Source organism: Melospiza georgiana, chromosome 1, assembly GCF_028018845.1.
Source record: "Melospiza georgiana isolate bMelGeo1 chromosome 1, bMelGeo1.pri, whole genome shotgun sequence".
NCBI classification, from domain to species: Eukaryota; Metazoa; Chordata; class Aves; order Passeriformes; family Passerellidae; genus Melospiza; species Melospiza georgiana.
The window spans coordinates 71,052,290-71,123,686 of record NC_080430.1 but is presented as its reverse complement, the minus strand read 5'-3'; the positions used below and the strand labels follow the sequence as shown (position 1 = coordinate 71,123,686).

Below are 71,397 nucleotides of genomic sequence, written 5' to 3'. Positions count from 1 at the left end.
AAAAAAGGTAATTTCTAAAAACTAAAATTAAGATTAATACCGTGGTCTTAGCTCTCCTTCTAGTTCTCATGTCATATCTTTACTATTGGATGACAGGAAGGGTGGTTGCAAAGACAGTGAATTTAAGATTCATAACACTTGGTGTGTTTCCTGCATTTCAGTAAGTCCACAGTGCAGAGCTTCATGTGAATTAGGAGTGCTTCAGTTGAAATACATGAAAACTTTGAGACATCTAATTTACATTTTGAAAGCAGAGTCCTTTATTTAAACTTGCCTTTGGTATCTATTTACCTATTGAAGTCCAAAGGGTAAGCATAACTGAAAGCTGCACCTCAGAAAAATAGGGATGGCACTATTTCCACCCTCAACCTTCTTCAGAGTATGACAATTTTAACATCTTTCCAGCAAGGAATATAATTTAAATATGTTTCTGTGGAATAACTGGATATCCACTATTTTGAATGAGTGGAGAGATTTAAACAGAAATTTTTTTTAAAAGCCCCCCCCAAAAAACCCAAACAACAAAACACCACCATCAGGTTGTACTGCTTCAGTTTTTAAAGGGCAGCCTTTTAAGACATGCATCTTTTCTTATGCTGCAGTCTTTCAGAAGATATTCCACTTTCTAAGAAAATCAGTGAGAGTAACTTCTGTAATTTCATCTTGGTCCTGTAAGTTAGGCTAGGAAATGCAGCTGAAACTAAAATCTTCCATACAGTTTCTGTTTTCTGAGAGTATTTTTGAATATCAGGTGACATATGTGGGTGGGGGAACTTGAAGATTAGCTTTAATCAAATCTCAGCTTTTGCAGGAACTTCCCAAAGCCTTTCTCACCCTTTTCTCCCGACTGAAACATTTTGCTAGTTTTGGGTGCATTCCAATTAGAACCTAAAGTATTTTATTTTGGTTTGCTGTCTTGCGATGTTCCAAGTACTCCTAAGTTTCATTTCACCATTCAGACCTATCCCTTTGGCCTTCTACTGTGAAGATGGCCCTAAAATATTATTTCTGTATCTGAGATACAGACCACATTCAAACAAATCTGGTGATTTCCAGAAGACGTTTAGTCTGAATAAGGAAGATAAAAAATTGATCTTCCACCACAGGCAATGAAGACAGAATTAACAGGACTGAAGAAAACTGAACCTGTAGAGAAAGCAGATTCTTGATACCATTTTAGAAAGAAAACATGAAAGGTAGATTCCCTATGTTTCTGTGTAGAAATTTCACTCATTCAGTAGTGGTCAGCAGAAGAACATTCAAATACAAGAGTGTAGTTTCATAAAGTGAGAGTTGAAGAGTGAACAAATAATCCAGAACAAAGTAAATGCTTTTAACCGTCTTTCTCATATGAAAAAAAATTAATAAAAGAAAAGGGCAAATGTAAAGTTAGAGCTGGAACTTGTGATCAGAAAGAATATACTTGGGAAAAAAAAATATTTCACACAAAAAAGGCCCAGCAGGAAAAGCTATTAAAATGAGTCCTTACAGCTATTTAGTGTGTAATATAATAGATCTCTTTTCTGGCTGAGAACTTTCAAGATGTCATAGAACACGCAGTAAATCATACCAGAAGCCACCAGTTTCTTTCCAGTGATAACTGGTTAAACACACTGTGATTTTCCTCCTCGCTTTAGCTTGCCTTCAATTGCTCATGCCTTTTTTTTTGGCTTTCTCCTTCCTCTCACCTCACAAGTATTATTTTTTATCTGCTTTCCTCATTTAACATCTTGTCTTGCCATCATGATCTTTTCCTATTCCAGCTCCTGGTCTCTTTTGCAGACAAGCTTTTCTTGTCTGCCTGTTTCTCCTCCCAACACAAATAACCTTGATTATGCTCTATTCTTAATTCTGCTACTTCTACAGATTTTTTTCTCTCATTTCTGTTGGAATAAGATTCATTAGGAAGCAGATAAATACAATTTTTTCAGTTAGTAAAATGCCTAAAATTCACATACACATTGCCAATATTCACATACAGGACATTGACAGAAATGTGAGCAGCAAATTTTTCTCCTTGAAATCAGTGCAATGTAAACAAAGCTTTTCCTGTTGATTTTAAAAATGTATTTTTACTCTATCAATTATTTCTAGTTGTTACTTTCCAACTGCTGTGTTATTTCTCTTTTTTTTTTTTTTTCCCCACTATGTACCATTATTAGTTTGGGTTTGTTTTGATTTGTTTACGTTGCATCGGTGAGGTTTTCATGCTGGGTGGAGTTTGCTTTTTCCAAACCATCCACTCAGTTTTTCTTCCTTAGTGCATTTTAGTTTCTTTCAACTAATTCATCCTACACTAACAGTGTCTTCCCTTAACAAAATACAGCTATTTCTTGCAGGCTTGATACTTGAAACATGGAAGAGCTCTTTCTTTTAGAATTATTTTGTAACATGGTGTCTACTTAGCAAATGCACCTAACTGATGATTTTGGATACTCCAGGTATGTTGCACATGTAAGCACACTGTCCAGAGCTGGCTTTTTTAATTACATCCCAGGCCTCCACCGGTTCAGTTCCTGGCAATTGAGTTTGACTAAACTGTTTTCATCATAGTCTCTAGTGGCTTCTTAACTGCTGCTTACAGTTCTAGCACTGCAGGCTTCCAGTTCTTGGTCTGCTGGTTGTTCTTGGCACAACCACATCATTTCTGAAAATTTCACACTTGTTGGTTTCAGGGTCTCCATTCTCTCCTGATTCCCCTCCACCCTCTATAACAGCTCACAAACTCTTTGGAGGCATCTTCATTCCACCCCAGCACTGCAAGGAGTATGGGGTGTTCTATCAAATCCTGGGTTTGGTTCCCTTCTCCTGCCCCTTACCTCTGAATAATCACTCCCCTGGGTCACTTAACAACTTGATACTCATCACTTACAGATCCACATTTCCACTCTAGGCATGAATCATTTTAGCCAGGCTAACAACTCAGCCTGTCTTTCCCAACAGCTCACTCTGGCTGTGTAATCATCAGTGGAAGATTAATATGGTTAATTGTTCTCCCCCAGTAATTGCTTTCCCTGGCTTTGGCAACACAGTCTTGCACCACACAAGTGTTTCAGCAAAGAAAAACTTTCCTCAATAAGATTTTTTGTTTCATCTCATTTTTTGAGACACTTCTTATTCTTGCTTTTTTAAATCATGTGAAATTTAACCCAATCAGTAGGACCGATCACAGTCTATACCCTAATCTAGTTTCCTAGACTGCATGTTTCCTACTGAAATGCTGAGTATGAGAGGTCCTTTCAAGTATCTTGTTACATTTGTCACATTTTGAGATCTACACCTTTGCTTTTTTTTTTATCTTGCTGATGTGTGCCTTCATGTTTCCCTACAAAATGCTCCATTACAACAAATGTGAGTCCCAATTATGCAAACAGTGAGATAATTTAAGTTCCATCTTCCTTACCAGACTGTGTTCCACTGTTATGTTTTTGGGTTACTCTTAGATTATAATCTCCAAGATGAAAGAACCACCTTGACAGCAAAGAGGTTTATGGTACCTATGTAACAATTCCAATTTTAATAGAAATATATGAAAATTAATAATGTCTTGTCCTTGTATTATTGTATGCTTCTGTACAGAGTTCCTAAATATATATATAATAAAACAGTACTCTGGGCAAGACTTATAAATGCTTGCACATCGCAAATAATTGTGTATCAAGTTATTTAATTTAATCTTATTTACTTACTAGAGCAGATGCATCCCATATTTCACCACAGTCAAGTAAAATGACTCCATAGAATATGTATGCTCAGTCTGGAAACCCTGGGAATCAATAAGCCATTAATAAATACAGTGCAAATTAAGAGCTCTGATGAGCTCCCTAACACTTATACCTGAGCAGATTTATTTTAGAATACCTTTTTTATAAATCAGCATTGCAGGATAATGTCTACATAGGCTAACTATTGGAATATGATATGAGTGCCAAGTGAAGTGACTATGCTGTTGCATGAGCAGCAAAATAAAAGCTTTTTGCATATAAGAATTTACTTAAATAGTGAAAATTCTTGATCTATATATGAAATTTTATAATAGTGTAATTGGAAAGAACTGCTACAGAAGAATATCCTAAAATTGCTGGAAAATAAAAATGTGAATTGGCAACTAAAGAACATTTATAAATACACCATGTAACCACTTTACAGAAGCATATGTAAAAAATTTAGGAAAAAATGGCAATGATAGAAATAGCTTAAGGAAATAAAAATTCTGCGCATTATGAAAACTTCTTAAGAAGCAGAAGTAATTTGACTTTTAGATTTTTTCTGAATTTAATGAGTTTGCTTTCATTAAATGCTCTATGGCATGATATATTGAATGTAACACTACACTCTGCTGAGTGACATACCTGATTTAAGGAGGTGCCAAGGTAAGGAAAATAAAATAAACCTGTGCTTTTCACCTTTCAGGAAGTTCTTACAGGATCCAAAATTGATAAACGTTTTTATCAAGATTTGATTATTTCTTAATACATCTTCGCTGTCATCTACCTTATAGTTTTTGTAAGATGGGAAAAAAGCAGCACTGTGCTTTTTCTAGTCCTTCATCTATAGTAAGTTCAAACCACTAACTTTTCCATTATCATTCAGCTAGAAAATTATACTTTGGTTTAAGATGCTGTGAAATAAATAGAAAAACTTCCTTTGGTTTGGATAGGTTGAAAATTATTTCTTTTTCTGAGTTGCTATCACAGAACAAATTGTTTAAATGAAGGTAAACTTTTCTATAAATTTTCACCCTAAACACAGCATAAGATAACGTCCACAGTTAACTTGACCCAGAGATCTGTAGTCATAAGCAGACCTGGAAATAAATGTGGAAATAATTTCTAGATGTATTCACAAGGAGCTGAGCTACAGAGCCTGGTTCCTGTCCCACTGCACCTGCCCAGGTATTGACACATGTACAGGTACAGATATCTTCCCTGCATGATGTCTCACCAGTCTGTGACCACATCTGGTACATTAAATTCCTGCATCCCTACTAGTAAACCTAAGCTTCATTTTTTAATTCTGCAAATATCAGAGGCCTCCTCTCCTCTTCTTTCATCTGATGAAATCTCAACATGTTCACTCAGCTTTTCCCCACTGCTTTGTGAGGCAAAAGTTCCCATCAATTTCCGCAACGTGCTTTCACCAGCTTTCCAAACTTGTTTTTTCCAGGGAGTGGGACCAAGATGCCAGCTTGTTTCACCATGGAACAACTAGTAGGCTTAGGACTCAAGTCTACAGGTCTTCCAAGTTCAGTTACATCTACCGGTGTGCACTGAAAAGTGCCTACAGAGATGTCTTAGTTTCTCTGAAGCAATTTCTAGGTCCTTTACACCCCTCTCACCTCTTGTCCAGCTGCCTGGGATTCCCCCAGCTGTGGCTGAGTGTGGATTTCCCCCTAAATGGGGAAGTTCCCCAGAAGAGACAGGACTTACAGAGAAATAAATGCATGTCTCCAGTTGTACTGAGCATCTAAAAGATTCCCCAAGGGACTAACAGGGACAATTATTTTCTTCCCATGAACTACTTCCTCTCTGAATCTTGTGCTCACCCTTCAGAAAGAAGGAAAAAAACAACACAAAAAGCAAAGACTGAAAAATAAGTACAAGAACCTCAATAGCCTAGCAGAGATGCACAGTCAGAAATGGAAGCAGGGATAAAGAGGATCATGCATGCAGATATGGCGTTTCTGCCTAATACTGGTTTTGAGAAAATAGCCTGGGCCCCTGGGAGCTCAGCCTCAATAAAGGCTGAGGACAACCTGAGGACCACATTCTGCTCTTTCACATCTGAGAAGCAGAGAGGAGAGATGACACTCTCAGGAAAGCTGGAACAGGGACAGTTGGCCCATGTAACAACTTTCATATCCAGCCCAAGATATTTCTGGAGGAAGTAAATCAGAACAAGAGGCCAGTCCAACTGACCTTGGAAGGGATCTGGCTGTGTCTGCAGGTCCATTTTTCTTGCTAACGATGCTACTTTTGTAAAAATACTGCCTTGTTGCTTAGCCTGATTATGACACATTAATCCAGCCCTACTTCTGAAAAATCAATAGGATTTTGATATCTGTGGGATCATGAAAATCGAGATCCATGCTGCACCAGACATTGTCCTACTTCATTTAGTTTAACCTCACTGAAATGTGGATGAGGGCAGAAGAAAATCTCTTCATTTGGTGTAATTTTTTCTCTATTATCTACTACTTTGGAACTTCCCTTATTGTTCCACTTTATTCTGTGTTCTGTCCTCACAATTCACACACTTTCTATTCTCCATATTCTTCTTCTTTCATTTTGGTTTAATGATTCAGTCGCATCTTCTTTGGGGTCAAGACCAGCTTCACGTGGTGGATGTGTGAAACATGGGGGCATTTACAGGAACTTGGAAGCATTTCTATAAACATTCCTATCAAAAAGGAACATTTTAAACGAGAATTTGGGGTAGGGGTTTGGGTTTTTTTCAGATGAAGTAGTTTCACAGAGTGTCTTCAGTGGTTTCCCTTTGTAGAAAGAAAGAAACTAAAAATAATCATTATTAAAGCTTAAGGGTAAGATCTGAAGAGTTTCAGAACGAGCTTTAATTACCTCAGTGCCTTTTGTGTCTGATAGTGACATCTTTTGTTTACACTTAAGTAGTGCAACCAATATTCTTTATTCTTGCTGTGAAGAGCAAACTTTGTAGCTTCACTTCAGTGGGTGTACATTACATAGTATGAATTCTTCCACCCATAATTCCAGTTTTGCCTTTTCTTATGTATCAATGATGAAAGGAAGATTCAGACAAACACTGAAATTAATAACTTCTATATTCTGTTTCTAAATCAGATCCTGAAGCTTCCAACTTGACATCTCACTTCCTTTCTTGCCTCTACACTGCATCTTGAGAAGAAAAATTTTCACTAGATCCTTATGCCACAGATACTAATCCATGTTATTACTTTCTCCCCCTACTTTAAGTAGGCATGACTGAGAAAGAGCCACAGGGGAAAAAATCTGTATTAATAGTTTCCTGTGGGTGTCTGTCAATATATCACAGTCTAAATCAGGGACTGACTTTTATGTGAAGAATACAAAAATTAAAGAAATTAAAAATTAATAACATGAATCTCAATAACCCAATTTTAATATTCTCTTCTTTTGCATGCCCAGATATTTTAATAGTGACTCCATTACCAAAGAAAAAATGAACTTTAATCAAACGTGAAACCAAAAATCCTAGAAGGTAAAAATGCTGGTCAGAGTAAAACAGTTATTTTGATATTTTACACTAAGAAAAATTTTTAATTTTATGAAAGAAAATAAAGAAGTAAAATGAGTATCAGTTAGAGATTGAACATTGCTTTACACACACCAGTCTTGCCTGGAGATATTTGGGTCCATATTATGCTCTCTTTCTCTTCAGATTGATGAAATAAGCAGTGAACAAATGATATAATGGAATATTTAGACCCATGGCAAATAAATGTGACTCTTCTACTAAGCAGTGCAGCGAGATCTATGTGCAGGTGTTCATGTCAAGCCTTTTCAACTATAATCTGTTGCAATCTTTCTCCTAGAGTCTTGCTCCATTGTGGATTTGAGCACACCAAAAAACCTTCCCCTCTGGGGTGAAAAAACACCCCAGATCCAGGTGGCAATCATGCCACATGGCCATGTCTTGGTTTACCTCGGTGAAAGACCCAAGACAAGTTCTGCAAGAGCCACCAGAATGCACCTCTTGGTTAGCCTGACACACACCCTGGGCCTGCTGCTACCATAACCTACTGAGCAAATAGGTACATAACTTATTTCCTTACTTGAAATAAGTACATAACTTATTTCAAACTGCTAGGCAGCAAGCTGGAGCGCTAAATGCCAAGGCAAGGGTAAATGCTGTATGGTTTTATTCAAATATGCTTACATTATATCTTCAAATAGATTTGCCATGTGCAGCACAGTTATGGGTGAAACCAGTAGCTGCCTCTAGTCTAATAACCCTGTACCAAAACACCTCAACAGATTTGACTCTTCTCCCTCATCTGCTGCTCTGTTGTCCCCTCTGCAAGTCACCCTGTTCTAAGGGCAAATTTCCATACACTTCTGGTTCTCCATTCATTATGTCCTCCAGAAGGCTTTTGCCAGTTGTCACCAAGAAACAAGGATTTATTTTGAGACTTCAGACAGGTGAACCTTTCTTTCACCAGCCATGATGTGTTTCTTACTCCTTGAAATGGGCAAGTGTGTGGCAAATGAAGAGCCTGCCACTTTTTTTGCCACTTGAACTCAAATGCAAAACCAGCTGAAACAGCCACCTTCTCCACTTCCCAAAGTGGCCTGTCAACCAGACTGTGCAAAGCACTTGTACCTACACAAAAAGAGTGGAAAATCTCTACAGTGCTGTCCTAGGTTAAGAAAAAGGACCCCCTTGCAATTGTATGTGCAACTCTACCCTGCTCTGAAAACCCTTCTGAGTGGGAGTAGGGAGACGAGGCAGAAAGCTGGCTCAGCTCCTGAGAGTGCCAGATGGCAGAGAAAGCTTGTGATGAGATGCAAGGCACAGAGAACTTTCCAGGATAGCAAAGTTCCAGAAAGTACCACCAGGAAAACAAGCCTGTGGGAAAAGCAAGTCACAGTCTTTTCCAACCAAAATCAGGCTCACTTTAGGTATCATTGACCATTCAGTCTCTTGCTGTCCTGAAATACTGAAGAGAATGACCAACTATGAGATACAGATGGGGGTAACCAAGCAGCTTACATTTTCCAAAATCTTTGAGATACTCTAAATGCCTTTCCTTCATGCCCAAGCCAAACATCTTCTAAAGAAATTCCATTAGCACTCTAGGGTTCATACAAACTGTTTTCTATTGATACAAACGTCAGTTCATCTACTTGTGGTAGACGGGCCACAGTGATTTTCAAATCAGTTCAGATCGGGAAATGCACCAGATAATGACAGCTATTTAAAGAAACACCACACAATTTGTACACACTAACCAGGAAGCAGATTCCTCCTAGCACACAGAATGAAAACAAAACCTTCCACAGCAGGGCCTCTTGTATTTTCTTTGCTGTCATCAGTTTATTGACTGGTCCCTGGGAAACTTCTCTTTACAACATTGCATTTTGCTGTCATTCTACTACCACTCACTCAAAACCTGGACGAAAGCACAAAATGACTAAAGGTGATCTCAAATCTGTGACACTTGCAAGATATCTGAAGCTGTTTTGCCATAGACTTCCTCTGAATAGTGCTGGGCAACTTGTTTCATCATTGTGTTGAGCCTAATGCAGGAACAATTTATTTTTCACCTGAGTACAGTAATAGCAAATACTGTGCCAGTGGAGTAATTCAGATATCATAAAACAAACATAAAATTTTGTTTGCAACCTGTAATGTGCTCTTCAAAGAAAAATTGCAGGTGAATGAAAGAGTGGTTGCCCTGCACTGGGAGCTGAGTGCTAACATTTAGGAGTTTTCTATCATGAATAACCTCGTCATGACCTGTGAGCTGCAGGGAGCATACACAGTGCCTTTATCATCCTTTCTACCTATTGCTTCTCACTTGCAGAGGATGTGGGTGCTGTGGGTTACCAGAAAATGTTGGTAGAATATGTTCCTCTTGCTTGAGAGCACAGTTCACAGCAAAACTAACTGTTCCTGAACAATTCCATACCACAGCCTTGGATCTCATTCATGCCTGCATGGGAGTTATCAAGCACAGGGCTGGGACCTGCACAGGAGCACTCTTGTGTCCAAGGCAATCTCCCTTCAGGAACAATGAGCTGAAAACACTGTTATGCTGCCCTGTGAAGGAGTGAAAACACATCGGGGATCTTCTGTCAGTTTTAGTAAATGTTGGCTGTAAAAGTCAGTGTGGTGATCAACTCAAACCGTTAGTTACACATTCCCATTTAAATCAACCTGAAATAAAATTGAAGTGTAGTTTCATTCAGAACTTCTTTCTCTGGCTGACTGGATACCATAATTCAGCACATTAAATATCATTTGTTATCTTCCTGTATATTTGGCAAACCATTAGATCTCTGATAAAGATCTCTTCATAAAACTGAGATGATTACTTTCAGCTTTGCCAGGAAACTCCTAAATGTACATAACAAATTTACCTTACTGTATATTTGCAATATTACAAAAACACTGGCTATTGAGTCTTCCATGAAATTAAATTTTCTAATAATGTGAGAGAGGGAAAGGATATGTTTAGAAAGGAAACCATGTAAGCCCTACAAATAAAAAACTGAAGAACTACAGGTCTAGATGGAGAAAAAACCCTCTCTGTAAAAAGCATCTGTGAGTCCAGCAAGCAGGCAGGAAAGGTCCAAGGTCACAAAATTAGTAGGAAGGCATTGATTCCAGTTCAAGTTTTTAAAATTTTATACACAGTCAGTGTATTAAGTGTTTGGATCTTTTGGAAATATTCATTATATAAATTTACTGAAAATGGCTACCTCATCTTTGCTGCATTTAGAAAATATTTAGAAATTTTTTTTCTAGAAATTCTATTGCTGCTAATAGAAAATATTTAGAAAAAAAATATATTTTGGAAGGAAAAAAATGTAATTCTGTGCTTTTGTGCAGGCCTTATACTCTGTCCTTTACTTTTATTATATATAAGAGTACATGCTTTTCATGTAAATACAGGCATATGCACATATATGTGGGGACTAAAAGGAAAAGAAGTTCGCAAAAAATTAAGCCAAATTTATGTGGCTGGAGAGATGTGCTGGTTTTAATCTTACATACTGTTTCAGTGGAGACTTGGGTATGAAACTGCCTGGCACACACCTGAAGCAACAAGGCAAGAAGTGCCTTCTGTAACAGCTGTAATATACCCAACCCCATAACTATGCAGGAAGACTGGGAGGAATAAGGATTTTCCTGGAGCCAATATACCAAAGGGCAAATTTTTTTCCATGCCTCCAAACAAGAGGTAGGTCTAGATTTGCTTCACCATCAAGTGGGGACTTCCCTTGATGGGAAAATCATGAGTATATAATGAGCTTCTCTGTCATAGTGTTTTTCCAGGCAGGTCTAAAAAGGACTAGAGTAGCATCTACAAATCTAACCCTTGATATTAAATGGAATTAATTACAGAAAGTTCAATGAAAATTTCTTAGTACACTGCATTTGTGGAAAAAAAACCCAAAGAACCCAAAAACTAAATCATCCATCAAAGGCAGCCCCATCAGTACACCACTATCCTATTTCTGATCTGTCTTTGACATCAAGATTCAGCTTCTTATGGTGAGCACAGAAGTAATTGGCAGAAGTTCAATTTGTGTAAATTGTAACATATCAGCAATGCAGTATAACTTCATGCAAAACATCAGCAGCCGACTTCCTCCTAGTAACAGTCACAAGTTGAACTCAAGAAAGATCAAGAGGAAACCATACTGGTTTAACTTTTTAAAAGAACACTCGAAAATTCGCAGATAGTGTTAGCCTTTAATAAAGGGACATGATGAGATTTTAGGACCTTTTTTGTTTTTTTAAGTTTGGTTTCAAAATAAATTATTAGAGTTTTGGTTTAGGTTTCATCTCATGTTTATTTCCCCACACACTTCTAGAATTCCTTCAAACCACAAATGAATTTCTTAAGAGATCAGCCTTTTTATCTTCCCTTCTCTTCTCAGAACTCAGCCATTCCAAGCCAGAGGGGTCATGTTTCAAGGCAGGAAGACTTCACACTCATCAGTAAACTTGAGATTTGCTCAGTTACTAGGAAATACCTCTGTATTCAGGCAAAGTTCTTCTAAAGCAATAGAACAAGAAGGCAGTAAAATTGATACAAGACAGCATGATGCACCTGTTCAGATTTTTGAGGTGAAACTATGGATCTTGGCCTTTTCTCAGGAATTTAGATTAAAATCACAATACAAGTGTGACTAATTCTCTGCCTGTTGGAAAAGGCAACACAGAATCCCATTGCTGGGACCATGCTGGGCCCAGGGAGCTCTTGCAGGGAATATACGAATAGTAAAATCAGAACTCTACAGCTTCGCTCAATTTCTGAAGAATTCAAAGGAAAAATGCTATCCATATGGTTCAGGAAAGATATTGAAGGGACCAATTTTGTCTTGTTCAAACCCCTGGAAAGCAAGGCAAGAGACTGATGAAGGGATGGGTATACTCAGAGAGGCAGCAACCATCAGGCAAACAGCAGCAATTGCTTCCACCATTCTTCTGTTGCCCCAGGAGCATCTGAAGGCTTTCCTAAGCTCCACCTAATTTCATTTTCCAATTCTTCCATCTTTGTCTACCTCTACCCAGCCTTGACATCCTTGGGCTAGTATTGGCACTGGGCTGCTCCTGGCCAACATGTTGTAAGTTGCCACGGGGACATCGTGGCACTGTCTGTGTGTGAGGCAGTCTGGGCCACCAAAAAGGGAAAGGCTTTCTAAACAGGCGTGGAAATGAAACAATGCCCAGTCACAGAATACAGTTACAAGGAAATGAAGGCTCAAACAGATCCTGGAGAAAGGGAGGCCCACAGGCCTGGTAGTACTTTTGTTACTCATAATGTAATTTCATTATGTATGTGGTCCCTTTGCTTTCTCTCAAAACTTCCTTTTCAAAAGCTTGTAGGCCAAGATACCACACCACTGTTACACTGGGACCAGCTTCTACATGGCTGCCAGACTGCTCAGGATCTGACCCTTTTTAATCCCTTCATGCAGCCTTCACCATTTTTGTTGCATTTTCTAAGTGAGCTCAAAGCCTATTCTCTTCAGAGTCCTTCTGCGTAACCCTCAGCAAGGCAAATACAAAGTCAAACAAACCGCAAAGTATTCAGCAGGACTTAGACACCTCCACAGCAGTCCAAGGAAGGAAGGAAGGAAGGACAGGACTTTTAAACAATTTCTCCTTTTTCACAAGCTTTTCCTGCAAGAGCTCTTACAAGCCAGCATTGTAAAGTGAGAAGCTGCAGAATCAGGCTGCAGTTTGATGCAATCAATTCTTCAGGGCTGCAGTTTGACGCAATCAAAAACTTCACAGGATTTTCATTCACAGGGTTCAGTATTGAGGCAGGTACTTTGAAAAGCTTTTGTCTTTTTCTGAGTGCCTTTTTTTTTTCCTGCATGGTGGTTACATGGAAAAGACACTATAGAACAGACCTGATCTCAACTCCTCTATAAAAGTGTTGACTGAAAGAGATTGTGAGATGTCTGTTTGTTCTGTAACAGAGAAAACTGCCAAGAATCCTAATATTATTTATTAGTGTTCCATGGATCAAATCCTACAGATGCACCTACTGGGGAAGTACGTCTGCTGAAGTTCTGTCACTAGGTTCCTCTTAGATTTAACAAGAGTAGCAATTCAAATCTCAAGAAATTCAGCTCATCCTTCCTTTCACATTGCAAACATGAGCTAAAGATATGAGACTTTTTCTGAATATGGCTTCATTTCCAAGGTAGAGTTTTGGAATACAGACACAGAGATATAACTTCATTAAAAACTGGGTTAAAATCTTTTGGCTTCACTTTTATAGAGGAGGTGGCTGTAATTGCAGCTGTACTTAGACTGTCTGAAGTAACTGTTAGCTATTCTAATTAATGCTAATCCAGGCCCTCTTAAAATTCTGACATTAGGAACTGCCAGTAAAATTTAATATATTTATGCAGGTAACAGAAATGGCATCTTGGACTGCATAGGTTGGCTTTATAAACACAGGTTATCAAGTAATAAAACCTGACATTACATACTGAGGTAACTCAGCTGAGTGCTTAAACTTTGTACCCCACAAATGTTAAGATTAAGTAAAGACTTGTACCCAGTTTAGGATGAGCCTTTCTGTTGACAAAAAAAATATTTATTTTATTATCAATAGTGAAGATTTACATCCAAGACTCACAGTCTTATTTTCATGCAAGTTATTTAGTTTTGAGTCAGGATCCTACAGAAGATTTGTTCTTGGTTTTCATGCTGACAGCTGTTTTCCTGTTAGTCCTCTACACTATCTGAATGCAGCAAAGGTTGCTCTATTTGGAAAATCACATACAGAGGGAAACAAAGGCTCACTTTCTCTTCTTTCACATTGCATGACATCATTTACATACAATCATTTCCCTCCACACACCCACATTTTTCATTTAAGAACCAAAATTATAAGTACAGTTTGGCACATGATACTGCACAGTCCTGAGCTCTGGGAAAAACAGAGTTAATCATTAAAGCCCAAAGTCCAAACTTGCACAAGCTGCAGCTCAGCCCTTGGCTCTGCATGTGTCTTTCTAACTCTAGGGGAAGCCAGAGGAAACCTCCCTGAGCAGCACCCCTAACACATGGCAGCACATGATTTCTGCATTTTTTAGATGCTGCTGGCTCTGAGCCAGCTCTCCCTTTACACAACATGTCCTGTAGCACAGAGGGGTTAGTATGTCAGGTAACAAACCTTCAGCCTAAAATCATTCATCTACTCAGCCCTCACCTCTACATTCTGCAGGGGGCCAGGAAAAAATGATGCGGTCTAGACATCTGACTAGACCACTGCCATTTCCTTCTCATCACATAAATTCTCCACCCCAAGAAAAGATCTCAGCAGGGTTTAAAGGAAAGTGAACAGTACAACTGTTCAGTACAGCTGCTGAGAAGGACTGTATGGATAAAAAAAAATTGTTAGCAAGGTGCTCACACACAGAGATCCTGGAGGCAAGCACAAGCATGAAGTCCAACATGTGCTTCAAACAAATGTTATTTTCATAATCTTTTATATAAATCCCAGCATGTAATTGTAAGCAGGCAGTTTTCCAAAATACAATTGAGCTGTGCAAGTGAGAAAGGAAATAATAGATGCCATGTACTACACAAAGAACTATCACAGTGTCATTCTTCTCTAGAGACCTTTCAACATAGTGAAAGAATGATTTTAGGTTTTACACTGCTCCAGGGTGGCAAGTCAAGCAAGGAGGCTGGATATGGCAATCAAAATGAAATTGAAATTTGTCTTTGAGAACAAGACGTTCCAGAAGCGATGTCATGAGGAGAGGACATGAGCATTAGAAAGTCAAGTATCAGCCCTCATCAGAAACTGTAAGAAGAGCTTTAGGAGCATTACATGCCATGTCCATGCAAGTCACTACATCATAAGGGATGAAACCATTACAATAAGTGAACACTGAAGGCAATACATTCACACAGCCTTAATCCAAGTCATGCCCCAGCACATGTGAGGCTCCGCAGAAGCCTGGCATGTTTCCAGCAGGCCTGAAAACACCACTGTGCTCCAAAACACATTGCTGGGGAGAATCGTTTGACTAAATGCCTCTGCAGTAAAACCACTGACACCTACAAGGTTATGCAAGCAGTTCAATGTTTGTTCTATGATATTGTTGGAGCAATGCTCAGGGAAATCCAAGTATGATCCATAAACCATCAGGTTATGTATTCTATTACATCCAAATCTGCCTGTACTGCAACAGATGAAGTAAAAAGTTTGAAGTCTGCCATGAAACAGAGATGTTTGAAAGAGAGCAGTGTATGCACATCTTGGTTAAAGATTTTGGGAGAAAAAGAAGGGAAAAAATTGGATTCTGTTAGTCCCAGACTAAATGTTCCTGTTCAAATCCTATTGTATCACTAATAAAGCAGATGACTATTTACACATAGAGGTTCCTATTCTCTTATTATTTTTTTAAACTCAATTCCTGATGCATTTACACAGCCCAGGAACATGTAGTGCACATTCTTGTTCCCATTTCTCCCATATTTCTACTTATATTTTCCTATCCTTTCTTACAGTTAAAACAACCTTGGTTGAAGAGATAACCCTATTATGTGGCAGCAAGGCGTCCTAAGATCAGCTCTAAACCACCGTCATAATTTACAGCTCTGTTGTGCAGCAACATTCGGTCACAGCAAAGTTATTCTTGAGCAGAGTGCATCCAAGCTTCATCACCCTTGGCCCCTGTTCAAGCAGGGGGGCAGGATGCTGTCAGCATTCATGTCACTTGTGGGCTGTGATTCCCCAGAGAAACAGCAGCAGCAGCAGCAGGGGAGACGCCCTTCCTCCCCTCACTCCTGGAACACTCATCTTGGGCACTAGCTGACCTTTTGAAATAAGCATTCATGATAACCAGCATTTTCATAACCTTAGCCTTAAAGCCCTTCTTTCAAAAGTAGCTTTTTGTTTCTGAGAGATCAACCCAAGCTTGCTCTCATGAGTGCCTATTGCCAAGGGTTCTCTAAGGACTATGCTGATACAAGGGCTGAGTGGCCCTTGGGTGCTCCCACCTCATCTGCTTCAAGATAAGCATCCAAAAAATCAAGATAAATGAACTTGAGTGAATGACTGCTCAAAACAGGAGTCTGTGCTACTTTCCCATGGCCAAGGACATTGTCAGTGGAAGAAATGAATTGTTCTTACTTCCCCAGCTTGCACATATTCCCTTGACTGTCCTACCTCTAAACCACAATAATTTTTCATATCTGTGTATTCACTATCACAAACACTAACGCACACTTTTCCAGGAACAATTGCGCTATCATTGCAGTAGTTCAAGAATGGGAAGAAATTACGCATACCTTGCTATGCTATCTTCCCACAAGGTAAAACTGCAGTAGTGAGGGATACTGTTATGGGACAGAGCAATTCAAAGGGAGAAAAAAGGCTATGATGTGTCTTTATCCAAAAAGGTATGGAGAATCCTTTAGGTTGATCATTTGAGTTTGCAGAGGGTGGAGTGGGAAAGGAACTTATGTCTTTCAATTTTCTACTTGGGGTTTTGCTATAAGCTTTGACTGCTGCTACATTAACTCATCAGGTTGAACCCCTGAACCACAGAAATTAATCCAGAACAAACTATTTTGGCTTGTGAGGTGGTGTGAACACAGGGTGCTAGATGACAATAGGCCACAGAAAAGGTCAAAAAACCCAATGGGGGAAGCAATGCACATGTTGAGTGCTGTGAGAGTCATGCTGAGTAGCTGCACGGATAACTGAATTTGGGGGATTTCTCAGCTCTGCTCATTGCTCTTGGGGTTTGCAATAGTGCAGGTAGCAAAGAGAGGGGGAGGGGAAGGGGCTGGGCAGCACACACGTGTGGCAAGGAAGTAATTCTCAAATGTGAGGGCTCTCTCTATGTCAGCAGTGCTGGATCTGCACTGCTAGTTAGGGTGCTGCAGGGAAGTAACTTTGTGCTTGTGCCTTTTGCGTGGGAGGCCTGGGAGCAAACGGGGATAGCCCACAGCAACATGAAAAGAGAGAAGTATGCATACAACTGTATGACTAATGGCCCTTAGTGCCTGGGACAGACTTTTCTGAGCCATACACAAGTCTCTGCCAACTCTTCCATGCAGACAAGCTAGAAGCAATCTAAAGCAATGGGGCACCCTGAGTTGTGTGAATTTTAGTTCATACTACAGCAACAAATGTAATATTTCTCAAAGCGGAACTCCCAAAACACAAAGGAATCATTGAATTAATAACAACTTGTATGAATATGTGATTGCATTGCTCTAACCTCCACTTGGTCAATTGCCAAAACATTGCATTGGTCATTCTGTAAGGCTGTAACATCTATCCTTCAGGGCACCTTACCAAACTGGCTTCTGCAGAGTATTGCAGGAACACCTTCTTATGTGGGAATGCCTTCCTCCTTTCCTTGCGTGGGGAGGAGGCATATATGGGTACTGGTTACATTTCTGTGAGTATTACCCTTGCACACCTCTGATGACTGGAATCCCAAGGGGGCAGTAGTAGCTATCAGACACTGTAACACTGCAGCCCGGCAAAGGCTTACATTGTTATAAACCATATCAATGTTATAAACCTAGTATTTGTCTGAAAGAATCACAGCCTATAAGCAGCCCTTGGCAGCACTCGGGCCCTGACCTGGCAGGGGCTAAGAAGTTGGGATGCAAGCAGTCATTCCAGAGGGCCACCAACCAAACCCCCACTGCTCCCAGGGCAGCCCTTTGCTGGCTGCAGCCTGCACAGGGTCCATGGACTGAGAGAGAAGGGCCAACACGGACATCCTGGCAAAGAGGCTTCGGGCTTGGGAGTCCCAGAGCCACAGAAAGTCAGATTATCTGCAGCTAGACCACAGTAATGCAAAAACAAGTGATATCAGGAAAATGTCTTGAATCATCTGCTTCTCCAGCCATTTTGGTACATCCCAGGGGGACAACTACCAACAGGTCTCCACTCCCATACACAGAAGTCAGCACTTATCTTTTCCCAAGCATGCACGTGCTCATTATTTTATTTTTCCCCTTCTGTGTTATAGCCCAATTATTAAGACTGGAATTGAAACCCTGTCTCCCTGGAGATAATTTTATCACAGGTTTCACACTTCAGGGCACCTCAGCCGCGAAACTGTAGAAGAGCAGGAGGTGAGGACAGGGGGGAATCAGAGCAGCTCCGTGCTGCAGAGACTCCCACCTGCAGAAGAGAGCTTAGGCAGCAGCAGCTCTCGCACAGCACGGCTGTGGCCTGCTGGCTGGTCCCGGTAGTGCAGAGAGGAGTTCGGATCCCAGCTCTGGCTCCAGGGATTTTCCCTGTGTCTCACGCTATACAATCATTACCTATAAAATTCCAGGTCGAATCCTAAGTCAGGAAGTTTTCTCCTGGTGGATTTTGAGCATAACAGATTGGACAGCACACAGTTTAATTGGCTGAAGTTTTGTCCATAGGCAGATTGGAGGTGGTTGTATCTTTTTGCCAAGTCTCTCTTAGCCTCTAAGCATCAGTTTGCCTATCCATCAAACATAAATCATTACCCTCGTTTATATCAAGTACTATGATAACAGTATCTGTTCTATGAGTAAACTGTTAAATGTACAGGTGAAACCCAAGGTATCTAGATTCTTTATCTGCCATATAAAATTGACCAAGAAAGGATGGTGGAAGCAACAAAACATCTGCTCAGCAGAGCCACACCTGGCAAACACAAGAAAGATTTTGAATTCCCTATTTGCTTTGCAACTACCCGGACAAGGGAGCAAACACCCCGGTACGGGGGTGGATCTGCTGCTCCGCGCAGCTCAAGGAGTTTAAAGCATCTCATGGTGCCGTTCTCGGCTCTCCAGCACCCCCAGCCGGGCTCCGGCAGGGCAAGCGCCATCCTGGCTATTCTGTCGCTCACAACAGGCTCAGTTAGCTGGTGACAGGGCACTAAAGAAAATGAGACATTGCTTTGCTCCTACTGAAGCCTTAGATAGTCTGGTTTTGGTGGAAAACCAGAGGGGCCTCCCCCCAGAATTATAATCTGCATAACATTATTCTTTTGAGCTCTGGCTAAGTAGCTGGCTTTGTTTTGAAACCAGTTGTCACTGAGCTGCTCACTATTTCCAGTGCCAGGTTGTTAATCCTGCCCTGGGCAGGGCACTGTGTGTTAAAACAATTTTCCTTTGATGACTCTTTTACCAGGATGGCTAGTGCTCAGCTCATGGGATCGTGTGCTCCTGTCCAGGACTTGATCCCATATCATAGCTCGATTCCAAGTCAATGAAAGGCTCAACAGCGACTGGAAAGTAATCAGCAATTTACTGTCATGGGTCTGTCCCATAAACTGCCAGGATGAGGTCATGGCACACTCAGCAAGTGGGTGCTCCCTCTTCATTTCCCTGGCTTTTCTCCCCATGGCCGTTGCAAGTCACCTGTCAGCCTATGTTTCAGACTAGTACTCTGGCATGTGAGAGGAACCTGTAAAAATTCCTTTGGAAATAATATCTAAAATTAGTTGCTTCTGAAATACATAATGGGACTCACCAGAGGCAGCACCTTATTTACGTTCTGCTGCCTCTCCACGGCTGATCAGCTGCATAGGATTGTTATCCCTCACCATAACAGACTTCAGGCAGCAGCTGGGCTTCTTTCCAGCACCACTTTTCAAGTCCAAAGAAGCATCAGCTTGAATATGAAAACAGAATGCCAACATGATGCATGGTTTTTTTCTCCACAACAGACAAATGCAAACTTTACATTGGGGATAGAAAGCAATTTTGAAGTGCAATGACTATTGAAACAGGTCTCCCAAGTTTTTGTTTCATATAAGGGAAGAATTATTGGCATAGAAAATCTGCTTAGTCCCTTCTTCACCTCTCTCCCGAAAAAGCCCACAATCTTTAAAACTGTGTTTCAAACTTGCTCAAAGTCAGATAGGTAGAGTTGTAAAATATCAGCAGATTTTAAAATACCTTCTCAAAAAACAATGCTCAAATGTATTAAAGTTCTTTAATATCATAGCTAGTGCATTGTCATTCTCAGTTCAAATACACTATGAAGTACCTTGCCCTGAAATTAAACTGCTTATTTATTGCCTCTTTAAGTACCAGTCAATATTATTTTCAATCTATATTTACATTGAATATTCCAGAAGTAGTTGAGGGAGAGTGCAGACACTTCCTATTGCCTTTTGTTATCACAAATGGGGCAAATAAAGACAGTCACATTACCAAAGATTCTTATTATTCAGATGCAAAGACAAATCCTAGATATGCTGTGCTTTACAGACAAAGACTGAATTCATAGTCAGATTTGAAACTTCTGCCTCTCTTCAAAAGAGCGTCTCAGGCCAGACTCCTCAATCAAAAATTACAGAAGGGTTTAAAAATTTGAAAGCAACAAATTCGTATTTGGCTGAACTAGTCCTCTTACACCCTGGCAAAGATCTGCTAGCAAAAGCTGCAATTCAGTTTCAAACAGGTAAAAGCCTTAGATAGATATTTAATTTATAGCATTTCATAGTGTTAAATATTTAACATCACGAAGTTTAAAAATAAGCTAAACAACTGATAAGAGATGTTTTCTGGGACATTATCCCTGTTCCTGGTTTGCTTTTGATTTAGAGAGTGTATTACAGATTTAACCCCAGAGGTTACCATTTTCAATTTCTGTTGCTCATCACCATACAGACAGGCTGAGAAGAAACAGGTCACAGTGAGAGGCTCTTAGTCTGTCCATCTGTCCATCCTTCTTTCCTCCCTCTTGCACAAGCCCATCAACCTTTCTGCTGTAAGGAGAAAGATCAATACAAGGGTGACTGTCATCTTTATTACATGACAAAACAAGCCTAGGAATAGCTACACTGTCATTGTGATGGGTATGGGGGGCAAGACCTATTTTCTGTTGGATATTATTTCTCAGTTTTTCCTTTTTTCTTCCTTTTCAGTGCAGAACCACAGTACTGACCACTTAGAACTGTTCCTGCAGTGGCTGTGTTCTCTGCAAAAGTCACAGAAAACAAATCTGAAATAGGATTTCTCTCACACTAATGGCTTTTTAGCATCGATTTCCTTGCTGTTTATTATCACTGGCAGCAAAGGTTCTTAAAACATTTTGTCTGGGGCGGAATTTGCTTTAGGGATTAAATGCTCGTCCCGTGGCAGAGGCTTCACTTCTGCTGTGAGGGTAAATCCTCACACTGGGCGGTAGAGGGCACAATAAATATCCTTTAGATGCACCGTGTCTTACAGCACTGATATACTGTAAACTTCGTATCAATCCTAGGAAAAGGCGTAAGAACAGTTCCTGCGCAGTTATATCCTAATATATTTCACTTATCCTAATGAATTTTTTTTCTAAGATGCCATCCCTTGCACTCTAACCCAAAGCATGGAATTTGTATAGAAGAAAATGCACACGTACACACACAAATACAGTATTAGCATTTCCACATGAATTTATACAACAGCTATTGTGCATCACAACATTGTGTGCTGTGTCATCTGATAAAGTGGAAGGCGAAAACTTTCATCTAGTTCAATTGCTGAAGAAATTTGTGTTTATAACTCAACTCTTTGCTGCCTTGAAACAACAAACCAGGCCATTTTCAGAGTGGTTTAAATGGAAGTGCTGAGCTCTCCCCACCTGGATCCAACGGCGGTGGGAATGGTCCAAAGCTGCACCAGGGCAGGTTCAGACTGGACATTAGGAAGCAATCCTTTACCAATCATTCAGTGTTCTTCCCCTCTAATCCTCCCCAAGGGATTTATGAACAAGAACTTGGATGACCCTCACCTTCTGCAATGCATCACTACAGCACTCATCTGCTGTTGCATGTTAAATGTTTCAGCAATTCTTGACATAAAGACTGAAGCTTTCCTGTTCCAAGGTCATCCCAGTGCCTAAGTAATAAAATGATAACCACTTTTTCTCTTTTCCTTCACCAAAACATAAAGTATTTTTCTGCAGTGAAACAGCTTCAACAAGAACTGATGATGTACCCACTGCAGAATAAACAACTAGCAGAATAAACAATCAAAGATGTGGGGTCATTCTTTAAGAATGGGTGTTTGGTTCCCCTCAATCTGAAGACAGAATTAAGTCCAACTCATAAACTTTCTAAATAAGTAGACCAATAAGCAACTGCTGCAGCTCTCAAAAAAAAAAGTATTTCCAACCTCCTTTGTTATGCGCCCAATGCCTGCCCCAAGAAAATCAATAGAAAATCAAATTTTATCCAGTTTCTTGATTAGATTTTCAGGGAATGAAAGTTATTAATCTTTAGAGAGTTTGAAGCTACAAATAAAGAGTGTAAGTATTTTAGATAGCAGTAGGGAAGTGTACCTACAATATATTTGAAGAATAGTCTTTAGGCTACAAACCTGTGCCAAATTCCTCCAATAGGTAAGGGGTTCATAGAGCATAAGGGTTGTTTCTAACCTCTATGAGAACTAAGACCAGCACAGTGCTCTGAATGCTGCTCAGGAGGTTAGACAAGTGAAAGTTATTTTTACTCCCTGTGAACCTTAAGAGATGCTTATGGAAGACAAAACAACTAGATTGGCTTAACTTTTAAAATAAAGGGCTTTGAGCTGTCTATCACCACACAGGAGTAAATCTTCTAATTATGACAGATAATTTCACATACTCACCAGCTCAATGCTCCATAGCAGTCGAAAAAGTACAAATTTTACATCAGGAATTATATGCACCACAGAGCAGAAAAATATCAGACCATTGGGTATATGCAAGGCAGGTCCACAGTGTGAAAACTATGCATAGAGCTGGTTCCCTCGCTTCAAGAAACGATACGGGGGCAGAGAAGAGTGCTGGGAAGGACTGAAAGTACAGAGCGGTTTCGGAAAACAGATCGCTCCCGATGAACAGTCCAGGAAAGGGGTGGTTCAGCCGGCACACGCTGCAAGTCCACAAAATCACCAGCGGACAGGGGAGAAGAGCACGGACTGACCCTTCGCTGCCACTCACAGTACAAGAGCTACAACTCTGGGGTATCAAACGAAACCAGATGCAGAGGGAAAAGAAGCCGTGGCTGCGGGCGGCGCCGATCCCGATCCCGCCCCGCGCTGGGGGCCGGGCCGCCGGGAAGAGTTGGACTCGGTGATCCGTGTGGGTGCCCTCCAGCTCCGGATATTCAGTGATTTTATGAAGGGCTGCTCCCAGCCCTGCAGCAGGTGTGCTCCGGGCCCCGAGGAGCAGGTAAGGGCAGCCGGGCGGGCGCCGGGGCCGTTCGGGAGCCGCTTTCCAGAGGGCGGCACGGGACCGGGAGCGGCGGGAGAAACCCAGCGATTCCCCTCGCACCTGGGCCTGATGTTTCTCACCAGCAAATCTCTCACTTGAGTTCTCAGGCAGTACCCGATTATCAAGAGTGAAGCTCCCCAGCAATGGCAGGTAAGAGCAAATCCGGATGAAAATGCTGCTGGCTCCAGGGTGGCCGCTTGGCATCTCAAGGATGGTGCCTCCGCCGTGTTTAGTTGGGACACTGAGGTCTTACTTTTCAAAACGACTGAATTTACTTCAGTAAGTGATGCCTTGGAAAACTCCAGTGTCTGTAAACACTCTGCACAAGCACCCTCAGCTCTATCAAAAGGGAAGAAATCTGGCAGCTTTGCAGAATCAAACTTAGCACTTTGAGGAGCTTGTCCATCTCCAGGCACTCCCTAGAGCTCCCTGCTTGCTGGGAGCTGGTAGGACCAGCAAAGACATGACTGCTTCTTATATTCCAGAATAACATATAGACAAAGATTTTAAAAGTTTGTACACACGTTGAATTTATGATGGCATTTCAACCCTCAGGTTTGAATGGTCTTCTTTGCATAGCTTGTATTTCATGGACACTGTGCACCCTCGCCAAATAATTGCCCCCTAATATTTACGTTGAAAATGAGCTGTTGTCTCATCAAATATACAGTTCAATTTCCACTAGTTTTTTGTGACACCATAAACTTGCCTGTCACTCGACAGGTGTTGCTCTGGGCTGACACTGTGCACCAGAGAAACCAACCTCAGGAGAGGCCTGAATTTTTGCCTTGGCAGACAGGAAACAGGAGCTGCATGTTTTGCAGACCCTGTCATTTTTAATAATCCCTATAAATTTTGCTCTCTGGTTAACTATAAACAACTTCTACAGCATAGAAAGTTTTTCTTTGTTGACTCAAAAGGAGGGACAGTGTTTTGCTGATGTAGGGCAGTGTGACCTGCTATGGAACAGCCCCTCTGTCCACTGAGTTCCGCCTAGGAAAGCCCAGTGTAGCACAGAACTGCTGGGCTGGGCACAGGCAGCAATCAGGGCCTCAGGAGTCACTCAGTGCTGCTGAGCAGCAGTCAAATGCTGCCACTGCCACTCTGCTTTCACTGCTTCTGTGTCCTTGGGAAAAGACACTACAGAAAGAGCCAGGAAAGAGCCCCAACTCTACCAGCTGTTCTGCACCTGCCTCCTACATTCCAAATGGTCTCCTGGTTTCCTTTCTGCCTCCAGGGAAAAAAGTCCTCATAGTCTATGCACACCAAGAGCCCAAGTCCTTCAATGGGTCTTTGCTGAAGATTGCTGTGGAAGAGCTGACCAAGCAGGGCTGCAGTGTCACCGTGTCAGATTTGTACGCCATGCAGTTTGAGCCCAGAGCAACAAGGAACGACATTGATGGTGAGCCCAGCCAAAATATGCCTCTCTCAAAAAGCAGTGACTTGTAAGGCCCCCCTCAGAAGGCTGAAAAAAGTCTCCTGAAATCTTCCCCATGCTAAATAACCCCAACTCTCAGTCTGTCTTGATAGGAGAGGTGCTCCAGCCCTCAGATGATCAAGAGATTAATGAGAAACTTCTTTCATTAATAAGAAACTTATTCATGACCAGACAGCTGCATTTTTACAAGGCCACTCCTGAACATGACCTTTATATCACAGTGAGACTACTGACAGGAGGAAACACATTAGCACGTGTCCATAATCAGCCTCTAAAGTCCATTTCTCATGGAGAGGAAATGCCTTCAGATACCTCTCTGGTGCTTGCTAGAGTTGAGTTCACGAGGCTACAACTGCCCCTGTCTTCTGCTGGAGACTGATGACCTGCTCATGGAGTCAGTAGAGCTGGCCAGTACTGGTCCCCCATCCCTTGATGAATTTCCCAGTTTTAGAGGCTGGACAGCAGCTCCATAGTGCTTACAAGTGCAGGATGGCCTCAGGGAGCCCTAAGGCAGAGGCAGAACAATTCACAACATTCTCTTAAATCTTCCACCTGCATGCCCAGAGTCCTGAGGAAAGCTTAGGTCCTCATATTGCACTTCCTGTGCTGCTGCAGGAAGGTGAAGTTTCAGAACTCTGAGACCCTACATTCCTCTCCTTTTTAAAATCAAGTGACCATCAGCTGGGATGGTGCTGAATATCCAGCAAAGACAAGAACGTAGGAAAAAGGGAAAGCAGTAACCCAGTTCAGAATTGTGAATGGCAACCTGCACTCAGCTGTTATCTGGCACTGATACTGCACAGGGGACAAGGAATGACTGTTCATTTCTACCCACAGGTCACCCGCACAACTCAGAAGCCTTCAATTATGGTGTGGAAACCTGGGAAGCTTACAAGAGAGGAGCTTTGTCCAAAGACCTGGTTGAAGAGCAGAAGAAAGTGCAGGAAGCAGACCTGCTGATTTTCCAGGTCATTAGTTTAAACAGAATTCAGTTGTGATGCTGACTTTAGGTAATGGCACAGTAAAAACTACAGATCAGTAGTACAATTAGCTGGGTCATTATTACAGCAAATCCAGTAACTGAGTAGCACAATGATGCAGGTTGAAACAACAGCAATGCCATGAGCTCCCCAACACTGGGCCAAACTTCCCAATGGATGCACAAAGATATATGTGACCATGGATGTCAGGCAGGCTGGCAGAAAGCAGGGGAAGGATTATTTCCTGGTCAAGGAGCTGGGAGTAGCCAGTGAAGTCAGGGAATTGGGTTTTCCCAAGTAGACTGTTCTCATTTGTTGCTGGTTTGCAGAAGCACTACTGGCAATTGATAACAGAGCTTCACAGCCCATGTCCATTCTCCACTATGCCAGCTCTGTCCCTGTTTGCAAATCCCAAAGTACTGTGAAGGGAAGTAGTAGCCTTACATTTCTTTGTGTCCCTGTTGGCCTTAGACATGGCTTGGTGGCATAATGTCAGCAGGGTTTGAAAAGAAGTCTTTCCTATGATCTCCTGGCCTTTGTCACCAGACTGTCAGATCAGAGCTGATCACCAGATATTTAAGATTTTTGATTCTTTTGCATTTCAGCCATAGGAGACATGATTCTGTACAGTCTTAAATCTGATTTCAATGGCACCCTCCTACTTCATCCTATTCCAACTTTATTCTGGATGGAAGCCCTCACATGCACCACAGTGTTGGTGTGCTGTAGATGCTCAAGTCTGGCCCTGAGGTTACCACAAACAGAAAGCACTTCAGCTTATTTGCCAGGCACAGTTACGGCCTCTACTGACAGAGAGCTGGAGGAGGTACATGCAGGATCTGAGCAGGTTCAGAGGACAGGATTAGTCCTGTAAACCAGGCCTAAGGGTGGCCCAGACTCTCTGTGCTAACCAGGTAATTTTCTCTTTGCCTAGTTTCCCTTGTTTTGGTTCAACATGCCTGCAATCCTGAAGGGCTGGATGGACAGAGTCTTGGTCCAAGGCTTTGCTTACGATTTGTCAAAGGCTTACGATGGTGGTTTGCTCCAGGTATGTTTTTGGAATTTTTTTATGAAGGTCAAGGCTTGCACCATGTTCTATGGAGGCTTGTTCATTTTTTTTTTTTTTTCAATTGTAGTTGTTTATAGCTCTCACTTTTCACTACTCTGAAATAATGCTTTGGTAAGATGTTGAGTTATTTTCTGGGTTGTTCACACTGTCTGGAGGGTAAGAAAATAAGGAGACTGCAGCATTTCCTAAATATTTAAGTGATCCCCTAGAGATCTTTCTTGGCCTGCTCTGTGGGGTTTATCATTTATTAGAAGTATCAAAGTGTACTGTGGTAGCATACAGCTTGCAAACAGTTTAAATCAATTCATTTCCAATAATTACTCTCTTCCCACCACTTTAGGACTTTTCTTATCTATAATGCCTGACACACTAGATGTGTCAGTCCTGCTTTGGGATTAGGTGTCAAAGGTTGGAGTTGAACTACAAAACTTAATCTGAGATCTGAAATACTCAGAGTATGAGCCTCTGTCACAACTATCTACTTTGACCCTTTTCCTCTCTGTAGCCTTTAATTTGGCAAGACACAAAATGTATGTCAAATCATACATTTTTGATTCCTCACTGCACTGGGAATATCTCTGGAAAATTCTGGCCCACTATCTCTGATAGATCTTATTTGGTAACAAATGCAGGACCAAATCAATATTAGTTTCACATTTATTTCACTGCATGTTAATCTCTGTTTGTTCTGATGTTCTTAACAATTTCAAACATTTCAGTTTCTTTAAGTTTCAGAAATGGCTGCCTTGCTAACAGAAATAGGCATAATCCCCAATGATCACAGCTTCAGATGGAGTACAGGCTCAGGACATTTTGGATACTGCACTCGAAAAATGTTAGTTCAATTACAGAAGCTAAAGCTGAGATGAAAGAAGCTGAGCACATGGCTAATACCATAATCACAGGAGCAGAAGAAACAGGGTGGTTAAGCAAACCCAAGTTTGAAGGAGGACTTTAGCAAAAAGTATCTGCAGTCAGAGCGGACAGGAATAGAGATTTTCACAGTAACAGAGGGCTTTCCAGCTACAGTTTGCCAAATATTGCATAAGGAAGAAAAAGGATCAGCCCTACTTCAAACAAGGGTGTCAGACACACAATTGGTTTTCTTTTTAACCCATCTCTGCCCAAAGCATAGACACTCAGTCCATTTATGTAATTGTATGACATTGTATGACAGAACTGCCAGTCCTTAGAACATCTGGGAAGGAAGTGGACACCCCTCCCTTAGAAATTCATGCTGTCCAGGTTCCCCCAAATATCTTGGTAACTATATAGCCTCTCTTCTTTAAACATGTCTAACTCAAGCACTACTTTCCTAATTCTAGGACAAATTATCCTTGTTTTCTTTCACTACGGGAGGAAGCAAAGAGAAGTATGCAATCAGGGGTGATATTCGCTATCTCCTATGGCCCATGCAGGTACAATATATCAATATTTGATTACTGTTTGCTTTAATTTTACTATTCCAGCTATTTATAAACAATTGTTTTAGTGATTATTTTATACAAAACATAATAAGAAATAATTAAGTTGCCCATTCCAAGCATCTGCAGGTTATAAACTGGGATCTAAAATCTTGAGATTACTTCAAAAATCCATAGAGTTTTAAAGTTGTTTTGTCCCCCTTCCTCCAGTTTGCAATCTGCGTAAAGCTTTTGCTGTCAGCTTTTCCAGTGTCTCTGGTGTTACAGGATTTCCTTTAGCCCTAGCATGCAGGATTTCTCTTCCCCATGGTTACCCAATTTGTGAAGGATGCCATGATCTCCTCCCCACTGCAGTTACCAGCTCCTCACCCCTGAGGAGCTGTCCAGCTGCACAGCTCACAAGTAAACGCAGCAAAACATGAAACAACTCTGAATTCAGAAACACACAGAGAGAAAATGGCAAGCTGAACTTCCACAGGCACTAGCCTTCATGCAGGATCATATGGCTGAGCCAGAGGCAAAAGCTTAAAACCAAAACAAAACAAAAAAAATCCAAGAAACCAACATGGAAGTAGATGTGAAACACACTGCAGTTCAGGAACAATCTGAGGAGGTTCAAACCAAACAATGAACTTTAGACTGTCCCTTATCCTTGCAAATTGAACAGCATACAGCATCCACAGAGGACAAACCTATGTGTTTAACAGCAATTTACTTCCCTTCTCCTGACAACTGCACAGGTTTAGAGAACCTGACTGATATTGGGTCAAAGAAACAGAACAGACTTGAATCTTGCATGTTCTTCAAATGAAAGTAAGAGGAAATATTTCCTGAGGCATTTCTTTCTTTGTTTTGCATCCAGCATGGAATCATGCACTTCTGTGGTGTCAAAGTGCTTGAACCTCACATCTGTTATGCTCCAGAGAATGTCTCTGAGGAGAAGAGGAAGGAGATGCTGGCTGCCTGGAGCCAGCGCCTGAAGACTCTTTGGAAGGAAGAACCCATAGACTGCTCTCCTGAGTGGTATTTCAAGTAATGTTCAGGTGCAAGACTACAGAGAAGATTTCCTTTTTCTCCATTCTTTTTGATGCTTTAAATACCTGAACACCAACCTCCTAATTCAAATATATTTTAAGAATGTTGAATACTACATCTAGCAGTTTAACTGACAACATGGCATTTATCTTCAGGGATTCCCTTCAAGGATGGGTGCAAAACTCTTTGTGTTGTTCTCCTTGTTCACATAAATGGTATCATTCTGCCTCCTTGTGGTTGATAACACGTGATATTTCATGGCATATTATATCATTGCTGCTTGTGAAAGAGTACCTTATATGGCAAAGTTTATTTTAACACTTTTTTTTCCTTTGCCAGGGAATAGCTTGCCCATACCCAACTTGCCATTTGAAAGCCAATTGCCATTGGTTGTGAGAGGTCCACTCTTGCACCTTGGAGCAAGAAAACCAGATCATGAGTAGTGCTGCAAAAGGATGTACTGTTGCAAAGTGTCTTAAACAGCTGGAAAGCCTTGTGTGCGGGCCTAGGCTTTTAGATACATGTAAAAACCAATGTTAAAGCCATAACAGATACCAGAAAAGGGAAAAAAAAAAAGCAGATTTCATATATTGGTATGTGCATGAATTGTCTTCCTTGGTAGACTAAAACTTCCATTTGTAAAGTATGCAGCTTCCTAAAATCAAAGGGACTTCTCTATTTTGATTCACCTTTGTAGAGACATAATGGAATACTTTTTTTTCCTGCCTTTTCACACCAGTCACGTGTTCCAGTTTGCTCCCATATGAAGTGAAGGGCCACAAGTGTCTCCAGCAGAGACATTTCCCAGGAAGCAGAGCTGCCCCAAGCTGCTGCACATGTCTGCATGTTGGGCACGTGAGCCAAAGTTTTCAGGTTCCACAAGGGTGCTGCTGTTGCAATCCTTTGGAAGCCATCAATTGTGCAGTGATAGTGGGTGGTGAGCCAAGGGTTCTTGCCCTTGTCCTGATGTTCCTGCAGTGTGTGCTCTGCAGGGCATTGTGCTGGGCTGCACATGTGTTCTGACACATGCCTTTCCAAACCTCAGCAGAGTTTTACTGCACAGAAAACCAACACACACTCATCTGTGGTTAGTAAGGAGAGAGAAAAGAAGTGGCAGTATTGCTGTCTTTGCAGCACTGGAAATGTTACAGCCATTTTGAACTAAAGAATAATTGACCTTCTAAACCACATATGCTAAAAGTCAAATGCCACCCTGCCAAACCAGCATTGATTGCATGAGAATGGAACTAGAATTGGGTGAGTAACTTGTAGCTGCACTTCAGGCTGGGGAAAGGGATGTAAAGGAATATGCTTTTCCACATTTAGTCCAGGGATTTGTTTTTTGTTGCTGGTGGTCCTGCTCTTCCATAGATGTCTAGGCAGTGGTCTGATCTTTTCCTAGGACATTTTTTTCTGGAAATCACAATAGTATTTCTTTTATTTGGTGTTCTGAAGTGGCAGGTCAAACATGCTTGCAATTGCAGAACAACAGAGGAAAACAAACAGATACCCCTTGGAACTATGTTACCAAGAAGCCTCATAGCCTACAGAAACCAAGACTGATGTCTTGCAGTGCAAGGTGCCTTCAATTCAGGTTTCAAAAAAACTGACATTTAAAGCCAGGTGTAGTTCATTCTGTCATTTAATATTGTGTTCCTGAAGCAGCATCACTAAGGTGAACTGCCTGCTTGCAGAGGAATATAGTTTGTAATAAACTATTCATCAAAAATTTGTGCTGAAGAGAGAAACAGCCAATAACTAATACCATGCACAATGCAAGTATTATTTTCTTTCTTTCTTTTTTTTTTAAAGAAAAATCCTACTGTGTCATTGGATATCTTAAAGCCTAAAGAGACTATATTCTACTGAAAAGATGCAACAAATTTAAGCTGACGCTACACTCAAGTCAGTGCTGGATAACTGTCTCATCATGCTAGGAGTATTACAATGCTCAGTTTCATGCAGCTTGAATACACAGGAAGTCTGATATGTTTGAAAAACTCAGGAAGGAGACAAAAGACCAGTTTCTTCCCAAGGACTGTGGAGCCAAAATACCCCATAGCTTTCTCTGCATTGCCCTTGATGAAATGAGGAAGCATTCTATTGACACGCAACAGAGAAAATAAACCAAGACCCAACAATCTTGTCCACATAACAGATTGCCAAAACTGCAAATACAATCATATGCCAGCAAAACATACAGATCAAAGGTGGTTCTTCAATGGAATTCAATAAGAATCTGATGTTATCTTATTGCAAAGTTCCATACCTTCTCAGTGATTTCTCATGGCCAGCTCCTTGCAGGACTGACTCCTTCTTCTTCACAGCACAGCCAACAAACTCCAACTCTCTTTTGTGGCACTCATCTTCTTATTGAACACAGCTGTGGCCTACTAAGGGCAGGCCTGTTCCTAATCTTTGGTAATTAGTGCAGCTGGAACTCCTTCGGTGTGAGACTACCTTATGCACTATTTTCCTATATTCTATCCTTCCACAAGATTCCAAGAGGAAATTAAATCCTCTCAAAGTACTCTATGCATACACCCTTATATTTCTGCCATCTCTTGCTAGGCCACAGCTCAGCATCCATGGGAAATGTCAGGGAGTGCTCTTTTGAACTTAACTGCAGTGAAAAGTTGTGGCTGCAGCCAGTCACCAACCACAGTGGTTCCAAAGGCCCTAGGAGCCTCCCATTCTGCATTCATACTCCCCAGGGGGATGCAACCCTTCTCCATAAGGATCCGCTCTGTTAGGTACTGCAGTTTCACCCACCTAAGCCCTCTGAGGGTTTAGAGAAATATGAGTTTTGGTGCACAAATGATGCAAAATTAACTAAGATCACAGCTTCTTTCTCTAAAATCAGCTCTACAGCATAATATTCATGGCTTTTGGACAGCAGGGGGATCAACCAGACCAGATAATGCTTTACTGTTATATTAAAAGGCACTTTACAGAAAGATTATAGACAAGTATTTTCTCGGAGTTTTGCCCACAAATCATCCCCCTCCTCAGAGTTCTGGACAGGGTATAGAGCCAATTAATATTCTAGCATTGAGTCATTTCCAGAGCTGGAAATCTCATGTGTCAGAGAATGCTTATCCTTGCTGGGCCCAGCAGAGTGTTAAGCCAGGGACAGCCAGAGAATAATTATGCTCTGGTCCCTACAGAACTTGAAATTCATCAGAGAAACGGAGAGAAAAAAGTCTCTAAAGAGATACCTGATCGCAAACTACAAGAGGAGAGGAAGGAGACTTAATAATGAAACCTTTGTTGGCAAAGTTTACTACTATTGTACAGCCCATAAAGTTAATACCAGGAAAACAGATACAATGACACATTCCCATTCTGGCACAAGCTTACTTTTTAGTTAAGATTAAGGAATGAGGTAAGCACTTCAGGTAGCCTTGGTCTAGCACTGTGGAGATTTGTTGCTTTTTATTCATCAGACCATACAATTTTTCCAATAGTGCAAAGAAACCTGCAAATTTCACACACAGCAGTTTTCATCCTGCTGGCAAAAAAAAAAAAAAAAAAAAATCAGCTATATGTCAAAGATGTGACCTTGAAGCACATGCAAATAGATGGCAATATCTCCCTCACTTTGCCTAGTACGTGCTGGCAAAACCACACTGAATGAGACATATACCTTTTGAACCAAGCAATTCTTATACATTCAGCCATCTCTCTTTCAGCCTTCAGCCCCATAAATAATGCAAAGCTATAAATTAGAAAAACCAAACCAAAACAAATCTCAGCAGTTAAATGCTATCAAAAGCTTCCTATAATGTTTTGGATTGCAGGAGAAGATTGAAACCAAACAATTGGCCCACCAGAGATTCCATATCTGTATTTGCATTTCCTTTATTTACCTGGTGACTGTCCCAGTCTCTCTGGACCGCAGATTCAATAACGTTCTTCTTGTGACACCTCACAGTGTGGATGGACACAAAATCGCTGCATTTAAACTACAGTGAACTCAGTGTCACAATTCAAAATTTGGTCCTGAGTCTCCTCTTTACAGTAAGTGCATCAGGAGCTGTCAGAGCATTCAACTCCTGTTCTCTCAATCCCAGCTGATCCAGAATGAATGGAAAACAGGAATGTGCTGGTCCTGCATCAGTTCCACTCGTTCCACTGTCAACTTTGTCCAGGGGAAACGATTGCACTCAGTTGTTTTGGTTTTTTTTCCCCAAGGTCTTGAAATGAAGCTGTCTATTCAGTTTGTCCATCATAGGGCAGTTTTGATACTCAGAGAGAAAACTTCATCTTGGAAGTAATCACCAAGGCTGCCCTATCTCTGCAAAGCCACAGCCGCCCGCATCCTTCTGTGTCCTGCCTGTCTTTCCCATGGGACACCTTCCAGAAGGTGGGAAGGGAGGAGCCCCTGCTCCCGGCAGATGCACGTGTGTGCCAGCACGAGGCACAAAGCAGACAGTGCCATCCCTGGAAGAGCAGATAAGGGTAGATGGGTGGTTTAGGAGCGCCCATACTGCATTGCTGGCAGAAATGAAGGACGAGCTCTGTACTTGGAGAAGAGCAGAAACCCAGAATAAAAATAATATCCAGAGATGCTGCAGGTGTCCCACGTTGTCACAGCGGCGGGGGCGCGCTGCCGGCCGAGCGCGGCCTCGAGCGGAGCGGGAGCCGCGGGCGGCGCCGATCCCGATCCCGCCCCGCGCTGGCGCTGCCCCGGGAAGGGCGGGCAGCGGGGCCGCCGGGAAGGGCCGCTCCCAGCCCTCGCAGATGTGCTCCGGGCCCCGGCAGCAGGTAAGGGCAGCCCGGCTTGCGCTGGGCTTCGGAACTCCGGGGGCTGCTCCGAAGCCGCTTTCCAGAGGGCGGCACGGGACCGGGAGCGGTGCCATGCACCCGGCGCAGCCCCGGGCCGAGGCGGCCGTGCCGCCGCCGCCAAGCGCCGGTCCGGCGGCCGGAGGAGAATTCCTGCTCCAAGGCCCGGGCTGGGAGCCGGGCACTTCCCTCCCGCTCCGGCGGGCCGCGCTCGGCCAGTGCCCGGCTGTGCTGAGTGCCCTGAGTTCCCGCTGAAACAGCGATTCTCCCCGCTCCTGGTCCTGATGTTTTTCACCAGCAAATCTCTCACTTGAGTTCTCAGGCAGTACCCGATTACCAAGAGTGAAGCTCCCCAGCGCTCTCCAGCAATGGCAGGTAAGAGCAAACGCGGGTGAAAACGCTGCTCGCTCCAGAGTGGCCGATGGGCACCTCAGGGATGAGGCCTCTGGGCCTTTGGGACACTGAGGTCTTACTTTTCCAAACGACTGGAATTACCTCACTGAGTGACTGGAAAACTCCAGTCTCTCCAAACCCTGTGCCCAAGGGCCTCCAGCTCCACCGAAATGGAAACAAATCAGCATTTTTGCAGAATCAACCTTAGCACCTTTTGGAGTATGTGATAACGTCTAGTCAGTGAGCTCCATTTGTTGAGATCTGGCAGGAATAGCAAAGTTGTAACTGGTACTGAAATTTCCAGAATACAGTATGGAGCAGGGATTTCAAGGGTTTATAGACACGTTGAATTTCTGATAGCATTTGACCTGCAAGTTTTAATAGTCTTTTTTGCATAGCTCTAGTTTCATGGACGCTATGTACCCACATCCAGAAGCTGTGCTGCAGAGAAACTGAGTTCAGGAGATGCCTGAGTTTTTGTCTTGGCAGTCAGGAAGCAGGAACTGCATGTTTTGCACAGCCTGTCATTTCCAATAGTCCCTATAAATTTCCCTTTCTGGTTATCTATAAACACCAACAACCCCATACAGAATCTTTCTTTTGTTTCACTGATGAGTGATTTTTATGAGAATTATTAAAATTGTAAGGCCTATGTTCAATAAAACTTTGAGCACACCATGGAGCTCTTTGAGCAGAGCCTTGTTACATGCCTCCAAGATATTCCATCCCTGCACACCTGCTTGGCCGCTTAGCTTACCTTGAATCCACTTTGACAACAGTTTGAGATACACATGGCAATCTATTCTCTGAGAATATAAAAACCTGTTGCTCTCTACAGAAGTTACTGTGATTGTGCTGAAGCGGGATAGGACCATCTTTAATGTCTACCCCAGTGTTGTAACTTGCACTGAAATGAAAGAGCAGGAGGGGGTCCATCACTGTGATAAAAAGGTGTTCTGACCTCTAAGAAGTTGTTTCCTTGACCCTTGTGGGCAATCTAGCTAGCACTACTTTTTGGGTGGTAGTGGAATCAGACCAACAGAAATGTTGTCTCAGGAGAAGGGGCTGGGTTTTGCTGATGCAGGGCAGTGTGACCTGCTATGGAACAGCCCCTCTGTCCACTGAGTTCCGCCTAGGAAAGCCCAGTGTAGCACAGAACTGCTGGGCTGGGCACAGGCAGCAATCAGGGCCTCAGGAGTCACTCAGTGCTGCTGAGCAGCAGTCAAATGCTGCCACTGCCACTCTGCTTTCACTGCTTCTGTGTCCTTGGGAAAAGACACTACAGAAAGAGCCAGGAACAAGCCCCAACTCTACCAGCTGTTCTGCACCTGCCTCCTACATTCCAAATGGTCTCCTGATTTCCTTTCTGCCTCCAGGGAAAAAAGTCCTGATAGTCTATGCACACCAAGAGCCCAAGTCCTTCAATGGGTCTTTGCTGAAGATTGCTGTGGAAGAGCTGACCAAGCAGGGCTGCAGTGTCACTGTGTCAGATTTGTACGCCATGCAGTTTGAGCCCAGAGCAACAAGGAACGACATTGTTGGTGAGCCCAGCCAAAATATGCCTCTCTCAAAAAGCAGTGACTTGTAAGGCCCCCCTCAGAAGGCTGAAAAAAGTCTCCTGAAATCTTCCCCATGCTAAACAACCCCAACTCTCAGTCTGTCTTGATAGGAGAGGTGCTCCAGCCCTCAGATGATCAAGAGATTAATGAGAAACTTCTTTCATTAATAAGAAACTTATTCATGACCAGACATCTGCATTTTTACAAGGCCACTCCTGAACATGACCTTTGTATCACAGTGAGACTACTGACAGGAGGAAACACATTAGCACGTGTCCATAATCAGCCTCTAAAGTCCATTTCTCATGGAGAGGAAATGCCTTCAGATACCTCTCTGGTGCTTGCTAGAGTTGAGTTCACGAGGCTACAACTGCCCCTGTCTTCTGCTGGAGACTGATGACCTGCTCATGGAGTCAGTAGAGCTGGCCAGTACTGGTCCCCCATCCCTTGATGAATTTCCCAGTTTTAGAGGCTGGACAGCAGCTCCATAGTGCTTACAAGTGCAGGATGGCCTCAGGAAGCCCTAAGGCAGAGGCAGAACAATTCACAACATTCTCTTAAATTTTCCACCTGCATGCCCAGAGTCCTGAGGAAAGCTTAGGTCCATGTATTGCACTTCCTGTGCTGCTACAGGAAGGTGAAGTTTCAGAACTCTGAGACCCTACATTCCTCTCCTTTTTAAAATCAAGTGACCATCAGCTGGGATGGTGCTGAATATCCAGCAAAGACAAGAACGTAGGGAAAAGGGAAAGTAGTAACCCAGTTCAGAATTGTGAATGGCAACCTGCACTCAGCTGTTATCTGGCACTGATACTGCACAGGGGACAAGGAATGACTGTTCATTTCTACCCACAGGTCACCTGCACAACTCAGAAGCCTTCAATTATGGTGTGGAAACCTGGGAAGCTTACAAGAGAGGAGCTTTGTCCAAAGACCTGGTTGAAGAGCAGAAGAAAGTGCAGGAAGCAGACCTGCTGATTTTCCAGGTCATTAGTTTAAACAGAATTCAGTTGTGATGCTGACTTTAGGTAATGGCACAGTAAAAACTACAGATCAGTAGTACAATTAGCTGGGTCATTATTACAGCAAATCCAGTAATTGAGTAGCAGAATGATGCAGGTTGAAACAACAGCAATGCCATGAGCTCCCCAACACTGGGCCAAGCTTCCCAATGGATGCACAAAGGTATAGCGTACCAGTGGTGTAGTGGCATCATGCAAGCTTCCCATTCTTGCGACCCATGTTCGATTCCCGGCTGGTGCAGGTCAGCCGGTGCTTTACCAACCCCTCTGAATTATGGCATTGCAATGTTTTTTTTCTCAAACTTGCAGGCCGTGGCTTGGACAGGAGCACTCTTTGCTGGATTCAGAACTGGCTGGATGGCTGGGCCCAGAGAGTGGTGGTGAATGGTGCTGCATCCAGCTGGCGACCAGTCACCAGTGGTGTCCCTCAGGGGTCTGTGCTGGGGCCAGTTCTGTTTAATATTTTTATTGATGTCATGGATGAGGGTTTAGAGTCCTTTATTAGCAAATTTGCAGATGACACTAAGCTGGGAACATGTGTTGATCTGTTAGAGGGACGGAGGGCTTTGCAGAGGGACTTGGAACGGTTGGATGGATGGGCAATAAGTCCAAGTGCCGAGTCCTGCACTTTGGCCACAATAACCCCCTGCACCAATATAAGCTAGGGACAGTGTGGCTGGACAGTGCTCAGGTGGAAAGGGACCTGGGGGTGCTGGTTGACAGTCGGCTGAACATGAGCCAGCAGTGTGCCCAGGTGGCCAAGAGGGCCAATGGCATCCTGGCCAGTATCAGGAACGGTGTGACCAGCAGGAGCAGGGAGGTCCTGTACCATTCCCCTGTACTCGGCACTGGTGAGGCCTCACCTGGAGTATTGCGTCCAGTTCTGGGCCCCTCACTTTAGGAGGGACGTTGAGATGCTTGAGAGTGTCCAGAGGAGAGCAACGAGGCTGGTGAGGGGCTTGGAACACAAGCCATATGAAGAACGACTGAGGGAGCTGGGGTTGTTCAGCCTGGAGAAAAGGAGACCCAAGGGTGACCTTATCACTCTCTTCAATTTCCTGAAGGGTGGCTGTAGTGAGCTGGGGGTCGGTCTCTTTCTCCGGGCAACAACAGACAGAACGAGAGGACACAGTCTCAAGCTGCGCCAAGGGAGATACAGGCTGAATTAAGATTAAGATACAGAATTAAGGAGGAAGTATTTTACAGAAAGAGTGGTCAGATACTGGAGTCATCTACCCAGTGAGGTGGTAGAGTCACCATCCCTTGAAGAGTTTAAAAAAAGACTGGATGTGGCACTTGGTGCCATGATCTAGTTGAGATGTTAGAACATGGGTTGGACTCGATGATCTTAAAGGTCTCTTCCAACCTAGAATTTCTGTGATTCTGTGATATATGTGACCATGGATGTCAGGCAGGCTGGCAGAAAGCAGGGGAAGGATTATTTCCTGGTCAAGGAGCTAGAGTAGCCAGTGAAGTCAGGGAATTGGGTTTTCCCAAGTAGTTCTCATTTGTTGCTGGTTTGCAGAAGCACTACTGGCAATTGATAACAGAGCTTCACAGCCCATGTCCATTCTCCACTATGCCAGCTCTGTCCCTGTTTGCAAATCCCAAAGTACTGTGAAGGGAAGTAGTAGCCTTACATTTCTTTGTGTCCCTGTTGGCCTTAGACATCTCTTTATATGTTCTTCTCTACAAGGTTTGATTGAATTTAGGATGGGGCCATATCTCAATTAAGCATTTCACTGTAAGTCATTGTCATTTTCAAACTATCACTTCACAGATAAAAACCATAAGACATCCCCTGAAGGAAGTGGTTGCCTTCTACTTTCCATGTGTAAAATGCTATGAAGAGTTGAGTGTGTTCTGCTGGAGAAAATAAAAAAGAATTTTAAAAAGCCTCTTAAGGACATCATGAAGGAATTCAAAATTTGCTACGGACTAAACTCACCACTTGTAGTTACTGTGGTGGTTGCCTAGTTTCCATTTTGTTTTCACCATTTCACCATTAAGCCACATGTCGTTACATGTTTATAGAATTTCTTCCTCTGTGTGCAGTGTGTACAAAGGTTTAGAGGTAGTGATGCAGCCAAGTATAAGAAAGAGCCCATTCATGGCATGAATATGACAGCTTTGGATGCAATCCCATGGGCTAACTGGAAAATCTAGAAATCAAGGGTCCAAATCTTAAAGAAGTCTTTTTCTTCTCAGTATTGGATTTGGGGTTATGATGTCAGCAGGGTTTGAAAAGAAGTCTTTCCTATGATCTCCTGGCCTTTGTCACCAGACTGTCAGATCAGAGCTGATCACCAGATATTTAAGATTTTTGATTCTTTTGCATTTCAGCCATAGGAGACAGGATTCTGTACAGTCTTAAATCTGAATTCAATGGCACCCTCCTACTTCATCCTATTCCAACTTTATTCTGGATGGAAGTCCTCACATGCACCACAGTGTTGGTGTGCTGTAGATGCTCAGATCTGGCCCTGAGGTTACCACAAACAGAAAGCACTTCAGCTTATTTGCCAGGCACAGTTACTGCCTCTACTGACAGAGAGCTGGAGGAGGTACATGCAGGATCTGAGCAGGTTCAGAGGACAGGATTAGTCCTGTAAACCAGGCCTAAGGGTGGCCCAGACTCTCTGTGCTAACCAGGTAATTTTCTCTTTGCCTAGTTTCCCTTGTTTTGGTTCAACATGCCTGCAATCCTGAAGGGCTGGATGGACAGAGTTTTGGTCCAAGGCTTTGCTTACGATTTGTCAAAGGTTTATGATGGTGGTTTGCTCCAGGTATGTTTTTGTAATTTTTTTATTAAGGTCAAGGCTTGCACCATGTTCTATGGGGGCTTGTTCATTCTTTTCCATTGTAGTTGTTCGGAGCTCTCACTTTCCACTATGTTGAAGTAATGTATCAGCCCTGCTTCACACAAGTGTGTCAGACACATAATTCCTTTTCCTTAACCCATCTCTTCCCAAAGACACACAGTCCACTGTCTAATTGTATGGCATCAATCTTGGCCTCAGAACTGCCACTTCATGTAAGGTCTGGGAAAGAAGAAGTCACCCTCTCCCCTAGAAATCCAGGCTGTCCAGGTTTACCTGAATATCTCTTGCACCGTGCAGACGCTCTTCTTTAAATATGTCTTAATTAACCACTACTTTCCTAATTCTAGGGCAAATTATCCCTCTTTTCGTTCACCACGGGAGGAGGCCAAGAGATGTATTCAAAAGAAGGTATCGGTGGTGATATTCGCTATGTCCTGTGGCCCATGCAGGTACAATATATGAACATTTGGTTGTTTTCTTCATAATTTTTTATTTTTCCATTTCTTTTTAACAATTGTTTTTTGAGGTTTTTAAATGAAATATAATAATTTTTAATCAAGTTGTCAGTTCCAATGATCTGCAGATTGTAGACTGTTACCTAAAATCCTGGGACTACTTTACAAGTCTACTGACTTTTAAAATTGTTTTGTCCCCCGTCCTCCAGATTAAAATGTAGAGAAAGCTTAACACTGCCAGCCTTTTCAGCTTCCCTGCTGTTACAGGGTTTCCTTGAGCTCAGCCATGCAGGATTTCTGTTTCCCGTGGTTTCCCAATTCATGTAGGGTGCAGGGTAGGAGGGGAGCCACACATTACCCTGGCAGTAACAGTCAACACTAAATTAGCATTCCTCTTTTAATTGCTACTCTTTTTACAGAAGTACCCAGTGTGGTTTGGAAATGCAGGTAGTAAGGCAAGTTTAGCCAGCTTCTTCTTGATACAATAGAGGAGATGATCTAAAATTCCATGGTCTCCTCCCCGTGCAGTTACCAGCTGCCTGCTCCTGTGGAGCTGTCCAACTGCAGAGCTCGCAGGTCAACATGGCAAAAACGTGAAACACAACTCTAAATTCAGAAACACAACGAGGGAAAATGGCAAGGTGAGCCGATTCCACAGGTACTAGCCTTTCTATAGGAACCTTTGGCTGAGCCAGAGGCAAAAGGCTAAAAAAACCCCATCTTAGAAGTAGATGTGGAACACTGCAGTTAGACGCCCATCTGAGGAGTTTCAAACTGAACAATGAACTTTTGGCCTCCTTGCAAAGTGAACAGTCAACAGCTGCCAAAGAGGACAGAATCCCCAATTCTGTGGGATTAACAGCAGTTAAAAATAAATTCTCCAGAGCAGAATAAATGAAGTTGCCCTTACCTTTCAGTACCTTGTATGCCATTCTGCGGTATGCCTTCAGTAGTGTCTGCCTGGATAAGTAGCGAACTTCTGCAATTTATTTTCCTTCTCCTGACAAATGCACAGGTTTAGAGAACCTGACTGATATTGGGTCAAAGAAACAGAACAGACTTGAATCTTGCATTTTCTTCAAATGAAAGTAAGAGGAAATATTTCCTGAGGCATTTCTTTCTTTGTTTTGCATCCAGCATGGAATCATGCACTTCTGTGGTGTCAAAGTGCTTGAACCTCACATCTGTTATGCTCCAGAGAATGTCTCTGAGGAGAAGAGGAAGGAGATGCTGGCTGCCTGGAGCCAGCGCCTGAAGACTCTTTGGAAGGAAGAACCCATAGACTGCTCTCCTGAGTGGTATTTCAAGTAATGTTCAGGTGCAAGACTACAGAGAGAAGATTTCCTTTTTCTCCATTCTTTTTAATGCTTTATCTAAATACCTGAACACTAATCTCCTAACTCCAATATATTTTAAGAATGTTGAATACTACATCTAGCAGTTTAACTGACAACATGGCATTTATCTTCACTGATTCCCAAGAGATTCCCTTCAAGGATGGGTGCAAAATTCTTTGTTTTGTTCTCCTTGTTCACATAAATGGTGTCATCCTGCTTCCCGTGCTTGATAACACGTGATATTTCATGGCAGATTGTACCAGTGCTGCTTGTGAAACAGTATGTGGCCAAGTTTATTTTAACACTTTTTGTACCAGTTGCCACTTTTTTTTTTCCTTTGCCAGGAAATATGGTGTCCATACTCAACCTTTAAAAGCCCAAGATGGATTGTGATAGTGCTACACTTGTGCCTTGGAGCAACAAAACCATGAGTAGTGTTGCAAATGGATGTACCGTTGCAAAGTGTCTTAAACAGCTGGAAAGCCTTGTGGGCAGCCCTAGGCTTCTCCAGATCCTATCTATATAGCAATATTAAAGCTAGGACAGATAGCAGAAAAGGGAAAAATTAAATATGAATGTAGTGATAAGTGCATGAATTGCCTACCTTTGTAGACTGCAGCTGTCTGTCTGTTGGTCAGGATCTGTGGGACAAATGAATTGTCTGGCTCTTAATAGCCAGGATTTTTACCTGGAACTGTAGCAGGATTATTTTTGTGCTTTAGAGTTGTTAACCTGTTTGTGCATATGGCAAGGCGGGGGAGAGGGGGTTTCTCACTTAGCTACTGAAATTTCTTGTTCTGACCAGCTCACCTAAATGCTGCCTTTGCACTTTGATATTAAAAGAATGTGGCCTCTATGAGAGCTCGTCCCCTGAGTCACTGTCAAATGACACCTAGGCCTCTGTGCATCTGCCATACCTGCTTTGTGGCAGTCTTGTCACACCCCAGCCTTACAGTTCCTTGGGGACTAACTGGGTAATAAACATGCTGAGGTTCTGGAGGCTCAGTGTAAGCTGATACACCAGACTGGGAAAGGGTCAGTGTTCCTGTTTGCTCCCATATGAAGTGAAGGGCTACATCCAGCAGAGACATTTCCCAGGAAGCAGAGCTGCCCCAAGCTGTTGCAGATGTCTGCTGTCATCCAAAGTCTTTAGGTTGCAGAAGCAGGAAATTTGCTTTGGCTCAACAGCTCTGTTATAGGAAAAGGAAAGTGAAAGGGAATAAGGAAGAAAGTGTTACTCATCTAAGTTGTGGGGAAAGCAGATTCACACCTTAAAAACTTAAGGAGAACAACAAAGTTACTGAGACAAATCTGAGGACAAATTTTAAAATTGCATAGAAGAGAAATCATCCTTCTCACTTTGTTCAATTAGCAGACTATTCAGGAAAGAAGGAAATTGAGGTAAAAGCAGAAGTTCCAATGTCAAACCAACATTACTGCTTTAGATCAATTGCAGAGCTTAGTGGGGTTAACTATTAGATGAAGAATGCCAGACTGACCTGTATTTTGAGGATACTGTGCTTGACACTATGTGGCAGACACATGCCAGCTCCCCTACATATGGTAGCACTAAATTTTAATAAGATGGCTGAGATTTTTAGTACAAAGTATGTAAATGGTTGAGGTTAATGCAAGTTCAGTCACAATTAAAGGAAACTAACAGCCTTATTAAATTCTCATTAATGCTAAAATTGAAGACTTCTGCTCAGATCAATTCATTATGGAGAAAAGCACTAAAAATGTACCAAACTTTTTGTCAATTTCAAGATAATCTTTCCTTCTCCTCAATAAGAATTAAGACATTTCTCTGTAAATTCAGATTGCATTTCTGGATCAGTTTATTTTCACTATTCATTTAATAAAGGAATGTCATAACCGGCAAGACTGACCTCTAAGCATACATACATATAAATTACAGTTTCTTTCTTTGTGTTGTGCTTGTTGGCAAATCACAGAATGAGACTGACAGGGTTTTAACCAAGCAATTCAAATAAATTCAGCCATCTCTCTTCCTGCCTTTGGACCACACCTTTGGCCCCATACACAATGCAAAGCTAAACAGCAGAAGAACCAAACTAGACAAACCAACCAACCAAAGAAAGGAAAAAAACCCTCAGAGGTCAAGTGTTATCAAAAGATTTCTGTAATGTTTGGGTTTGCAGAAGACCAAAACTGAACAATTGGCCCACCAGAGATTCCATATCTGTATTTGCATTTGCTTTATTTACCTGACAAATGTCCCAGTCTCTCTGGACTGCAAGTTCAATAATGCTCTCCTTGTGACACCTCACAGTGTGGATGGACACAAAATTGCTGCATTTAAACTACAGTGAACTCAGTGTCACAATTCAACATTTGGTCCTGAGTCTCCTCTTTACAGTAAGTGGTATTAGCCCTTGCATCAGGAGCTGTCAGAGCATTCAACTCCTGTTCTCTCAATCCCAGCTGATCCAGAATGAATGGAAAACAGGAATGTGCTGGTCCTGCATCAGTTCCGCTCATTCCACTGTCAACTTCTATTTTTCTTCTTTTTCCTTTTATTTTTGCAAAATCTTAGAAACGAGATGTTTATTCAGTTTGTCCATCATAGAGCAGTTTTGATACTCAGAGAGAAAACTTCATCTTGGAAGTGATCACCAAGGCTGTCCTATCTCAGCAAAGCCACAGCCACCCGCATCCTTCTGTGTCCCGCCTGTCTTTCCCATGGGACACCTTCCAGAAGGTGGGAAGGGAGGAGCCCGTGCTCCCGGCAGATGCACGTGTGTGCCAGCACGAGGCACAAAGCAGACAGTGCCATCCCTGGAAGAGCAGATAAGGGTAGATGGGTGGTTTAGGAGCGCCCATACTGCATTGCTGACCATCAAAGGAAGAAATTAAAAACATAATTGTGGGCCTCTACTGCCCTACCCCACTGATATGCCACTGCTCTTCTATCATTCCCGCTTGAAAGCACCATAGGGAATGCAACAGTTCTCCAGAATGGGAAAGATCACAGTAAAGACATTAGACACTTGTCATCACCATCCTTTTCACAGATGAATGGCAAAGCAATGTCCCTTACGTAAAGAACCTGTATCAACTACACACATGACATCCAGAGGCTGAACTACTTGGCTTATGGTAATTCTTTTGGTTATGTATTTCTGCAACTGTCCCAGGACTGTTACATGTGATAGTAACTCTGCTGGCAAACAAAAGCCTACTTCAGGCCTTCCTGAACAAAAAAATTCCCTGATATCCAGCTCCAAATCTTCCACAGACAAAGGCATTTCCAACATGCCTTGAACTCCCAACCTGCTCTCAGTCTCAATAACATTGCCACATTTTCAAGGCTCATAATGCCTAGAGAGCTCAGGCAGTGACAGAGTTATGGTGTGGCACTGATGGGACTGCCCAGATAGCTCAACAGGTGACAGAGTTACAGTGAGGCACCGATCACAGCCCCCAGGGAGATGGAGCAGTGGCAGAGTCAAGTGTGGCATCAATCATGGTGCCCAGAGAACTGAGGGCCACAGTGTGGGAGCGACTGGAGTGCTCAGAGAGCTCAGGAAGTGACAAAACCCCTTCTTGGGAATTATCATAGTGGCCAGTGAGCTGAGGCAGTGACAGAGTCAACATCTGGCACCAATCCTATTGCACAGAGAGCTTGATCAGTGCCACAGTCATCCTGTGGCTCCGATAGTAGTGCCCAGAGAGCTCAGGCAGTGACAGAGCCGCAGTGTGGCACTGATCGTAGTTCTCAGAGAGCTCAGACGGGTGACAGAGTTACAGCGTGGCATCTATTGCAGCCCCCAAAGAGATGGAGCAGCGGCAAAGTCAGGGTGTGACACCGATCGTAGTGCTCCGAGAGCTGAGGCAGTGATGGAACCATCGTGTGGCACCGTTTGCAGTGCTCACAGAGCTCAGGAGTGACAGATTCTCTACCGGCACCAATCGCAGTGCCCAGAGGGCCGGAGCAGTGACAGAGTCACCATGTGGCACAGATCATAATGTCCAGGGACCTCAAGTGACAGAGTCACCGTGTGGCACAGATCAGACTGCCCAGATAGCTCGACAGGTGACAGAGTTACAGTGTGGCACTGTTTGCAGCCCCCAAAGAGATGGAGCAGCAGCAGAGTGAAGGTGTGACACCAATCCTAGTGCTCGAAGAGAGGCACTGTGGCAACGAGAGGGCCACAGTGGGGGAGCAACTGGAGCGCCCAGAGAGCTCAGGAAGCGACAAAGCCACTTCTCTGGGAATTAGCATAGCGGCCAGAGAGCTGAGGCAGTGATCGAACCACCGTGTGGCACCAGTTTCAGTGCCCAGAGGGCTGGGGCACCGACAGAGTCCTCATCTGGCAACGATTCTATTGCATAGAGACCTCGAGCAGTGCCACATTCACCGTGTGGCTCCGATGGTAGTTCCCAGAGAGTTCAGACAGTGACCAAGGCACAGTGTGGCACAGATCGCAGTGCTCACAGAGCTCAGGAGTGACAGATTGATTGGTGGCACCGATCGCAGTGCTCCGAGAGCACTCGGCCACTGGGTGCTGCTTCTAGCCTTCCGAGCTGCCTCTTTTGCTCCGCCTCCCGCTCCGGACTGAGAGATTATTTAAGTGGTGGCGCGGTGGGGGCGAGCCCCACTGCCAGCGGTGCCCGGGGAAGCGGCAGGGTTCCCAGAGGCCAGAGCACGGTAAGTCAGGGGCGCTAGAGGGGGAGAAGCTCCTTAGGGTACAGGCAGCGACAAAGCCACGATGTGGCACCCATCTCAGCGCCCAGAAAGCAGCGACAGGACCGCCGTGTGGTATCGACTGCAGTGCCCAGATTGCGGGGGCAGTGACAGAGTCAAGGTGTGCCCAGGGGGCTGGGGCAGTGCAGAGTCGGGGTGTGCCACGGATCTGAATGCATAGAGACTCGAGCTAGTGCCACAGTTCCGTGTGCCACCGATCGCAGTGCCCAAAGGGGTCGACAGACGACAGAGCCATTTTGTGGCAGAGATTGCAGTGCCCAGACAGCTCGACAGGTGACAGGGCCAGGGTGTTGCACCGATCGTACTTCCCATAGAGCTCGACAGGTGACAAAGTCACGGCGTGGCCACGATCGTGGTGCCCAGTGGCTCAGGCAGTGACAGTGACAGATTCTCTGCCGGCAGCGATGGCAGGGCTCGTACAGCTCGGGCGATGACTCAGTCACTGACTGGGCGGTCCCCGCGCCTCTCAGAACCTTCCAAGCCGCCTCCCTCGCTCCGCCTCCCCGGGACGGAGGCATTACTTTAGGTGCATTAGGGGCTAACCCCATAGCCAGCGGCGCCCCGGGAAGCTGTCGGGGCCTCCGAGGCCACCGCGCGGTAGGGCAGGAGCCCGGAGCGGGAGCAGCTGGAAAGGCCGCGCTGCTGCACCGAAACCGAAACCACGGCGGCGACCCCGCCAAGGGGGGTGCGAAGGCGTCGCCGCGGTGTGATCCGGGGGGCTGACGGTTCCGAGGTGAGGTGGCTCGGTGTCGGTGTAGCGCTCCGTCCCATCCCGCACCGCTTGGAGGGGCTCACGGGGAAGGGGAAGCGCCGGGCGGGGGAGCGGTGCGGACGAGAGGAGGCGGCAGCAGGAAGCCGCCGGGAGGAGAAGGGCGATATGGCAAATCGGCCAACGAGGAACTAGGCCAGAGCAGCTGTGCTTTAGGGCTTCCCGGCTCCTCGGGGAGTAGGCGCCTCTGGCTGCGGCCAGGCCGCGCGGGGCCGAGCGGGAGCGCCCGTCTCCGACAGCTGCGGCCCGGTGTGGCGCCGCAGCCCGACAGCCCTTCCCGATTGCCGTACGGAATCGCTTCTGTGACCAGAACCGACTGGAGCAGCTTTGCACCGGTACTGGCTACTGCACAGATCCCATCCTTTCCTCTTCCCACGCTGCCTCTGCTCCTGTGGAAACTTCTGTTGCAAAACACCTTTGTTTCCCTTGAACTGGCTTCTCCTCCCCTTCCCGTGGAATCCTTTCTGTTAACTGCTGGCGGCCTGACACAGGTATTTTCTTTGCTATTTCCAAGAGAAAAAAGGGGAAAAAAACCCCTTCCTTAGTGAAAAGATGCATCCGGTGAAAAATCTGAGCAGAAGGGAAAGGTTTAGATGGAGTGGGTTATGACATTTACAGCAACAGATCTGAGATACCCTGTTTTGAATCATCATTGACACAGGCAATATTTTTGTTATCACCTGTAGCAGCCCTTCTTGTCTCCTGTTGGTCCTTTGGGTATACCAGCTTTGACTTCTGTTCTTTATTCCTTTCCATTACTGACTGATAACTCAGTGGCCACGAATTTTGCTACTTGTAAAGGTGCTAATTTTCTCCAATTAAAGTTTATAGCACCTCTTAAGAACTTAGGTGCTGGGAGCATCATTAGACTACAAAGGCTCCATGTTTTTTCATATTACTGTGCTAATGTGCTCAGCCCTCCTTAACCATGCAGGTCACATCATTACAGATTTGTAACTGCATCAGATCAGTTACAAATCGTTAGAACTGAGCAAAGCACTTTTGAACAGTGATTAGGAATATGACATGATGAGCTAATGTCCAGGTTATGATCCTTGTGAATTTATATGCCCTTTAGGCATTAAAGGAGAGGACATAACCATGGTGTTAAAAAGAAAAATGCCACAAAGCCACTTAGAGCTGCACTGTCCTCTTCTAGAGAACACCAGCCATAATGGTGGACTGAAATTCCTCTCTTCTACCAACTGGTATTAAAAATTAAAAATTCATAATTTTCTGTACTATCCTCTTCTAGAGAACACCAGCCATAATGGTGGACTGAAATTCCTCTCTTCTACCAACTGGTATTAAAAATTTTCATAACACACGTTGGTACTTGGTATATATGAACCCAACTGAATACAAATGTTCAGAATAGTATACAGAAAAAACTGCTTTATAATGAATCAAGTACACAGATGACAGCTACTTTCCAGAACATAAATTAACCACTAAAGTACGCATAGCTTCTGTAAGGGTTGGCTGAATTAAGCTACAAAATTTCTGTTCTCTTAACCACAGATACTTAATTCATGAATTGGTGTGTCCTAAGTACATATAAATTACCCTGTATTTCAATAAGAAGCAGTAAGGTTGGAGTGAACCTGAGCCTTTGAGGTTCTGTCCTTGGTTTTTTATAATTTGAAATTTCAAGCTATCATAAGCCAATATCTCATATTAAATAGCATACCAGAATAAGTAGTCTTTGCTTCAAAGCCTAGCTAGACATTGTTTTCCTGCGATATTCATTCTACAAAAACAAAGCAAAACTCTGGGTTTGAAATAAGTCATTAGATCAGACAGCTTCTATTCAGAGTACCTCATTACTTAATAAGAGCACAAAAAAAAGCAGTGGCATCTTACCATGCCCAAGGGGGAAGGTTCCCTCCCATCCAATAAGAAAATTCCCTCTTCTTAAATGTTACCCAGCTCACTTCAACAGACACCTTATGATTTCAGAAGTTACTACTTCCTTTGAATTTCCAAGACTTTTGGTCATAGTGACTACAGGTGGCTTGCTAGGAAGGAACAGGTAATTAACATTGTAAATAAGAACAAAGTTCTGCATCTGTTGCAGTTTTGGGCAGAGATATTTTTTACCAGGTTATATGGTATCAAATGCCAGTCCCAAGCTATCAGTGGTATTAATGCAACTTTGGAGATTCGCCGTTCAAAAATGCACATCTACTTTGCATTCACAAGAAAAGCACGTGCAAGTCTTACAACTACTACCTAGCTGCATAATTGCTGTTAGCATGGAAAAATTAACATACATAAGTGACTTCAAACTTATTCTTGGAAGGGAGACCCAGATAAAGAAGCAAGATGTTAGTTTATGCCATGTTTGACTCTGATGACTGAATTTAGGCTCTTGTATATGTGACATCCACCCCATCTGCACAAAAGTCAGTATGACCACACCAACAAATCCAGAGAACCAGCACCAGAAACTTCCAGGGAGATGAAAGCTCAGCTATGAAAGCAGCAATGGGCACGGCTATGAGTTATTTGTTGCCTGCTATTTGATTGGCTGTAAAGGAAAAACAAAAACAAAAACCAAAAACAAACCAAAACAAAACCCCAAAAACAAACAAACAAAAATCTTCACCAAAAAAAACCCCAAAAACAACCACCCAAAAAAACCCCTACCATAACAAACAAAAATTTCCTCTAATCATTATTAGGCATAGTAAGACTTACCTTCTTACTAAATGAATGCAGCCATATCCTAAGGCCTGTGCTCATAATGCAGGCTAGCACTGCAGCAAAACAAAGCCTGCATCATTTTGAAGTCCATAAAGCCAAAGCAGAAAAATCTGAAGAGAGGAAGTATCCTCCCTGCATTAGCTCTGGGTGTAGGGAGGTTGTTCCCTATCTGTGCTACAGCAGCCTGTAGAGTCTCTATATGTACTTTGAAAAGAAAGCTCTTGCTCTATCTCTTCTACAGGCACAATTCATAATTTTTTAAAAATTTAATTTATTCTTCCCTGTTTTGGTTTGTCGGTATTGAACTGATCAGACCATTTCCAGCTTAGCATCGAAATGTCTGTCTTCCTCAGGTACCTACTTTCCACACACACTAAGTCCTCAGATCCCAGACTTCCCAAAGAGGGTGTGGTCATGAGGCAGTCAAAATTAGGCTGCAGCTGGTATTCACAACAACATTAAGCAATCTTTTCAATTAGAGATTGGATGATAAAAGTGCACAATAGTTTACAGGAATTGGCAGTCGTTTTTTGGTCTGGAAAAAACTTGGGAGTCCCTTTGCTACACAATTTAGAGCTCTTAGTTACCCAAAGAAGCCAATCTACTGTTGCTGGTAGTGGCACTTAGAGGTGGTGCCTTTCTCCCAGCTCCATCTATCTGTGCTGTAGTTACCCAAGATGAGTGGAAAATGAACAGCCCTGCCAGTCTCTTGCACTTTGTCTTTTCTCAGCAAACTCTTTCTTTACCTGATATAAGGTGCTTAAGTTAAAAACTTAGTGAGGGGGGGAAAGGCAGAGCTTGTTGGCTTGCACCAGTGCTAGCAAAGCAGCTTGCTGGCACGTGCTGAAGGCAGGGGCTGTCTAGACTGGGAAGCATTAGGCAAGAGAGTACTGCAGCCTTATCAAATGATTAAAATTATTCTGGCATCCACTTGTGCTTACTCACCTATTACTTATCTGTTACTTACCCATTTCATAGGATCCCCCAAACTCTTTTTTTTGTCTTGATGCACTTAGGAGTTACTACAAGCCTTCATAACTTCTTTGTTCCTCTTCTTTTTAATGGGCAGAGGAGAAGTTGCCGTACATATTCTTTCCTAGCACTTGTCACCTTGAGATCATGTGCAAATAAGTTTCCCTCAGAAGCTGAGTCCTTCATTTCACCCTCCATTCAGTTGCTTGGTTTAAGCTTTAAGCAAATCCTTTAAACCTAGGTTTGCAAAGATGCCTAAAAGGTAGCTTAGGGTTATGTAGGAATCTGGGCACCTGACAGCCCATGTTCAGGCAATTCAGAAAACAAGATACCTATCAGAATCATTAGGCACTACCTGCCTTTGGGACCGTGGCCTTTTTTTTGGTTTTTGTGGGGTTTGGATTTTGCACATATGGAGTGTAGGGACTGATCTACTGTATATTGAATAGATAAAAACTATTTATCAGCAGCACTTTGAGATCTTCAGGTGAAGAAATGATTTTACATCAACTGAATATAACAGTAGTGGGTTGACAGGATTAATCTTTAAGTCTGATTCTGTGATAACTGCAGCATTTTTGGTTTCTAACTGAGCATTCATAAGGGTCATGAGAGTTTATGTTTCTGTCCCACTCCTTCAATGTACACTTATTTAGTGGAACAGCTGAATGCTTTCAGTGACACTTCATTTTCCCTCCTTTATACTGCAGGTCCAGGAGCACGAGGGTGCTTGATTTTGTTTTAATTGCTAAGCCACAAAGACTGCAGCCATGTCTCTGGAAGATATCCACATGAACACCAAGGATTTGCTTGAGAAAAAGCAACTAGATGCTGGAGGATTTGGAACAATTTCTTTATGCTTGCACAAGAAATATGGATTTGTAGTATTAAAAAAAGTGTATACAGGACCACAGCGCACTGAGTAAGTTCCAGATCTCAGTTCTGATTTTCAGTTGGTCTAGGTCCTCTAAATTCAGTTAAGACAAACCTAAATGGAGTGTAATAATTTCAGGTCTTTGGCTTCTGGAAATACTTTATGTGGGGAAAAGAAAATAATACTAACAGCTGTCCTGCAAATTTTCTCTTTTTTTTCCCCCTCTTGTTAAGAATCAGGAGGACTCCTGCACACTTAAGGAAATGCAGAAACTCAGTGGCCACATGATATTTTCAAACTTGCAGATATGTTTTCAATGAAATTATCCAACTGTAGATGTCCACTAGGAACTAAATGCACATAAATTATCAGCAGGACTCCAGCCTCATGTGTGTTAATACCACAAATGTAAACCTGTCTCCTTTGAGAAAGAGCAGAGTGAGCCAAGCCCACTGATTTCATTCAAAGATTGAATGTCTATTTCAGTGTATTCAGGTCACATTGCAGCTCTACTCCCTCACAGCCATAACAATCCTAAAACTCTCCCATGAGTCATCCACTAGAGAGAGACAAAATTTCATGTTTTTTCTCCTTTGGGTTGTGATAAATAAATTAACTGAATTTTTATTTTGCTGGTAGGAAGCAAATTAAGAGATTCTAGTAGTTTGCAGCCTGCAATGACAGTTTGGGATGACCACAGTTAGAATGGACTAGACTGTCAAGTGTATTTTTGGGTTTGTGTTTTTATTTTTTCATTACACAGGTTCATAATTCTCTTATTTCTTAAAATATGGAATGGTAAGTCTTTAGCAAATTTTTTAAACTGAGCCTGATGCAAACAAAACAACTGGTTTCTTCCCTAGTAATACAGGGGAACACAGATGGAGAAAGCAGTTTCCTTTTAAGTCAGAGAGTAGGAAAGCATTAGCAAGTAGTATAGTTTCAATATTTTCTTACATCCTTCCTGTTCCTAGAACAGGAACAATAATAAAAATACCATCTTTTCTATTCATTATATAATGGATATTATCCTTTTTTAAGACCCTTAGTGAGCTCCCAGCTATGTACCTATGATTATTGATGGATTGTACTGAGGCCAAGGTAATTGTTAAACCAGTAATTGTTAGCAAATGCTGTCATCATTTAGTAGGTGTCATCATTAGTATGTGTGTGGCTCCCTTGTAAGAAATCCATTTTGAACATGAAGCCCTTTGGAAACAAGACCTCTGTAAGTTACCTGTACAAGAAGTAGTGGAGTGGGTCTTGATCCTTCCTGTTCCAAGGCTCTTTCAGCTCTGCCCAGTTCTCACCCCAGTTAAAAGATTTGGACATCCACAGCTACCTACAAGAAGAATGCTTTTGCAGTTTCTGAAAAGCAGGCCTTAAAATCAGACTGAACAGACAGTCTCTGTTTTAGGCATTTGAGCAGAGTCTTAGAGAATATAACCTGGCATGAACAAATCTGTATCAATTAAAAACAGCTGAAGTATGGTTAATCTTGCAGGGATTCTAGGGTTGTTGACATTTTTGGCCATGGTTTTCAGCCTGAATCAGTGTGATTTTCATCACTTTGTTCTTTCTGGGCTGGCACCTAAATTGAGTGTAATTTCTGTTTTACAGGTACAATGTTTCCCTTCTTGAAGAGGGCAGGATTATGCGCAGACTGCAGCATGACCGTGTGGTAAAGCTGCTCGGTGTCATTTTGGAAGATGGAAACTACTCACTTGTGATGGAGTATGTGGACCGGGGAAACATGATGAAAGTGCTACAAAATGTGAGCAGTCAATTACTTCTTCCCTTAGGGTTGGTGAGCTGTCTGAAAGGGACAGGATGTTACTGCTATAGTCAGAGAACGGAGTCTTGAATTTCTTCTTCTTTTTGTATTAAAAATCCAGTGGCAGCACTGCTTTCTCTAGAGACAGCAGGCAATGGCTTTCCTGTGCATCACAGAGGAGCAGATCAATTACAGATTAAAAAGTTCTAGAAGGGCTGTAGAGATAAGTGGAGAGTTTGCTAAATATGTAGCAAATATTTTTAAATATGGAGTGACTCTAGAATTATTTTAATGCCAAAATTTCAATCCAAGAAGGACCTTAGAGCCATAGAATATCCCTAGTTGGAAGGAACCTTCCAACTTGATCATCAAGTCCAACTTGCACAGGACAACCCCAAAAATCACAACCACCCTCTGGGTGAGGAATCTTCCCCTAATATCCAGCCTAAACCTTGCCTAATCCAGCTTTGTACCATTCCTATTGCTGACCACCAGAGAGAAGAGATCTGTGCCAGTCCCTCCGCTTCCCATCATGAGGAAGCTGTAGACCATGATGGGGTATTCCCTCAGTCTCCTCCAGGCTGAACAGACCAAGTGGCCTCTGCCCTTCCTCATATGGCTTCCCCCCAGATTTTTCACCATCTTTGTGCCTTCCTTTGGAGGCTCTCTAATGGCTTTACATCCTTCTTAAGTTGTGGCCAAAACTGCACATAGTATTGAAGGTCAAGCCATACCAGTGTGGAGTAGAGTGCGACAATCACCTCCCTCATTGAAAAACTGGAGATGCAGGTTTTTCTTACCATAGCTTAAGCAGAGGTACCCTTGGGACTGAGGAATTTTTTTTAAAGACTGAGTTTTAAGTTGATTGTTGTAGTTGCATTTTTTAACAGATGGTACTTCTTGTTCTTTCTTTTAGCTCTCACTACCTTTGTCAGTGAAAGGGCGTTTCGTGCTGGAAATCACAGAAGGAATGCTTTATTTGCATGAGCAAGGCTTTGTACACAAAGACCTAAAACCAGAAAACATCCTTGTGGACAGAGACTTCCACATTAAGGTAATTGTTAAAATGTGAATGGAGAAGGTTGGTGATTTGGGTTGAAGAACCCATCATAGCCGTGCTGGTTAGAGTTCCTAATTTGGCGGAATTGGTAGATGAATGCCTCTGTAGTTTAGTGAGTTATCACTGAGAGAGTGTTCCCTGGATTGCTGAATTATGGTGGCCTATACAACCTCTGAGTGTGAGATTTGCACAGTATTCCGCCAACTGTGGGAAAAAAAAAATCACCGAGGGCATTAAAAAATAATGTAAATAACAAGCTGTAAATAACATAACAATTACATTAAAAAAATGTTAATACGGAGTTTGAAACAAAATAGAATGTTTTATGGATGGTGTCTTTTGTCCTTTATTGCTGTAATTTCTCCTCCTGCCTTCACTTCCTTTTTTTATTCCTTTCTTTCTTTCTTCTGTTATCTTCTCCTCTTTTGTATCCCTCTTTTCCCTTAGTCACCATTTTAAAATGACATCCAGGAGCTACAAAAAAACCCCATCAGGACACTACTTCAAAGAATGGTTTATAAGCCTATTCCAAAGCCCTTCTATTAACTTCAGTGGGGTTTTGGATCAAGACACATAAATATAGAGGCTACTGCAGAATAAACCTGAGGGGAATTTGCAGCAGTCCTCATCAAATATCCTGTTTCTGGCCAAGGTGAGTTGTTGAAATAATGACCCCATTACAGTTTGAAACTATAGATTAAATTTCTGTGAAGAGAACTCTGTCATTTTCTATTTCTCACACATAAATTAGTAAGTAGTTCTTCCACAAGGTTAATATAGTAGCAAGTGTAGTATGAGCAGCCTGCAATAAGAATTATAAATTAATTTCCTTTCCATAAATAAAAACTCATCATGATCTGCTTTAAATGTAAATTGTATGGGGAGTTTGGTTTCATCTCTCTTATATAGACAGGACCCAACTAGGCTATCATCACATTTCATGACAAACTGACCTGGAACACAGGATCAAATTCAGAATCAGATAAGACTTCCTTAAGTAACTTGATCAAAAATATAATTTAAGGCAGCTGTTGTATTATCTATCTGCTTGAATGTGTCTAACATTGTCAATCATTAGAAAGGGAAATAGCGGTTTTAGGAAATTGTAAGTGTAGAAAGATTTGTCATATCCTTCTCTATCACTACACATGAACCTGGACTCCTACTTCCTCAGCAGAATTGTTGCCCAGATTTTCCACTGAATACACAACCTCTAAACATAGCCCAGGGCTGCAGAAACTCAAGAGGAACAATAAGCTAGTTAGAGGCAATAAGTGAGTTAGAAGTGAGGCAAGGTGTCATCTTGATTTTATCTGAAGTAATTGAGTTACTGAACTCTGTTTGACAGCTGCCTGTGGCCAAGAGAGACATGCCCATTTTCTTTCAGCTTTCCTCTCCTGTTGACCTCCTGTTCCCTTGTGTTAGCACTGGTGCTAATGAGAACAGCCTGTCTTGATTTAGGAAGCCAAAGCAGCAGATTACCATTTACCTTGTTGGCAGTGCTATCCTTCTGTTGGGGAGCACTTAGTTCAGCAGGCTGCTTGACTGCCTTGCACCAGGTCTTCCCAGGTAGGTGTCAGTCCTGGAACAAGAGGAGCAGAGGAAGCACATAATAGGAGATGGGAGAGAAGGGAAGGATTACTTTCTTCATCACCAGCCATTAATCTAGTTGCAAAACTGCACCCTAAAGTTTCAATAATATCACATTGTCAACACACAGTACCCAGGTATCTCTGCTTTAATCTATTCCATGCTATTCTTTTCCACGTCTCTTTGTCATACATATCACATAATTTTAGAATCTCTTCTTTCCCTCTTCTGAAAGAAGATCTAAGGTGGTTGAGTTAAATGGAATCTGAATGGGAAGGGCAGTGAGAGAGGAGGCATATCTGCCTGTCTCATAGATTGATTCTAGGTTTGAATCTTAGATTCTTCTCCTATGAATCTTCTGTTCTCCTGTGAGCACTGCAAGCAGACTTCAAATAAGTTTGCTAATGTGAGTGAAACCAAATTTCTTCTATCCTCACATTGTGCAAATGTTCTACACTTACACAATATGAGGATAGAAGAAATAAAAGTTCAGCCTTATGGCTCCCAATTGGCAGTGATGCTTTATTTAGAACAAAAACCAAACCAACCAACCAAAGGAAAACAAGAAGAAAATCAAATAGTTTGTTTCCTTTTTAAGTTGTATTTTTTTCACTATTTAGTTTTTAGATAAGTTATTAGATTTGTATTAAGACTTGATAAATTTGACACTGAATGCAATGCTTGTTTATCTCCTCTTCATTACAGCTCTGATGTGTCCCATTTTTCAGATTGCAGATCTCGGTGTTGCCTCCTTTAAGAGCTGGAGCAGGCTGACCCAAGAAGAAACTGTCCGACAGAAGCAAATGAAGAGCACGTACCAGAACAATGCTGGGACTCTTTTCTATATGGCCCCAGAGCATTTACGCTGTGTTAATGCTAAACCAGTGGAGAAATCAGATGTTTACAGCTTTGGCATTGTGATCTGGGCAATTTTTGCTAACAAAGAGCCATACGAAAGTACGTTATTTCCCAAAGGATGCTATCAGAAAAATAAGTTACAAATATTAAGCATTTAATGTTACAAAATTAAGATTAGTAGATTGCATCAGCCATGGCCTAGAATAGCACTGGTTTGGCACCTCATGGCCAGTCAGAGGAATTAGTTGCATCATTCCTGACTTCTCAGCATGGACAAGAACATCTGAATGAAATGCAGCCATAAGCTGAATCTACTCGCATCTACATGGTGTGGGTACAAACCAGACTTGGTGGCAGAAATTAAGCAAACCTCAGGTGGGCCAGGATGGAAATTTTGATGGACACTATTTCCTGAGATGGACTAGTTACATGTGGAAATGAGAATGATCTCACAATCAGTTACTGATTCTCAGCTGTGTGGTGCTGATTTCTCAATGTGTACCAATGGGCTTATGTAGAACAATAGGAGCCAGCTGTGGAATTCCAGAGTAACACATTTATAATTTAGAATGGATTTTTGCTATTTAAATGGCTAAATGTTGCCTGCGTGGCCATCTTTGTGTTCATATCTAGTGCAGAGCTGATGCACCTGAGAAGCAGGTTCTAGAGAGGTACCTCTGTCACCCTTACTCACACTGTGCATGTCATACATATAAAAGTAAATCCATTGATCTTAAAATAAATCTCTAATCCATGGAAGTCAGGGCAGTGGATTCAAATTCACTAACGTAAAAGATTTTTAACTGTAACCTGGACCTCTTTGAAATCCTGTTTTACATACCCACAAACAGACAGGGAGCTATTTCATTGTTTCTTTTACCTATGGAAAGGTAGCAAAACCCATGAGCAGAACCTGATAGGAAATTTTATCTTTCAGATGGTATAAATGAAACTCAGATTTGCTTTGGCATTATGAATGGAAACAGACCAGACATAAAGGAGATCACTGATAAATGTCCAGTGCAAGTTATTGACTTAATGAAGCAATGCTGGGATGAAGATTCAGAGAAACGTCCGACCTTTGCAGGTAAGGCATTACTTTAGGACTTGTATTTGTTTATGTCCATTGATAGCTTATAATGCAGCAAAACATTTCAAGAGTATTTTCCTCTTGAAATAAGATGGGGTGTTTTTTGAAAACTGAAATAGCCATGCACATAATCTTCTCTTTGGTCATAGTACAAAGTATGCTCTTTGTACTATGACAAAAAATGGGATCTGATCCAGCATTTGCAGGTTTGAAAAATCCTAGTAAGTGAATGGAGCTGATTAAGACACTTTATCCTTGATAATTTCTTTTCAGCATAGTATAACCTTATTGCTGAAACTTACATAAAAACTAACATCAAGGGATATAGTATATCTTGACCATGACTGAGAAAATACCCTATTCAAAATACTCCAGATTCAAAAGCTTCCTAGTTATCCTTCCATAAGCAACGTGACTGACTTTGACAGCTAATCATCCTTTCATATGGTCAGATGGCAAAACACTTCCAGTCAGTAGAAGTCTTGGCTGAATGGTCTGGGAAGGAGGCTAAGAGCAAATAAGTAAAAATTCTGTATCTCATTGTCTCTCCTTTCTGCCTCAATACATAGTGCCAAAAAAACCCCAAACAAACCAAAAAACCAAAAACACCCCAACAACCCAGAAAACCCCAAAACAACAAAAAGAGGGAAAAAAAACCCCAACCCACAAAAAAGACCCCAACAAATAACAGGAAACTGAGGTTTGTATTTAGACTGGGGCACCAACAACTTCATATACAGGCATGTATTTAAATGCTCAGAGGAAATTTGTATCTCATGAGGAACCCACCTACTATCTCCATATTAAACATATATAATCTAGTGCTAACAGATTAAGTTTATGCTTATGTTGGATCTTAGCTTCTGATTTCCCCATATGCAAGCCAAGGAAAGATGCTCTCAGCCACTGATCATAGACAGATTTCACCATAAAAAACAATACAACAACAACAAATCCATAGAAGTCATCCTGTTCTTGTTACTTTTTGAGACTAAATGTACCATGTGAACAAATTATAAATGTATGTATACCTTTCTTGTTTCTGACATCGTCGAAGTCTTCATTCCTTTTCCATCAAGATTGTTAACAGTACAATTCACTTTTAATTTCCTTTGAAAACCATTTTCACTTAATTCTTTTATTTTTGCAGAAATCAGTGAAAGATACACGCCATTTTACTATGAGGAGCTAGGAAAAAATATTGAAGATGATCTGAAGAATTTAAAAGTGAGTAGCTTTCTAAGCATTTTAAAGTTCCCCACATTCCTTCTTCCCAACCCCAGTTATGGCCAGATTCTGCCACTTCAACACTGATCATGCTTGATTGATACAATTTCCTGCTGTGATAAAATAGCTGGATTTGTGAATGAGGGCAGAGCAGTGCATGGCATTTATCTCAACCTTCAGAAGGTTTTCAGCACTCTCTCCCAAACTACGCTTGTATCCAAGTTCAGAGGCTGCTGTCTGGATGAGCAGATGAAAACAGGTTGGATGGTGAGTCCCAGAGCAGTTGATGAGTCCTACTTCACCTGCAGGCCAAAAGCAGCTGCAGGAGTGCAGGGGGCTGGCACCTGACCTGGTTGACTCCTCTGTCAGTGACCTGACAGAAACAATGAACACACATAAGGTGTGCACCAAACTAGAAGGGCTAATCAAGACAGTCACAAGGACAAGGCTGATAGCTGCAGGCTGGAGGAATGTGGTGACAGAAACCTTGTGAAATTCAGAAGGCACAGGAGGAATGCTGGGATTAAATAACCCCTGGCTTCAGTGCCACCCAGGGGCTGCCCAGCCAGGGAGCAGCACTGCCAAGAAGAAGCTCAGGGTGGTGGAGAGCAGCGACCTGGGCACCAGCCACAGCCTGCCTGGCACCAGCAGTGTCACAGGCAGCAGGTCTGCTCAGACCTTGTTAGTCCTTGTAGGACATGGGAATGCAGCCCAGACATGCAATGGCTTTGGAGGACAAAGAAATAGCAGCCTGCCCCTGCGTGTGAGGAGTCTGAGAAGAGAGAGCCGAGCTCTTCACAGCAGCACATTGTGTGAGGACTAGAGAAAAAAGACAAATACAGAAACAAGAGAGACTCAAACTTGGATGTAAGAGTGAAATTAAAAAAACCCAAAACGTTTCCCTCTGAGGAGAGCAGAGCAGTGGCACAAGTTACCTACAGAGGTTGTCCAGTCATCATCATTGGAGGTTTTTAAACCTGACTGCACAAAGCTCTGAGCTACCAACTCCAGTCCCATAAGTGACCCTGCTTTGAGCAGGAGGTGGGCCCAAGGTCTATTTCCACCTGAGGGGCACACTGATTCTATGATGATATTTTGCAAAAGCTCCTCATATATCCATTAAGTCTCACTCACAAAATGTTATTCATATAAATTAAAAAGTGGCAGAATCTAATTTAAAGTAACTTCATAAATTCTTGGTAATTTTTGCCCTGTCTTCAGGCAGTGTCTCATGAGTCTCAGCCTGCTTGAGACCAGGAAGGTATTCCACAGTAATATTAACAGGTAAAAGTTAAATCAGATCGTTTTCCTGTGTCCAAGTTGGTTTGTCTTACTTTTCTGGCTGTAAGTTTTAAAATTATGATTAAAATAATAATTTCCTGACTGAAAATAAGAGAATCATAACTTCTTGAAAAAATGGGCTGATAATGGAACCTTTTTATCACAGATATTATGAGTTTCATCACTTGACTGTATAGACTTCACTCACAGACAATACAGAGAGTATTCTTATCTGAGAAAAAAACAAAACAAAACAAACTTCCTTGTGAAACAATTCTTTCACTTTTTTTTAAATGCTTCCTTATCACCAAGTCTTCAATTGTGGAAATAAAAATTACTCATTTCATGTGATGTTTATGAAGCACCAGTAACTGTTCAAAAAAGCAAGAGAGTTTTGCAAAGTGAAACTGATAAAGCAGATCTCGTGGACTGATTTGATCAAATTCCCAATATGAACTATATATATATGTCTAATTTATGACAGCAACCCCAAATCAGCACCATGGCAAATTTTACTACATGCATTAGCTCTCTGCAGATGCACCTCTCGTATCATAGGGACAAAATGACTATTTAGGAAATGGGCTGTGAGTTTATTACTTTCTCAGGAAGGAAAGCATCCATTACAATCAAGGCAAAGATTGTGAAAAGTGGATCCTGGGCAAGTCATTATGTGAATTACAAGTTCAGCTTCAGTAGCAACCTGGCTTAGAGAGTTTGGGCATAGCCTTTCTGCTGCCTGCCCAGCAATCATGGAAGCCTCCTAACTAAAAGGATCACAGAATCACAGAATGGTTGAGGATGAAAGCAACCAGAAGTCATTTGGTTTAACCCCTCTGTTCAAACAATTCCATTACTCAAGTAAAATCTAAGGACCTATGGTCCTGTGGTAATGTGTGTTGGAATGCTACCTTTTGCTTTTGGAGGGAAGTGTATTTTTTGGGAAGAGATAGGTAGGAATTGTTGATTTTTAATCTGAGAAAGTACTTATTTGGTTTAATTAAAAAATACTAACACAAACTCTGCTTTTGGAAATTATTTTATGAGTAAGCAGCACTTGGGGAAGTTGAGAAATAATTTTTGCAGGTTAATAAGAAACTACTTCCAGCAAAGCCAGAATAATGGGAACATCAAAAGAGTAGATTTTGCCTTCACTCTAGTTAAGTGAGGATGAGGGTTATAGAAAGGAAATTGCACTGCTTCTTTCTGAAAATTTACTCTGAACCCCTAATTTCTAATAATCTTCATAAAAGTCAATGTGCCTAAACCTGAATGTTAATGATTTCTCACCTCTTCTTCCCTGTTGATGAATGAGCTTATTAAATATAGATCCACAGATCAGGATGCATGTTTACTACCTTTACCTCAGCAGCATCCCCTCACTGAGATTGCTTGCCAAAAGTCTGGCAATTAAATACAAGTCAGACAATCCAGAGCCACTCTGGATTAAGGTCACATTCATGTAGGCAAAGATGTTGTTTGGTCAAGTCAGAGTATTATATACTGCTGTTATACTGCAGTCCTCTTTCCCTTCATTGAAGAAAAGATTTTGCCCACGTGTAGCAAAGCAATGGGTATTTCCTGTCAGGCTGTGCTCTCTGAAAGAGATGGGATCTTTTCCCAGAGACTGAGAGAGTCTATTCATCCAGGTCACTTTACAGTGAAGCTGTAGTGTTTCATATTCTACAGGTACTCCCTTTGTTTAAGCCTTTGCCTATAATTTGATCATTTGTTCTCACGTGCAGAAAATACAGCCTGAATCAAATGAACTGCTGCATAGCATGGAATCCCTTCAAATAGATGCTGCACCAGCAGATAGCAGCAATGGTCAAGTAGGTAAGTCACCAGCACATAATTACTCTGTCTATTTGCCAAAGATAAAGTTGTGTACAAAGCAAGTAACTTTACCATTAAGGGTTATGAAGAGACTCAATTATTCAGCACCTCAAAGAATTGTAATCACTGAGATGATGTTATTTGCTCCCAGAAGTTACACTTACAATTTCTATCTCCTTTTACGCTCTTATGCTTCCCTCTTCCACGCCAAAAATTTTGTTCAACATTCAGCTTTACAGTGGTCACTTTGTTAATTACTTTTCATACTTGATCTTTCTTCTCGTCTTTTAGTCATGCCAACTGCTTGGTTTGTAGGCTTTCATTTCATTAAGACCTTTCTTTTTCCCCCTCCATCCTTTCTTATGAATGCTTTGAATATGACCAAGATACATAATTGTAAATTATTCCTTTGTTTAGGACTTTGCTCTCTAAGGAATCTGAGGAACGCTGGTAGACAGGTTTTTTTCTCTTTTCTGTCATACTTTCATCAAATCTTGGATGAGCTCCATTTTATAGAGCTGGCTCTCTAATATGTGATAATATATCTAATATGATAAAGTTAGAGTTTTGTAGTAGTGTATCTGGAATTCTCTTACCAAAGTTTCTTAATGTCAAGGGACACAGGATCTTATTTGCAACACTGATTTACAAGAAATAATAAAACAATCCAGTAAAAATAAAATTCTGCTGAGTTATCACGATTAAATTAGTAATGTTAAACTGTAACATGCAACTAATAAATCTTCCCCAAAGCCAGGTCTCCCACCACTGTTCCTCAGTAGAACTGATGGACTCAGGGCAGCCCCACTGCTCTATTTTTAAGTGAGTGTAGTTACATTTCCTGTGCAGAAAGAATCATGTATGACTGCTGCACTTTGCAGATGCTCTCAAGTTTTAAGTCCAAAGACTTTGTTGTGAATCTCCACTGCAGAAAGATGCTATCTTGCCAGCCTGTCAGTCAAAGGCAGGGGTTTCTCTCTAGTCAGTGGGCATCACTCAGACAGTGGCACTGAAGGCATCCCACAGGATCTGTCCATACATCTATCTCAAGCTTGCCCTGGAGAGCAGATGCCACATAGTTTATGCTAATACTGAATTGCTAAGAGCTGTCACTTTGGATGGGGTTATTTCTGTATTAACCATTCCTCCCACTTCCTCTCTAGCAGTGATAGCAAAACAAGCAGAGCAAGTCCTACTGAAGGTGCTCTAATATGCAGCCACCCAAAGGAACCAGTTTTGGTCCTGCCTAATACGGGCTGAAATAATGTAATTTGGGGGGGACCCCAGTTCAGTAGCATTATCTGAGCTAAATAGAAGCACATACATACACTTCATTCCAGTTTTACAGTGCTCTGTAAGTGTCCCTTGCTTCAAGCAATGTATGATATTTTCTAGAAAAGTGTGAAGCTTTCAGAACTTTAAGAAAGCATCTATAGTCCTACCCTTAAAAAATAATTACAAGTAGCAACAAACATATTTTTATGTTTCTTATTTAGTCTCAGAATGCTACAGCATCATACAGATTATACTCCATCTAGCTCAGTTCTGAAGTAGAGCTTCCTTTGATACTGAGAATTAGGTTGAAAGGTATAGATGACACAGACTATTTTATCTGGTAGACATTACTTGTAAAAATGTATTCCTTGGAAGAGTATTCATATCATGACATACCCAGACAGAACATTTTACATAATCATTTTAAATAAGATTTTAATGACAAATTATATGTGCTGTATGAAATTACACCTGTTATTACAGTGACATTATTTTCCATCCTGTTACACCTTAGTTTTGAACTGATCAAACTCCAGTTAATGCCAGAGGAGACACACCAGTAAAGCAGATCCTACAAATGCCTCCAGGAATGTTTGTTTCAGTGGTTGAAAACTTGATATAAATACAAGTAGAGTACACAGTGAATTCTCACACTACTCGAGCTAGTGAGATTTTAACGCTGATAGCTTAAGCAAACCTGTACTTCCTAGATAAAAATCTGTTCTATTTATCAGTAAAGCTATGTTTTATTTTATAGAATGTCTTATGCTGGAAGTAATGTTTTATTGAAACCTTTTAGATATACAATAATAATAAAGTGGGTTAATAGATCATTGCAACAAGTTAAATACTTGCATTTGAATGTTCTCAAACATTTAATGTGCTTTCCTTTCAGATCAGCCTAATTCTCTGCACAGCTCCCAGGGTCCCATGACCAGCGAGGTTAACGAAGCCCTGTTTGCTGCCTCCCCTGAGAACCAGCCTGTTGAGAGCTGTGAGACCTCATTTGTACCTCCTGATAATCTGGAAAGAAAACTTCAGCATGAATACAACTACCACGCCTTTGGGAGCCGGATGGATAAAGCAGTTCCACCTGTGCTGTACAGCCCTGAAATGATAGAGGAGGAGAGGAGGAGGAGAGTTTCCTGCGATCCGTTTGCAAAGCCATCCCCTACTTCTCAACTGAGTGAACTGTATCCAAGAGCTGAAAAAATAGGATCAAACACTAATCCATATTTCTGGCCACTGGCAGCTGCAACAACACCAAAACAGAATGTAGATGTTTATTATGGGCCCAGTCCCAACAGTCTTCCAACAGAAAACCTGGTGGATCCCTATGGATTGTGTTCAGCCAGTAACTTTAGCCTAAGTAAACATCCTGTGCCAGAATCTGGACAAAACGTGACGTCGCCGACCAATGTAAACTGGTATTCAAAGAATTCAGACACAGATACAGGTGAGATTCCTCCTTCTGCAGCACTTATGTTTCTGAAAACACACTTTTCCTCTATTCAGTGAAGTGGTCAAGAGAGTTTTGTAGCTCAGGGAACAACCTGCTTATTGCAGGCTGATGTGTAATATAGAAAGGGTGAATTCTTTTCATTAAGTTCTTTTTGTTGACTCAAAGTTAAAACACTGCAGCTTTGACTTCATTATGCTGCTTTCACTGATGTCAGGCTGCCAATTGCAAACGAACCATTTCTAAAGCATCAGTGTAACAAAAGAGTATGAGACCCAACAGCTGACTCAACAGCCAAGGAAGAGCAGACAGCAAGTACTGCTAAAGCAGCTCCCAAAAACCAGGAGCTGCTACCAGTCATTCTAGGAAAGCTGAGGACTTTGACTCTCAGAACTGTAACATTCATACCATAGGTTCTACTCATGAAGAAACACTTGTAGCATTTCAAAAAATAGATGGCTATTTTTTAGCTTGGCTTGCAGCAAGGTGAGAGATCCTGAACCTAGGGAGCCAGCAAGGAGCTGAGGTTTGGAACTGGTTTCTCCAGAGAGCTCTGCCTGGTGCTGAGGGAGAGCTGCTGTTGGTGTTTGCTGGTAAGCCATGGAGTAGAAAGGTATGGAGACAAAGAAGGAAGAGAATGTTGGGCATTAACAAAGCATATAAATAAGTGGTAACTGGAGACCTACAAGATAAAACTTTGAGGAGCTAGAGACAGCATGAGATGCCTGCTCCTACTCTTGAGTATTTTTAGCATGGTGTTATTTTCCAGGTCATCTCACAAGAAAATGCCTAGCTTTTTACAAGCAGAATGCCACAAAAGTGTTTTTCTGTTGAATTATTAATGCAGAGGCTGTGATTAGTTGTTTATGTGAATTTATTTACTGACATGAATCCGAGGGCTGTCATGTCAGAAGGCATGCATTAGAATTTCCAACATCACTAATAAAGGAAAACCTTCTGTTTGAAAGAAATAAAGAAAACATTATAGGAAGACTGTGTGAAATAGTGTAGCAGATACCAGACTGAGGTGCACAAGAGCTGCATTTCAGTTCCTCACTGACTTGTTGAGTGACTCTAACCCATATGCTCTTGCTGCCCCAGTATGAGTTGCAGCGCCCATCTGTGAGCATCCAAAAACTCACACTTGGGAGCTTGGAATTTGCCAGTTTGAATACCTCATACATGCAGCTCAGTCTGTGACTTCAGTGTGCTCTGATCCCACACTGCCAGGTATTCCTACACCCACATGGAATCCCATTGTCCTCTCTGAGATCCAAGGATGGTTAAGGTTATTAGTAACTCAGCAAAACCTCATAAGATCAGTGCTTAAACTAGAGTTATTCAAGGAGACACAATCCTGCTACTTAAAAAGCTTCTCATTTCTGTATTTAAGAGCACTGTATACTCACATTGTCACAAATATGGCAGCCATTGTTAAGTATATCTACTTTTCTATTTACATAATGCTTTTGGCATTTCTTTGAGGTTTTTTCTTTCTACAGGTTACAGGGATTCCACTTCTTTCCCAAGGGGAACGTTTGCATACTATCCTAGTGTATCCAGAGTAAGCTCAGGTAAGTGCAGTGGCCTTCATCTGCCCTGGTAGCCAACAGGCTGTGCATTGCATCCTGACCAGTAAAACAAAAGACTTCAGGAACTTGAAATAATTTCTGTTATTGCTTAATACCTCTAACCGTAGCTGAAGTTTTCGGTATCAATAGGTAAAACTTAGTCCTGTCTCTGTCAGGACCTAAACACACCATTAAATGTGTATTTGATAAATCATGGACAACATATTCTTTAATGCAAGAACTTTAAAAATATGAGAGCAGTGCAAGATCTCCTGTACACCTAACCTAGTCACTTCCTTAGATTAAACTTCAAGTTGCTGTCACTCTGCCCAGCTCTGGAACCATACACACATTTGGAACACTTTGTCCTATCTTAGTTTGCATTTTAGTACAAATTTCTAGCTACAGGCTTCATGCTGATCAGTCTTCATTGGGGCACAGTTCTCTATAGGTCTACTGGCTTGAACCCCTAAAGTCATGTAATATCCTTCAGGAGTTATTAATATATGTTCCTTTAAAGTTGTGTTGCTTGGGGCACTCTGAATTCATTCATTAACCCTTTCAAAGGCTTGTCCAGTTTCTAATGGTCTACACTACAAAGAAAAATTGAAAGAGGAGGTTTCTGTCTTCTTGATTGTGCCCCCTTTAAATGATGACCCAAACCTGAGAAGCTGCAAAGGCTTGGGAAAGGAGATTTATAAGTGTAGTAATTTTTCCTGTTAATACTGTAATATTGACAAAGTATGTGTATATATTTTCATATGTTATGCTAAATTCATTTTGTTGCCAGATAAGAACATAGCAAACATGAGATTTCTTTCTATTTTTAACTACAAATATGATGTGTTTCCTGAGTCCTCTGGCTCTTTAAAAAAATTACAGGAATCATAATGTTATGAGTAGAAGTAATAATGTTATGAGACATGATAAAATGCATTCCTTTTTTTCAACTTCATCTAATAATGCATACATATGATCTTTCTGCCCTGCAGTCCCAGGCTAGCATATATTAAGTATTCTTAATCAGATTTTCATACATAACTATAGATGCTCACACTTCACATTGCAACTGAGTGTGTAGCAAGGATGTAACCATGATTCCAGGTGATTAAATACAGAGCTTGGTGTATCATTTTAAGTGTCTGTACTTCAATTTTAGACCCAGGTTATGAGATTCACCAGTTAAGCTAGAGTTAGAATGTTTAGTGGAGAATTATCCAAGCAGAGTTCAGACAACACTGTCAAGAGAACAGAAAACTGCCCTCTCCTAAACTGAATAGTGACTTAGCTTCATGCTGCATGTGGAAATCAGACAACAGTAAACCAAAGATCAAATTATGTGTTGTACTAATCATATTTTATGAGCAACGTGAAACTACATTTGCTGTCGTCTCGCAGAACTCAGAAGTCATAACTGTAAACTTGCACTTACATCTATGAAAAATAAAGCTGAGAGGCAGAGGTGAGCCTTTAAAATGTAAACAAAAAGAGCATTTGAGTCAAGGCTGACCTCCTGAAGCTGTTAGGCAGCAGAAAACAAGACTGCTACGATGCATTCCCAAGGCACAGAGAACATTATTTACAGTCTAGTAACTATCAGCTTGGTTGTGGCACTCTGTCATAAAATAGACTGGGCTTTCACTAAAGTACACTTCTGTATCACTGCACAGTGAAAATACACTCACAGCACAGTTGCCAGTAAATAATTATTTCTACATCAAGTGCAATGAATATCACTCCCCTTATTAGTGGAACTTTTTCCTCTTTATGTTACTTCTTGACATTTGAACCTTATGCTGTTGTTTGTAAATTTGTGTTAACGTTCCCTATACAGATGATTCAGTCAAGTACAACATAACTAACAGCTCTGGAATTCAAATTGGATCCTACAATCACATGAAAATTGAAGATCAGAATCCGCATTTCAGCACTTGTTCTGTTGCTATGGAAGATATTTATTCTCATTATGAAGCAGTGGGTGTATTTGGTAAGAGAAATACCTCCCTAGTTTTCATGTATTCACCTCATAATTACCTGAGAATCATTTGGTTTGGAATGTATAAAACACACACAGGCAGAAGCAAGGCTAGGGTTGGAGATCCTCACCTGACTTATAGTTTAAATCATAGAATATCCCGAGGTGGAATGGACTCATGCAGATCACAGAGTCCAGCGCCTGACATGATACATGGAAAACTAAAAGTTAAACCATGTAAGCAAGAGCCACAACAACTTCATTCAGATAGAAGTTGGACAAATTTGAAGTGTAATTTATTTTCATTGGTCAGTGCTGAATTAAACTATCTCAGTGTATTCCTAAGTAACATTTATGTCTCAGAATATAAAACATATACAACTCTTCAGGAATTCTAGAAAAGGCTTTTTCAATCTTGCAGGTTTAAGTGACAGCCTATGATAGCTTCAGATCAAAGAGCAAATCCAGCAACTGACCTGTGAATACACATGTTCTGGACATTTCTTGCCTGCCATCATTAGGTTATGCTGCCTTCATGAAATCCACTTCTGATTGCATCACTAAGATTCTGTCTGTAGATATTACCAATAAGTATTTGGGGGAGGACAGGAGAGAGGGAGTTAAAGGAACAGAAGAACTGTTGAAAGATGCAATTTTGTTACACTCATCTTCTTTTTGCAGACAATACTACTGTCCTGACAGAAAAGCATCTGAATCTAGTGCGGGAAAAGCTGGCTAAGCAGTGGAAGCACTGTGCTCGGAAACTGGGCTTCAGTGATCCCGAGATTGACGAAATCGATCATGACTACGAACGAGATGGACTAAAGGAAAAAGTTTACCAAATGCTGCTCAAGTGGGTGATGAGGGAAGGTGCCAAAGGTGCTACAGTTGGAAAACTGGCCAAGGCCCTCTTTGGCTGCCAAAGACTGGATCTGCTTAGTAGTTTGATGCAAATCCAAGAAGAGTAAGTTTACTGAGAACAGACTTTCCAGAGCTCTCCTTTTGCACACTTTTGGAACCTATTTTTTTACCAACCAGTTAATACCTCCAATAAATCAAAAAATGCACATCACATTATTTTGGTCTTCCAAAGGATAAAAAAAAAAGCATCTTCCTTTCAAATAGAACGATTTTCCAAAGATGATAACAACAAAATACAAGACAAGTATCAATTCAAGGAGAATGCATTACTCAAAATTTCTACATTCTACTCTTGAAACATGTTGGTAGTCTCATTCAGTTCCGAAGATTGACCTATTGGTTGAAAAACTTGTATAGAAAGTAAAATCAACCCTTACATTTTGCTAAAAGTGCCAATATTTATCATGCCAATATTTGACTGGTTGACGTCAATAATATTTTTCAAATCTTTTTATAATTTTAATTAAATATAGATGTATAGAATTATGCACAACACCAGCATAAATAAAAGCAAAACCTATTTCTGGCTTTAAAACTCTGTAATTGATATTTTATAGTTATAATGTTGCATTATATTTTTACATTGTTTGGTAGAAAAGATTTTACAGGGTAAGAGTCTCATCAGCTTTATGAAATAATGAAAAAATACGTTAAATCAGTATGCAATCCAGATTAAAATCTCAAGAATACAAGAGCTTTGAGAAGTGAAAGGTGCCTTATTACCTCTTGACTGAAGACCCATTCTCCTATCTGCTCTGGAGACTCAGTGTCACTACATTCTGGATCTCTCAGGCTGCATTTATATCAGTTGGTTAAATGTGCCTGGAAATGTTACTGGATGCCAAGGGTAAACAGGCTACAGCCTGCTGCCAGAGTAGCACGTTCTTTAAACCTCCAAAATGCTGTGCAAAGACTATTTCACAGCACTCAGGTTGTTTCTGGAGAACACTGGAACAGATCTATAGTTTACATGATGGTATCCCAGTGCCTGGAAATGTTCCTTGTCACTCTGACTTCCTAATATTGACATAATCTCACTGTGCAGTATCTGTGAAAGAAGAATTACTGCAAGTTTTTTTGTCCGAAGATTTATGCCAAATTCTTCTTATGAGGGACAACGCCTCCTGTTCCATCAGATTTACAGATATTTCAAGCAGATGTTTTGGAGCTGGTAATTTTTTAAGCTGTGCATAGAGCACTAGGTGTTCATCAGTGCTCATAACTATTCATTTTAATTGACAAAAAAAAAAGCTAATAACTTAATGGAGTGCAGTTAGAATGGATTTTTGCTCCTTGATACATTGATACCCACCATTTCAGTGGAAGCAAAATGAAACTGTAATCAAAGCAAGCATCACCATAATTGTCATCTTTAAACCTATTTAAAATATAGTGCATTGCCTTACAGTTTTGACTTAGCAACGTGCTAAATTTTCTATAAACTCTTGAGTACAATATAATGATGTGGTTTATCTGTCTAATGTAATAAGCATACACTTCCCAGAAAAAGAAAAAATATTCTTTAAGCAAATAGAGAGATGGGGTATAGGGTGTCTTCTCTACATCAGTCCATAGAGCTACAGCCAGCAGTTACTGTGATAATTCATTAAACAGATCCCTGGACAGATCACAAAGTCCATTTATGTCCTGTTAATGCTGGTTGCACTGTATTGCCACATCAATTCCTGAGCCTCCATT

The 71,397-nt window shown here is 41.8% G+C and overlaps 3 protein-coding genes across 4 annotated transcripts; all 3 read left to right on the top strand.

The window, feature by feature from the left end:
* Nucleotides 1–23,551: 23,551 nt before the first annotated feature.
* On the top strand, nt 23,552–29,509 carry LOC131084135 (ribosyldihydronicotinamide dehydrogenase [quinone]-like). Its single transcript, XM_058025278.1, has 6 exons — nt 23,552–23,563; nt 24,651–24,815; nt 25,689–25,819; nt 26,766–26,879; nt 28,226–28,318; nt 29,187–29,509. Exons 1-6 carry the CDS (start codon nt 23,557–23,559, stop codon nt 29,358–29,360), a joined length of 684 nt encoding a protein of 227 aa, XP_057881261.1. The 5' UTR covers nt 23,552–23,556; the 3' UTR covers nt 29,361–29,509.
* A 4,533-nt stretch (nt 29,510–34,042) lies between these two features.
* Nucleotides 34,043–42,588, top strand: LOC131084123 (ribosyldihydronicotinamide dehydrogenase [quinone]-like). Of its 2 annotated transcripts, none has more exons than XM_058025258.1 (7): nt 34,043–34,126; nt 34,467–34,519; nt 35,914–36,078; nt 36,952–37,082; nt 39,791–39,904; nt 40,288–40,389; nt 41,533–42,588. In XM_058025258.1, the coding sequence occupies exons 2-7, from the start codon at nt 34,513–34,515 to the stop codon at nt 41,704–41,706; spliced, it is 693 nt and encodes a 230-aa protein (XP_057881241.1). In that variant the 5' UTR covers nt 34,043–34,126; nt 34,467–34,512; the 3' UTR covers nt 41,707–42,588. The 2 variants fall into 2 exon arrangements, with proteins under 2 accessions (XP_057881241.1, XP_057881250.1); XM_058025267.1 differs by having other exon boundaries at nt 34,058–34,126; nt 34,460–34,519.
* A 4,382-nt stretch (nt 42,589–46,970) lies between these two features.
* On the top strand, nt 46,971–71,001 carry RIPK1 (receptor interacting serine/threonine kinase 1). Its single transcript, XM_058040947.1, has 12 exons — nt 46,971–47,194; nt 51,619–51,830; nt 53,403–53,556; nt 54,473–54,610; nt 56,935–57,163; nt 58,002–58,151; nt 59,305–59,381; nt 62,408–62,498; nt 64,669–65,229; nt 66,735–66,806; nt 68,638–68,790; nt 69,460–71,001. Exons 2-12 carry the CDS (start codon nt 51,679–51,681, stop codon nt 69,744–69,746), a joined length of 2,064 nt encoding a protein of 687 aa, XP_057896930.1. The 5' UTR covers nt 46,971–47,194; nt 51,619–51,678; the 3' UTR covers nt 69,747–71,001.
* The last annotated feature ends 396 nt before the right edge of the window (nt 71,002–71,397 follow it).

Bases quoted from the DNA above. Each gene is read 5' to 3' on its own strand.
- LOC131084135 (XM_058025278.1), top strand. The intron at 24,816-25,688 runs GTGAGCCCAGCC...TTCTACCCACAG, and splicing joins AACAAGGAACGACATTGATG to GTCACCCGCACAACTCAGAA. The intron at 25,820-26,765 runs GTCATTAGTTTA...CTCTTTGCCTAG, and splicing joins CAGACCTGCTGATTTTCCAG to TTTCCCTTGTTTTGGTTCAA.
- LOC131084123 (XM_058025258.1), top strand. The intron at 36,079-36,951 runs GTGAGCCCAGCC...TTCTACCCACAG, and splicing joins AACAAGGAACGACATTGTTG to GTCACCTGCACAACTCAGAA. The intron at 40,390-41,532 runs GTACAATATATG...TTTTGCATCCAG, and splicing joins ATGTCCTGTGGCCCATGCAG to CATGGAATCATGCACTTCTG.
- RIPK1 (XM_058040947.1), top strand. From the start codon at position 51,679: ATGTCTCTGGAAGATATCCACATGAACACCAAGGATTTGCTTGAGAAA. The intron at 62,499-64,668 runs GTAAGTCACCAG...CTTTCCTTTCAG, and splicing joins TAGCAGCAATGGTCAAGTAG to ATCAGCCTAATTCTCTGCAC. The intron at 68,791-69,459 runs GTAAGAGAAATA...TTCTTTTTGCAG, and splicing joins TGAAGCAGTGGGTGTATTTG to ACAATACTACTGTCCTGACA.